General features: G+C 41.0%; 2 protein-coding genes across 2 annotated transcripts; both read right to left on the bottom strand.

Moving 5' to 3' along the window:
* Nucleotides 1–8,816: 8,816 nt before the first annotated feature.
* Nucleotides 8,817–11,587, bottom strand: LOC139450471 (G-protein coupled estrogen receptor 1-like). Its single transcript, XM_071232179.1, has 2 exons — nucleotides 10,226–11,587; nucleotides 8,817–9,179 (listed from the first exon to the last, which is right to left on the bottom strand). The coding sequence occupies exons 1-2, from the start codon at nucleotides 11,233–11,235 to the stop codon at nucleotides 8,957–8,959; spliced, it is 1,233 nt and encodes a 410-aa protein (XP_071088280.1). The 5' UTR covers nucleotides 11,236–11,587; the 3' UTR covers nucleotides 8,817–8,956.
* A 16,156-nt stretch (nucleotides 11,588–27,743) lies between these two features.
* LOC139449732 (uncharacterized) lies at nucleotides 27,744–45,579 on the bottom strand. The gene is made up of 5 exons (XM_071231252.1): nucleotides 45,107–45,579; nucleotides 32,033–32,661; nucleotides 31,733–31,838; nucleotides 30,393–30,587; nucleotides 27,744–29,519 (listed from the first exon to the last, which is right to left on the bottom strand). The coding sequence occupies exons 1-5, from the start codon at nucleotides 45,264–45,266 to the stop codon at nucleotides 29,203–29,205; spliced, it is 1,407 nt and encodes a 468-aa protein (XP_071087353.1). The 5' UTR covers nucleotides 45,267–45,579; the 3' UTR covers nucleotides 27,744–29,202.
* Between the last annotated feature and the right edge of the window lie 26,510 nt (nucleotides 45,580–72,089).

Raw genomic sequence — 72,089 nt, forward strand, 5'->3', positions numbered from 1 at the left:
TCTCTGAGGTACATACAACCAGGCACTACCTTTATACTGGTGTCTCTGAGGTACATACGACCAGAACTACCTTTATACTGGTATCTCCGAGGTACATACAACCAGACACTACCTTGATACTGGTATCTCTGAGGTACAAACGACCAGACACTACCTTTATACTGGTATCTCTGAGGTACATACAACCAGACACTACCTTTATACTGGTATCTCCGAGGTACATACGACCAGACACTACCTTGATACTGGTATCTCTGAGGTACATACAACCAGACACTACCTTGATACTGGTATCTCTGAGGTACATACAACCAGACACTACCTTGATACTGGTATCTCTGAGGTACATACAACCAGACACTACCTTTATACTGGTGTCTCTGAGGTACATACAAGCAGACACTACCTTTATACTGCTGTCTCTGAGGTACATACAACCAGACACTACCTTTATACTGGTGTCTCTGAGGTACATGCAACAAGACACTACCTTGATACTGGTATCTCCGAGGTACATACAACCAGGCACTACCTTTATACTGGTGTCTCTGAGGTACATACGACCAGACACTACCTTGATACTGGTATCTCTGAGGTACATACAACCAGGCACTACCTTTATACTGGTGTCTCTGAGGTACATACGACCAGAACTACCTTTATACTGGTATCTCCGAGGTACATACAACCAGACACTACCTTGATACTGGTATCTCTGAGGTACAAACGACCAGACACTACCTTTATACTGGTATCTCTGAGGTACATACAACCAGACACTACCTTTATACTGGTATCTCCGAGGTACATACGACCAGACACTACCTTGATACTGGTATCTCTGAGGTACATACAACCAGACACTACCTTGATACTGGTATCTCTGAGGTACATACAACCAGACACTACCTTGATACTGGTATCTCTGAGGTACATACAACCAGACACTACCTTTATACTGGTGTCTCTGAGGTACATACAAGCAGACACTACCTTTATACTGCTGTCTCTGAGGTACAAACGACCAGACACTACCTTGATACTGGTATCTCTGAGGTACATACGACCAGACACTACCTTGATACTGGTATCTCTGAGGTACATACAACCAGACACTACCTTTATACTGGTGTCTCTGAGGTACATGCAACAAGACACTACCTTGATACTGGTATCTCCGAGGTACATACAACCAGGCACTACCTTTATACTGGTGTCTCTGAGGTACATACGACCAGACACTACCTTGATACTGGTATCTCTGAGGTACATACAACCAGGCACTACCTTTATACTGGTGTCTCTGAGGTACATACGACCAGAACTACCTTTATACTGGTATCTCCGAGGTACATACAACCAGACACTACCTTGATACTGGTATCTCTGAGGTACAAACGACCAGACACTACCTTTATACTGGTATCTCTGAGGTACATACAACCAGACACTACCTTTATACTGGTATCTCCGAGGTACATACGACCAGACACTACCTTGATACTGGTATCTCTGAGGTACATACAACCAGACACTACCTTGATACTGGTATCTCTGAGGTACATACAACCAGACACTACCTTGATACTGGTATCTCTGAGGTACATACAACCAGACACTACCTTTATACTGGTGTCTCTGAGGTACATACAAGCAGACACTACCTTTATACTGCTGTCTCTGAGGTACATACAACCAGACACTACCTTTATACTGGTGTCTCTGAGGTACATGCAACAAGACACTACCTTGATACTGGTATCTCCGAGGTACATACAACCAGGCACTACCTTTATACTGGTGTCTCTGAGGTACATACGACCAGACACTACCTTGATACTGGTATCTCTGAGGTACATACAACCAGGCACTACCTTTATACTGGTGTCTCTGAGGTACATACGACCAGAACTACCTTTATACTGGTATCTCCGAGGTACATACAACCAGACACTACCTTGATACTGGTATCTCTGAGGTACAAACGACCAGACACTACCTTTATACTGGTATCTCTGAGGTACATACAACCAGACACTACCTTTATACTGGTATCTCCGAGGTACATACGACCAGACACTACCTTGATACTGGTATCTCTGAGGTACATACAACCAGACACTACCTTGATACTGGTATCTCTGAGGTACATACAACCAGACACTACCTTGATACTGGTATCTCTGAGGTACATACAACCAGACACTACCTTTATACTGGTGTCTCTGAGGTACATACAAGCAGACACTACCTTTATACTGCTGTCTCTGAGGTACATACAACCAGACACAACCTTTATACTGCTGTCTCTGAGGTACATACAACCAGACACTACCTTTATACTGCTGTCTCTGAGGTACATACAACCAGACACTACCTTTATACTGCTGTCTCTGAGGTACATACAACCAGACACTACCTTTATACTGCTGTCTCTGAGGTACATACAACCAGACACAACCTTTAAACTGCTGTCTCTGAGGTACATACAACCAGACACTACCTTTATACTGCTGTCTCTGAGGTACATACAACCAGACACTACCTTTATACTGCTGTCTCTGAGGTACATACGACCAGAAACTACGTTGATACTGATATCTCTGAGTTACATACAACCAGACACTACCTTGATACTGGTATCTCTGAGTTACATACGACCAGACACTACTTTGATACTGGTATCTCTGAGTTACATACGACCAACCACTAGTATCTCAGAGGTACATACGACCAACCACTAGTATCTCTGAGTTACGAGTTACATACGACCAACCACTAGTATCTCTGACGTACATAAGACCAAACACTACCTCGGTACGAGCATTTCTCAGGCACATACGACCAGACACTACCTAGCCACCGGTATCTCTTGTCATGTACAGTAATACCACACTCTACCTCGACACTGATATCACTCTGACTCTACCTCGACACTGATATCACTCTGACGTGGCTCTCGGACACATCAAACCTGGGACAATGTGACCAGATAGTGCAAGTGTCCTGCGATAAATTTCCTCGAAATGTATCGACAAGTAGAAAGATATATGCCTCTTGAACCCTTTTAGTCGATAGCACGTGTAAACAGGGAGCGGAGATCATACATCCAGTGTCTATATATAAATCACTCTGTCAATCACACTGTCAACCGATAGGTCGCCTGTATATGTCAATGAAAAACTTCCTGGTTGGCATTCGGGCCGAACTCGGGTCAGTTCGTAAATTAGTTGGTTTGGATTAGAATATAGCAAACTGATACTCACACACAGTGTTCGTTATAGGTTTTGGGAGAACATTGGGGCGTGTAGTTCTAGTGGTAGAGCGTCCGCCCGGTGAACGGAAGGTCCGGGCTTCGATTCCCGTCCGGGTCATACCAAAAGACGTTGAAAGATGGTACTTATTGTAACCCTGTCTGGCGCTCGGCATTAAGGGGTTAAAAGAAGGACTGGTTGGCTCGGAGTCATTATACTGTGTCTGAGTGAGGTATTCATGTTAAACTGCGGCACGGTATCTCAGTGAGCTAGCACTATAAATCAGCATCAGTCCGACTAGTACAAGCACACAGGAACTCGTTATTGGTCAATAAATAAAAATATATACCCCCTATATGTAAGTAGAGAAAAGGAGCGTCACTCGCCATCTTGCCGGTTTGTTTACATTCGATATCCACGGCCATTTTTTTTATTATAAGCTGATTGACAAGCGCATTTCTGGCCGTACATTCATCGATAATACATTTCTACACATGTACAAGTCATCTACATTCGAACAATGTCCCTTACTTACCGAAATATCGACAGTTTATTTCGCGACCTGGGAAAATGTTACCAACCCCGAGCGGAAGTAAATTTCAAACGCGGGCAGAATTGAGCGAGCCAACTGATTGGCTGACCTACTTATGTCAAGTCAGCGTATAAACAACAATACATGTGCAACCAACGTGGGTTCAAAATGATAGCTAGGACTGAAGAACAAGTGTTTGCATGGAATTTGATCAAAGATGGACACAACACTCTAATCTGGCGAGGCTGGCACAGGAAAAACGGTTCTTATCAAGGAAATTACGGAGAGACTGAGGAGAAATGGAATCTACAGTTCTGACATGTTACTGTTAACTTAAAACAATTCAAAGATAATACTTTCAAACAGTTAGCAGAGTATGCAATGGGTTCCTTCTCAAAATTTTGCTGAGGAACTATATTTTCTTTCTCATCTGATATTCTGTAAGAAGATATGCCCTGACAGTATCTTGTCATATTCAGTGTCGAAAAGAATGCGTTACGGTATTTTGAGTCGTAATGTATATACTGAATACCAACAGTGTCATTTATTACTGTACCACTGACAGAAAGATGTACATGCCCATCAGTAGAAAATCTCGCTTGTAAATATATCATGTTCCCATTACAGGATAATCCAGTCTGCCTTCCAACAGTTATAGAGTCTTTAGTTTGCGGCAGTACAAAAAAGTCTTTTGGAATGTTATCAGATATAGCAGCAAATTCAATGTTTTGTGTCGTTTCAGATCTCACATTGATGCCACGGTAAACCGTGATGTTTTTTGTCCAATCACCAGGTTTTCGGAGCCTGGTTGTGGTGATATTTGGAAAAGCAATTTTTATATATTTTCCGACTAACACTTTTGATCTGTGACCAAAGTTGCCACAAAATTTCTGGAAAATCTCTTCAACTGGTATAGTACTTTTGCTATCTTCAACATACTTTTCATGTAACCTGTAAGAATGTTTCAAGAACTTTACATAACTGAAAATTGAATTATTGTAACATCGCAATATAGCTGCCATTGGTAAAAATTTCATATATTATAATGGCAAATCATGAGATTTGGGTGTGTTTGTGATATTCATATTATCATGTAATGTTGTAATTTACTTATTATTCTCAAATAGATTTATTACTTTTGCATTCATGATAAATATTAACTTGAAATGTTCACTTTATTCATTTTCAATCTGCATGACCAGTATTCATAATGTCATCAGGCACAGGCAATATACATGAAAATTATATTAATATAGTTATGTATAGTTTAAAATTCACCAGCTAATAATAGATTAGCTTTAGATGACAAGTATATTATAAAATGAAAAACATATTCATAATAAATATTTACCATCTGAAGAAATTATCTGATGTCATTTTTTAGATTCTGCTGTCACTCCAGATAACTGTCTTCAAATTTCGCACTAATATCTTTAATTAGAGGGCTGCGTATTTTCAGCCAATCAGGTGGCTCGCTCAATTCTGCCCGCGTTTGAAATTTACTTCCGCTCGGGGTTGGTAACATTTTCCCAGGTGGCGAAATAAACTGTCGATATTTCAGTAAGTAAGGGACATTGTTCGAATATAGATGACTTGTACATGTGTAGAAATGTATTATCGATCAATCTACGGCCAGAAATGCGCTTGTCAATCAGCTTATAATAAAAAAATGGTCGTGGATATCGAATGTAAACAAACCGGCAAGATGGCGAGTGACGCTCCTTTTCTCTACTTACATATAGGGGGTATATATTTCTATTTACTGACCAATAACGAGTTCCTGTGTACAAGCAGCCACACAAACACATACAAGTACATGCACGTCGCCATATAAGTGCAATAGTCTTGAGACGCGACGTTAAACCCCATCTCATCTCACCTCATAAATGTTACGACAAATTATTAAGACAAAATTAAATTCATCTCCTAGACAAATTTATATTACAGGACACGGGTGTAGTGATAACTCCATTCCTAACTGTCTGCCTTCATGTACCTTCAGTTTTCACAATCCGGCTCGAGAGACACTTTTCATGATCTCATAAAGTCTCAAACTACCTATACAGTTTGTACCTGGACCTGTTTAATCACATTGAATATGTGACACATAATTATCATACCCTAGAATTTTGAAAGTACTCGATTCTGATTGGTCAATCAGAGGTTCTCAAATCACAATATACCCCCTCCGATTGTAGTAGCCGATTTGACAGCCGTATCACCGCGGATGCTAATATTCAAGGAAAAGTACTTTTTTAGTCATTGTCGGTAGGCACATTTGAATAATTATATCTACAATTATAGGTTACCAAATGCAAAGCTGCGGGTACTACAATATTCAAAGGATGTGTGTAATACATAACGTGCTTAAAACACGATTTAAATCTACAAAGAGAATGTATATTAAGTTTTGGAACAACAGAGAGCTTGGAGTTTGGCACTTTTCTATATACGAATGTGACGTCATAACATTTGCGTCACAATGAGCGATGTGACGTCATCATGGTGTTCGGTGTAGATTGAAAGCTTTGCAAGTCTTGCTCAGTTTTCTTTAGGGGTGCCCACCTCATGTATTTTTTTTAGCTTACGAAGTTGCCGTTTTTATATGCTTTCAATTCCTGATTATATGTTCGAGTGAAGCATTTCGGTGAAAACAAACTGCTTGAGCATGTATAGCGCCATATTTTGTTTTAAGGCTGTTGTCGATGATTCCGTACATTCATATCGACAACCCGCTCAAAATACATGGGCGCGTTGCAAGCCTCGAATCACTTAGAGTAAGCACATTTATCGCTCATCCCGGGGTCATTCGTGACCAACTCGTGTTATTCCGGGACAAGCCGATCTTCTTGCAGGTTACGGAAAGGGGCGAATGGTGACGAATGATCCTGGGGTATGCAACAGTTCGAAGCCCTTGCGCACTCTTCCAAAATGGCGGCGTAACTACCGCTTGGTTGCCTTGTCCTAATGAAGAACGTAACAGAAGAGGCTCGATGACCTACAGATGAAATTTATGACTACTTTAAAGATGTGGTGCGGACTGAGGATGATGGGGTGTAAGCTGCGTTTGCTCATTTTCCCGTTGGTGCAGTCAAGAATGTCTTGTTCCGCTGTCAAACACAGCCGCCATTTTGGAGAACGAAGCGACCTCAGATTAGATTGGAAGCGGCTGAAATTTAGCGCTGAAAGGCGAATCGCTGTACATCTTATGTAAGCGATTGGCGCTTTGCAACGCACCCCTGCACTCAACCCATGCCGCTTCACTCAATATATTTGCTGACACCAAAGATTTCGCGTTTTGTTTAGTCATGGTAGAAAGGAGTGAGTGAGTGAGTTGGGGTTAACGCCACTTTAAACAGTATTACAGTTATATCACGGCGTGTCAGCTTAATGTGGGAGGAAAGCCCGAAGTGATGCAGGTCTTAGACGTTTACCACTTCGGTGAAACCCACGAGCACGGGTATGGTGCTGACAAACCTAGAAACATAATCGGGGCGAACCTGGATTCGAACCCACAATCATAGGTTTCTGGCGTGCCCAAGGGACGCAACTCTGCACAGCGAATTGCGGCGCCTTAGACGACTGGGCCACCCGTGCCCCCTGGTAGAAAGGAGATAAACATACTGTGTGTTTTTTAATAATTTCAGTTGGGTGTTACATTTCAGGCTTCCATGTAATTGTTTCCACGTACATTGTCAGGATGAGTATGTCATTGTGAGAGACCCGTGAAGATCCGGTTTAGAATTGGTCTTCAGCAACCAATGCGTGATGTAAGAGGCGACAAACCGGATTGGGTGGTCAGCTCGCTGACTTGTTTGATGCATGTCATCGTATCCCAATTGCGTTGATCTATGCTCATGAAAGAAAAACACAAACAAACAAAACGATTTTGAGTTGCAGTCGGACAGAATTCCTATAATATATTGTATAGAAAAATATTCATATTACCTGACATATAGACAAGGTGTTATATATATATATATATTTGTTTGTTGTTAAACGCCGCACTCGGCAATATTCCACCTATATGACGGCGGTCTGTAAATAATCGAGTCTGGACCAGACAATCCAGTGATTGACAATATGAACATCGATCCACGCAATTGGGATACGATGACATGCATCAACCAAATCAGCAAGCCTGACCACCCGATTCCGTTAATCGCCTCTTACGACAAGCATCGTCGCCTTTTAGGGCAAGCATGGGTTGCACAAGACCTATTCTACCCCGAATTTCAGTAAATATATTGGCCATTTTCCCTCCAAGTTTGCAATTATGTCCAGTATTACTGAAGACTTGATTTTCACTTTAAGTGAGTTCACTGGAGTATAAGTTTCCATGCACTGAGGACCAAACTGTATGAACATTGGAGCTTGCGGTTAAGACGTCAAGTCAGAACACCAGTGATCCAGTGGCCTAAAGTGTTACACGAAGTAGCGTCCCTTTGTTGCCAGGATCTATTGGTTTCGGGTTCGAATCCCAGATAGCCAACGTTATATTGCATGATCAAATGCGTGCTGATGGAATTCGTTAAATTGGCCTGCATCCTCCCTTCTGACATCCTCCTCCGCTGGATCTACTGTTCAAATCGGCTTTAAAGGCTTACAAACGCATACACAGCCTTTGGACTTAGAGTGTCGTTTAAACTGGTTATACTTTATGATCCAAGTATTTTTTCTTGGCGATTGTGGTTAAATCGTTCGGTAGGCTCCACGCAGACCAGGCTTAGATAGTGATGTCTCAAAAAACCATATTGTTATACTGAACTCTCACACCCAAAGTATATTTGATTACCTTGAAACTAGGAGCGTGGAGAATTTGAACCAAATAACCCAATAATCCAAACTTAAACACTGAAAGACAGATATCGTGACTTCTTCTGCAATGCATCTTATAAAACATTTTGATCAAATGGATTGTCAAGATGCTTGAACCCAGCGAACACGAACGCGTTAATGTGTTTACGGATGGACGGCGGTTCCAGTGTTACGCTTACATCAAATGCCGAAATGACAAAGAAATATCAATATAAAGTAATAAACGATACATGTCTTTATCCATACAGATGCATGTCTTCTTTTAAACTGTTATCGTCGAAAACATATGAAAGACGATGGGAAAATAAGGAGTCCGTGGGGGAAAAAGCACACTATTGTGAGATGTTGAAAGTCACACGCCTTCATCATAATGTTCTTGAACAGCTGCGTCTGTGCAATGTTGAGGGTTTGGTTTTCCAGACAAGGGAAACATGGATAGTTTTGTGGCTTTTAAGGTCACCTTGGGGAGATATCTGTGTCTGTATGCATGTAATGGTCTCTGGGGGTGATGTGGCGCTGGAGGTAGCTCCGACCGCTGGCTGACCGTCGCGAAACTCCGTGACATTTGTGATCTTCTAGAATGAAAGAAGATATATATTGTTCAATATTGTTCAAACAATTTAGCCAATATTCTGGTGAAGCAGTATGCATAATTTAGTGAAAAGCAACAGTAACATAAATTCACGGCGTTGCTTTGACGCTTAGGTAATTAAAGTTGGTTCAATAAATTTAAGTCAAAACTTGTGTTATAACCGAATTTCATGTAGACAACCGTGACGTTATTTTAACAATATATCAGCCGCTTATAGATAGTAACGTGGAAAACACTTATGTTTCACTGGGTAGGTTTAGGAAATGGATTTAACGCAGCTTTGAATAATATTTCAGTTATATCACGGCGTATCAGTTTTCTTCTTCACGAGGCAAGCGTGTCCACAAGCCAAAATCAAAACCTATTTTCTACCCTTGACACACCAAGGCCACTTTTCTTGGCTGGACCCTGTCGCCACCTCTCGTAGATCACGAGTTGTTGCCCTTGATATGAAAACGCGACATCAAATCAGATCGCCGTTCTTATCTCGTACAGCTTCAACAGACTACCATAGGTGGCGACCTAGTCGATCAGATAACGAAAACATTCGGGATTTCATCCCTGGCACAAAAACATAGGCAATCGTTGGGGGGTTAAAAGATGAAAAACAAATATTCGTGTCAACAAAGATAGGCAGCGGTAAATCACTTTCTTAGAAAGGTGTACCAGACGTGAATCATGATTTTGTGAAACGTTCTCTGATTGGACTATCGATATGTGCGATAGTCCAATCATATTAAGCACAGGAAAGTGGGCTTGGTGTGGCAAGGGTGGAAAAAAGACTTTGATATAAAAAAAGGCTATTGGATTCTCTTGCCTCAGGAAGATGATCAGCTTGATGGGGTGGAAACCCGCAGGCTTGACGGTTTTAAACGTTTACAACTTTTACTAAACCCACAAGCACGGTTATGGTGCTGAAAAAAAACTAGCAATATAATCAGGTCGAACATATTTGATCAGGATTTGAACCTGGACTACCCGAGCACTCGATTTATGATTTAGTGGCAAGTATTGAAATAGAAACCATACCTCTTTGACAGTTCACGTTTCTGCTGTTCTTCTCGAACCTTATGAAACGTGTAAATAACAAAATTGAAGGCAGGGTTTGTGTAGTGAAGCAACGCCACGATGCTCCAAGCCAGGTAGAGTCTCGCTTGGACACGCTCGTCCCACTCGCTCCACGTGTATGAGTTGGTTACCACGACAACAGCTGACGGAAACGTGGAAACCAGGAAGAAAGTTGTGGTCAATGGGAGTCTATGAAGTCTACGATCTCCCTTTCCTTCTCTGCCTCCATGCTTAGCACCATCTAGAAGTTTAGAATGGATAACTGTCCTTATGATCAAACTATTAAGCAGCGTCAGAATGGTAAATGGCAATAAAGACATGAAGATCATGTAGACCCAAACGTAAACATCTACACGGTAGACATCAATGCCGATGGAGTTGGACTGGCAATTAGTGATGGAGCCATCAGTTCTCAGCCCGACAGTCCAGAAGGAGAAGCAATTAAGACAGGCGAGACATATGAAGACGAGGAGGAGCCTCAGCCTCGCCTTCCTAACTGTATTCCATGACCTTCCGTAGAATGCGAAGGCAACACTTATGAACATTTCAAGATTGTATGACACAAGTATCCATGACGACATGCTTGTGAAAGTATACTGAACAAACACATGCAGCTTGCAGCTCACGTCTGAGATCGTCCGTATGTCAACGTTGAACATATAATCCAACCAGACTCTACCCAGTGCAGTTATTAGTATGACGATGTCTGTGAATGACAGCATTAGAAGATTGAAACGAATGCATTTATTCATTCGGTGTCTCAGACGGAACATCATTACTATGACGTAACTGTTTCCAGTCGTTCCTATCAACAGCAAGCATGGCGCGACAGTCTTCCACAGCCATTTGGATACCATGTCTTCTGTATACGTCACTTCCGTTGTTAGGTTGCTGGAGTTACCGCCCCTGTGTAATCTCCGCGAGGGCCAGAAGTCTTCGTTCATCGTCCTACAACGAACTAAACCTAACATTCCACGGTGGTCGTTTAACGCTGTAAATACATGATACTCAAGAAACTGAATATGAAAAGGTTAAGAAAATTACGGATATGGTTTGGTTCAACACGTTTGCCTCTATTTCAATAATTCTCGGTCAGGTTATATAAAGAGGCACATTTATGAAGGCAATTGAAACAAGACCATTTTTCCGCACACAGCAACTGTTTCATAAGGTCACGCCGAATTTTTTAATCCCTTTTCGGTGGTATATCCTGATCTTAAGCTGTATCTTTTGGCCTCATAGGCTAGGCACCTCCATGTGTACTCTACGTGTGTCTCCAGGATATGGTTAAGCATGGTACATGTCACTAGTAACGAGAAACCTATCCTCTTCAAACTAGAGACACAGTTTGTTAAAAGACACACCTCCTGTCATTTTCATCTGCCAACATGTAACCATCCGATTTAGAAAACATCACGGATAAATGCTGTGGCTAGAATCGACACCAGCTCTCACCGAATGAGTTGTTACAATCAGGATGCAGAACCCCATGAAGCTCCAACTCTCGACGCAGTATGACGTCCCAGTCTTCAGGAGTCGTAGCTGAAAACTATCTTTTTGGTTTTGATTCAATCACGTGTGGAAGCGTCAAACAACATGTGATGAGTGATATATCCTTGATGTATCTCACGTCATATCAGCGAAAGCTGGGACGAAAACGATAGCAGCCCCGCTGTGGAGCGTCTTATCGTGGTTGATGATAACACTGAATACACCATGAAAAAACCGCGCTGTCTGACTCATTATGGCACGCGCAGTGTCGATAAAACGCATTTCGTAACAAGATATCAATTATGTGTGACTTTATTCTTGTGTGAAGGAGCTACCTACATTGAAGTGAACTTACCTGGTGTTAGGTCTATGAATTTTCTTTACTTGGCTTACAACTTTGATTCAAAAACATAGGATCGTTGGTTGAGGTGAAAAAAAAAATTGATGACAAATATATGCGTTTACTTTTCCACACATGTACTACCGTCTCTTCTTTTAGTGGTTAAGTGAAGTACTTTACCTTTTCGCGAATACCTGGTGTCTTCACTGATCCTTTGATATAAGTTTCACCAATATTTCGCCTGTTTCGGTCAATGGAATATGTTGGACAGACAATCGAAGTTCTTTATTATATTGTTACCGGGATTGTGTAGGTGTACAGGAAGACCAGACACGGGTTACGGGTGTGATACTTTATTTCTTTGTCTATTGACAGACAGACACCCTGAAACACATGTATAAGGAATATACACTGCAATTTAAAGCACATCGGGACGTGCGGAATTATACAGTATGATTGAACACATTTAACTGTGTCTTGGGTATATTTTTAGATGCAAGACATATGTAAAATCAAAAATTATATCTGAAGGATTCTTTGACGAAGAACTTGAAATCATACGCGCATTCTCATTGGTTTGTCGTATGTTCACACATAACATTCATCGATAGGGGGACGAGTTTTCTTGCAGGTTGCGGAAAGCGGCGAGTGGTGACGAATGGGACCAAGGGTTATAGTCGGGAAGAATATGGGATTCGAACCTAAGAGCAGAGTAAACTGTACAGAACCCTGTTCACAGCCCAAGGCCAGGTTTTTACCTTAATGTTCGTATGACTAACCTTCAGTGATAACTAGGTTAGAAATAAACCAGCTTGATAACACGTCTTATCTGCATGCCGATCACGATCTCCTCTCGTTCAGGTATTGATATGACAAGATGCAAATGAAGCAATATACAGATGCGGTACACTTTACAGAAATTAAAGGAGTGGTCGGATAGCTTAGTGGTTAAAGCGTTCGCTCGTCACGCCGAAGTCCTGGGTTCGATTCCCGACACGTGTACAATGTGTGAAGACCATTTCTGGTGTCCCCCGCCGTGATATTGCTGGAATATTGCTAAAAGCGGCGTAAAACCATACTCACTCACTACAGAAATTAACAAAATCTAAAATGAAACATATGAAATATATCCTGCAATGGTAGGAAGCCAATGCTCGAAAAAATTATCTAGCATCCCACAAATTTAGGCCTACCATTAGAAACAATTATTATAGTTCAAATACACTTTAGAAATTGATTTATTGATATGTTTAAAGCGACGCTTACCAAACTAACTTATTGCCTTATATCAAACCTCTCACTCACTCACTCACTCACTCACTCACTCACTCACTCACTCATTCATATGCAATGATCCAACTATTTGGTATGGATGACGCCATTCAATATTGCACTTAACTTTGTACTGGGATCAAGGAGATAGCCTATCATGCACTCAATATGTTAACAGTTAGCCAAGCAGCCATAGACCCGTTCGTCCTTGTCTGGGTACATGTACGTGCGACCGCTATTTTGCTGATTGCAAGACATGAGAATACTAAAATTTACGTGGACAGTGATGTAAATACGTATGTAAGTGTGACAAACACATTCCCAAAACCCTATTACTAAAAAAAATGTCCATTGTTTGATTCCGACTTTATCCTGTGCTTGTGAATCTCTATCAGTAATTATCATTATCATTATCATTATTATCATTATATACCGCTCAAATGTGGTTGTATTTGTTCCCCGACCAGTGGATCCGTTCGCATTCCACGTATGATTCTCAACTCCCTGGGGAGTATACAACCCAAGCTGCTGGGTGAACAGAGGCACAAGTAAGTCACTTGCCAGGTGTGAATGTTGTGAGGTGCGTTAGTTGCAACAGTTGGTTTATGGATCCACCGACGGGTAATTTCACTAACGTGGAATAAAATAAAATATTATAAGGTCATTTTTTCCCAAAGAAGATTCTTGTAAATACGTTTACCTGAGACAAACATTTCGGGCACGGTATGAAACAGTATATGTGTGCAGTAACCGTTGTTTACTCCTGCTTCCGGGTTTGTTTGCTTCAATAATTGTTGACCTGGGCATGTTTTACATTTTTCTCTCTACCCAGTATACTTATTAATTATCACTATTGGTTTTAAATTTTCATTTTCGTAATGTCGTAAGTCAAGTAATTATAAATGAAATCCTTAAAATGCCTAAGACAGATTATAAAATTATCGATAAGTTACATATGACAGTGTTTTGGAAAGAAACCAAAATTATTACATAAACTATAATATAAACATAACAAGCAGAAGTTCTGCCGTTGCAGAATGTTATCAAAAAAGGAATTAAATTGTCAACCTGTAAATTTTGATAAGTGAATTACATACCATGTGGATTCCAAATTTGATATTTCAACTTTGTACACCACTATCACACACGACAAACATTTAATTCCTTGATCATTTAAAAATTAGTGACATGTAACTATATACTGAACCTCAAAAGAAACGTCACCATGGAAAGATATATGAGAAACCTTTTTTGTCCAAACACTGTAAACATACTTGGCAAAACTGATCATCAAGGTTGAAAGTGTAAAATTTTCTTGGGGGGAAACACAACACTAGTCTCTGAGAAAAGGCTTCACAAGTCAGTATGTGCATTGATGACTGCCGTTCAACGTCGATACATGGAATGGATAAGGCGGTTGATGAAGGCCATAGGCACTTGAGCCCACACTCTGAGGAACGCCTGATGTAGTTCAGCTGCAGTTGTCGGCCTTGGTCGGACGTCATTCAGCCGTCTTTGAATCTTGTCCCACAGGTGCTCAATTGGATTTAAATCGGGACTGAGGGCAGGCCACTGCATGGTTCTGATGCCATTCTGCTGGAGGAAGTCTTTTGTTGCTCTCGCAGTGTGAGCACGGGCGTTATCATGATGAAACTCGTGATTGAGACGACGTACCAAATGAGGTATGGCGTGTTGTCTCAAGACTTGATCAATGTACCGAGCTGCTGTGACACCATTGCCTCTACCTGGACCGATGTTCTGGAAGAATACAGGGCCGACCCTCTGTGCAAGACCAATTCCTACCCACACCCTGATGCTCGGACCACACCATGAGTCTCTCTCAGCAACACAAGCATTCGAATAAAGTTCTCCACGGCGTCGCCAGACTCTCTATCTCTGCCATCTGCTGTTGAGATGCAGTAACGGCTCTCGCCTGAGAAGGGACTCTTCTCCACTGCTGATGGCGCCAATGCTGGTGCTGTGTTGCCAACTGAAGACGGTCCCGGCGATGACGTGGTGTCAGAATGGGTCCTCGGCGTGGCCTGTGACAGTGGAGGTGTCTGCTCGTCAAACGTCGACGCACGGTGTTGGCACTAATGAGTCGTTGGTCATCGGTAGTGTTGGTGGTCTGATACCGTTGCTGGAGCCTGTATATGGTCCTCACGTGGACTTGAAATGTATTGGCTACTTGCCTGGCGGTTTGTCCAGAATGCAGTCGTCCAAGGGCTTGGTGTCGCTGATTTCATGTCAATCTTGGCACGTGGTAGCAATTCAATAACGAATGAATGTAATCTGGGTGGATTTTTATAGGGCAAGTAATGGTTGAACGCATGCGCATTTCAATTTGCACGGAACTCACGTGCATCGGGTTACCATGGCCGTTGTCGTGATGCATTAGGGCGATTGGTTTTATTGTCATCTGCTTTGTTTTTATCATCAAATTTCATTTTTCCGGACAAGGTCATGTTAAATTTTAGAAACTTTGACAAAACTTACCAGATATTTAAATGCCAACTTTCCATGCAATGTTACTTAGGGTGACGTTTCTTTTGCGGTTCAGTTTATAGTCAGGTTTACTCAGAAAGCAATACGCGAAATGTTGGACATCCTCGTAGATGTATGTGGAATTTACGGATACGTGTAGGCAAGAAGTAGGCACCCCCATGGGTACCAAGAGTGCTGAATTATTTGCTTATGCATACAAGTAAGAATTCTGCTTGGATTGATAAAATAATTGTATTTCTGCAGCAGGAGGGGCCAAGACTGGCTGTGATACACCAGTTGGGTTATATTTAGAATCCCACGTGTCTCATGCTTGTGACGCTAGTGTGTTTGTTTGTTGTTTAACGCCGCACTCAGCAATATTCCAGCTATATGACGGCGGTCTGTACATAATCGAGTCTGGATCAGACAACCCAGTGATTGACATCATGAGCATCGATCCACGCAATTTGGATACGATGACATGCATTAACCAAGTCAGGCAGCCTGACCACCCGATCCCGTTATTTCCTCTAGCACAGTCGCTTTTTACGCTAGTGTGAAGGGCGATGCCTTATACATACAGCATTAACATGTCCAGAGCGATAGTATTATTTTCAACCTGAATGAAAATACAACTTTGAAATTTCGGTTTCTACTGATATAATCCCTCTGAGTCTGACATTTCATATTGAGTCGCTGCCGCCTGAGAGTAAATGTATCATAACCAGCTACCATGGTCACTTTCTTTTGAAGGAAACTTTTTTTACATTAAAAGAAGCTTCAGTATATGTGTGCTTACTATCACTTTATCACATTGATGTGAGGGTATTGGGAAAAGTGTTACTAGGGCGTTCACCTGGTCCAAATACAATCGATCATTTACCATTCCTGCTAGAGGAATAAGCCTGACACATTCCTTGGCTGTTTACTGGTAATTCATTTGCTGCTGACAAGCATATGTTTAAGAAAATATCATCAATATGAATCCTCAATATTTTGCATATAAATGGAGGTGGCACGCGTTCCCAGTCGAAGCGGGACCTCTGAGAGTTTCTAGGGGCTGGGCCCTGCCTGGTCTCCCTGTAAAGAGACATTGTTCGAAATGTGCCTCTGTTCACACAACAGTGACTTGGTACCAGTGAGTGAGTGAGTTGGGTTTTACGCCGCTTTTAACAGTATTCCAGTTATATCGCGGTGTGTCAGCTTAATGTGGGAGGACAGCCTGAAGTGATGCAGGTCTTAGACGTTTAGACACTCCGGTGAAACCCACGAGCACGGGTATGGTGCTGACAAACCTAGAAACATAATCGGGGCGAACCGGGATTCGAACCCCCAACCATAGGTTTGTGGCGTGCCAAAGGGACGCAACTCTGCACAGCGAATCGCGGCGCCTTAGACGACTTGCCTATCCGTGCCCCCGACTTGGTACCAGGTATGATGAGAGGGTTATGTGCCTCTTAATCTCCGAACTCCATAAGACACCTTGGGTTGTATACTCTCCACTGAGAGAGAATTAACGTCTACTGACGGGGTAATAATACAGCGATTTCTTCATGCTTTAAACATCTGGAGTATTATGAACTATGCACATTATTATGTTTGAATATAACTACTTTTTTGTTATGATATTGCATTTTCGTGAAAAGAAGTTGATATTTCACATTATAACATTACCTTGGTTTTATGGACCATGTCTCCGTTTTATTTTGATGTGAAATGAAAAACTTTTTAAACTTTCTGGTGCGATCGTCATAAACCACCAAAGGTTTATAAGGGTTTCGTCTTACGCGCAAATTAAGACATACACTTTGAAGGACTGACCAATTTTCCGATGACCAGATAGCCCCACGCGTTATCTAATTGTTCACGTATTGCCTCCATTGAGACTAGAACAACTCATAAAACGAGTATTTATTTCCTTATCACAATCATCGCCATTAATACAGCCGATGTAATAAGAACCTCACATTTCAGGAACATATATGACTGCCTACACCTCCCATCACAGCGGTACTTATACTTTAACCCCAGGATCAACATCAGGATCGGAGCCCCAATCAGATACCGTTGCAGCGAGGCTTTACATTTCATAAGAGGAACGCGATACCCTTCTCGGGTGGGCGGCCCAGCCGTAGGAACAATGATCCATACACAGACATATTTTTGGAAAGAAGGGGGCTTAACAGGAATTTTAATTGTCATGACGTGGCACAATCGTCTATTTAGTCCATCACAATGATTGGCGTTGTAGTTTAACATTCCTCAGTGGACGATGAAATGCTCCTTTCTTCCAGTATTCGATCAGCTTGTCATCAACAACAAAAAAGGTCGTCATAGTAGATTCGGCTATCCATCTTGAATAACAGGGGCTCGGACCAACCCAGCTTATGTTGTCCCCTAACATCAGGCCTTCCAGAGGGGCCCCTTTCACTGCGTCCCTTGTCAGCCATTCCGACCGAATGCTCCGCAACAAACGGTGTCCGTGGACATACGTGTTGGGTTCACCTCTGCCGACGTTGAAGACTGACACAGGGTTAGAAAGTCACGTGAGTGATGTTGTTGGTGACACGGAACCCGGATGATAATGACAGGGTCCGCCATGACGAAACCAGACAAGCTTGTTGGCTGTATGTGCCGGCGCTCTTTACATGACTGCCGTTTGTATATGAACAGATAGGCTTGCAGCAAAGTATTACCACGCGTGAGTGAAGAACTGAAGACGGACCCTGAACTGAATACCTCTGTAACATGCAACCTTGTCTACAAGAGGGAAACACGCAGAAAAAGCCCTAAAGCTAAAAACAATTTACATATTTTACGAATACACGTTTACAAGCTTAAAAGGTCATCACTGAATGTACCGAATGAAAAGAAAACACCACTTGTATGAAATAAATTCCTATTAAACAATATGGGATCAGGTTAAAGTGTTGATGGTATAACGTGTTTCAGAACGTCAATTTTGCTATCAAGTTGGTTGTCATGGCGAGTGCATAAATATAATATAACATCTCGTTTTGTCTGGCATTTGGAGGTCAAGGCGTTTGTGTGTATAGTTGCATCATGCTTGTTATCATTATTATTTAGAATGACCCGTAAAGATCCCATGCTTGTCGTAAAAGGTGACTATTCTTGTCGTAACAGGCGACTAACGGGATCGGGTGGTCAGGCTCGCTGACTTGGTTGATGCATGTCATCGTATCCCACTTGCGTAGATCGATGCTCATGATGTTAATCACTGGATTGTCTGGTGCAGACTCGGTTATTTACAGACCACTGTCATATAGCTGGAATATTGCTGAGTGCGGTTTTAAACAACGAACAAATCATTATTTAACGTATGAGTGTGTGGTGTATCTAAAGCCGCTTATAGCAGTATTCCAGCAATGAGGACACCATGAACGTACCCATATGTGGAATCAAACCCGGGCATTCGACATGACGAGCAAAAGCTTTAACTACTAGTCCCGCTTATCTAGCGTATCTAAGGTATGTGTGTTCAAGAAGCGTACAGAAACAAAACGGTTTCTGTGTTGAACATCCTCAACTCCCGTGTGAGTTTGGTTTTACGCCGCTTTTAATAGCAATATTCCAGCCATATCACGGCGGGGGACACCAGAAACTGGCTTCACACATTGTACCCATGTCGGGAATCAAACCCGGGTCTTCGGCGTGACGAGCGAACGCTTCAACCACTAGGCTACCTGACCGCCACTCATCTTTAAGAGGTAACAGCTAATGTTATGGTAGTTGAAACCAAGCAAAGTTGGTAAGCGCGGTTGGTCCTACGGTCAAAGGAATCGAACTTGTTTCCATGCAATGGATCTTGTCGTGGGATCGAATCCAAAATTCTGTTCGATTACGACCCTTGATCTGACAGCATCTGACACGCAAGACCTGCATCAGATTGACTTACCTATCACACCAAGCAAACACGCTGTGATATAACTGAAATACTGCTTTAAACGGTTTTAAACCCCTCCCGGGAGTGCATAAAAATATATTCTAACATTTCGTCTTGGTTACGGCGTTTTCGTCCATAGTTTAAAGCATCACTATGAAATGTTAGCGTAAAGTTGTTCATAAAATTAAAAATAGTCTGTTGCACAAAGTAGAAACATCAAAGACTTGCGCCTGCTGTCTAGCTGTCTTAGTTTAAAAAACCCAAATAACATTGAAAGCTGTGTTTAACGAGTCGAAGCGAGAGATAAAATATATTTTTAACAACCACTGATTCACGCAAGCTGAGCCAATTAAAAAAATCAGCAGTGTCACAATTGGTGTTTTTTTTATTTTAAATAATTAAATATTTTACAAGTGTTAACATCAAATACAGATGAAGCCCCTCTTGTAACACAGGATAACAAATGGGGTTAGACGACGTGCATCGTTTAGAATGTCTAGTGTGTTTCCACGCTGAAACAGAAGCGTCTCTTGCAGCGTTCAATTCCACGGGGTTTCTGCACATCATCTGTAAATCATCCTTCTCTTGCGTCTCATACATTTTCTCTTTCAGACCCCTGACGGCAACATGCGGCGATTAAGGAGTTCGTCAACACCACATTCATCCGTAGGCCCTGGGGATGTTTTCTCGGAGGCGAGCCGATAGCGGCCAGGTCGTAATTGGATTTTTTATGTTTATGTATTTTATGAAAAGTCCAATTTCGGAGCCCTTACCGCTGACTATGTTATGGGGGTCTTCAAAATAGTCCGCTTCAGTCCTCCCACAAGGTACAGAAGCAACACGGATGCTCGCCTTTCGTCAATGTATCCTCTTATTGGGGTCAATAAAACTTGGGCCTCTGCTTATAATCTTCTGATCTTCTGTTTTTATCCTAGAAGTGACTTCTTACCTTCTATCATAGGGTCCCGGCTCCCCGAGGAGACGAAAATGAAGTAAATCTTCAGGTTAATCCCAGTCTGAATGCAAGACACTTGAGTACAATGGATCCAATTTACAGACCTTCGCATTTGTGCGTTTTCAACGGGCTGCCTGCTGATTTTCTGTTATCACTGGGGCCTCTTGCTAGTCTCTTTGACCATAGCATACGCCTGGCGTTTGCCAAGGGGATTAAAATATGTCTCACCTCGAACAGTTATTTCAAATACTTCGATGAAATAGGAGCGATAAGTAATCCCTTTCGACATAATCATGCTCAAAGACGATTTTCTGATGTGACAAGCTAGCAATACATGAAAGCAACGTGGATGATGAATCGCAAACATATTCGGGGGTCTAATGTTGCGTGAATTATGCAAAAACGTTCCCCCGTTATTTCACGTATGAGCGCGGGTGGAAACGCATCCGTATTTGGCACAACAGTATATGGCATCTGTTGTTTGCGTTTGATGTTTCCTAGCGTAGGTTAAATATATAGTCATACGTGAAATAGGAAATTGTATTTCACTTAAGAGACAACGGTTTATCAAAGGATGTTTAGTACAGATACTCCATTAGGAGAGCTGTGTGACACATCTCGCTGCCTATAACATTATATATAAATAGCCCCCTTAACAAAAGAGAACCCAGCTTTTAGCTGAAAACTGATACGCTCAATTACCAGTAGAGGCTCTTGAAAAAAAAACACATATGAAATCTCCACGATAACATTTTTTTTGCAATTTCCACATTACTGATGTGGTTTTCGCTTCAGATCACAGAGGCGGTAAAATGAGGCTGTCACAACTAACTGGGTGTTTGGGGGAAGATATGAAAGGAATGGCGTTACCGTTTTTGAATTTCGGTTACTCACTTCGCAAAACAACCGTGGAAATCAACAGTGAAGTGCTATAAACTAAATAATTTACAGAATCTTCAGACATACATTTCAGATGCATGCACCAATACCTGTCAATAAATCTTGCCATGCAGGTGTTGGGCTATTAAACCATGTACATCTTTCAACGTTTGTTATGTCAGATGAATTTCTGAGTGGCATGTATCAGAAAACAAGACGGTTGGCCATTTTGGAGTTGAATTATTTGTCATGGAGAGGAAAATGCTGGACATCAGATGTCAAGGTATGTGGAGACCTGCGAGGATTTGTGGAGGGAGGACTGTGAAGATTTGTTGGTGGTTGAGGGGACTGTAAAGACCCGTGAGGGGTTTGCTGGAGGTTGAGATGACTGTGAAGACCCGTGAGGGGTTTGTTGGAGGTTAAGGGGTATGTGAAGACCTGTGAGGGGGTTGGTGGTGGTTGAGGGGACTGTGAAGACCTGTGAAGGGTTTGTGGAGGTTGAGGGGACTGTGAAGACCCGTGAGGGGTTTGTTGGAGGTTGAGGTGACTTTGAAGACATGTGAGGGGGTTGGTGGTGGTTGAGGTGACTGTGAAGACCTGTGAGGGGTTTGTGGTGGTTGAGGGGACTGTAAAGACCTGTGAGGGTTTGTTGGTGATTGACGGGACTGTGAAGACCTTTGAGGGGTTTGTGGTGATTGACGGGACTGTGAAGACCTGTGAGGGGTTTGTGGTGGTTGAAGGGACTGTGAAGACCTGTGAGGGGTTTGTGGTGGTTGAAGGGACTGTGAAGACCTGTGAGGGGTTTGTGGTGGTTGACGGGACTGTGAAGACCTGTGAGGGGTTTGTGGAGGTTGACGGGACTGTGAAGACCTGTGAGGGGTTTGGTGTATGTGAATGTGTATGTGAATGTGAAGTGAATGTGAAGGTGTTTGTGAATGTGAATGTGTGTGAAGGTTTGCGTGGGCTGCAGGGACTGTGGGGGGTCTCAGACAGTGAGGGTTTATGGGGACATCGAAGGAATATGAAAGGTTCAATTAATGCAAATATTTTGTACATACTTAAATAATGAGATTGTAGTATCAGCTGCAGAAAGAACACATTGGTTTATTTTTTTATTACATAATGTAGATAGTTGTTGACATACATCCGGGGTCCTCGTCATAACGAGCAAACGCTTTAATCACAAACCCCCCGATCTGCCCCTTTGATATAGCAACACATTCAACTGACTTTTTAAACATGACTACTGCGTATGTACGTACATTCAGTGTTCTGAACATAATTTGACTCTTTGTATGCGCACAGTGGTTGTTCAACACGCATAAATAATATATCTAATAAATTTTAATATAACATATATTAAATAAATCTGTCTAAAAACGTGTGTATGATTCGAGACGAAAAGCGAGTACGTGCTCATGCGTTGGTAATGCGGACATCAATGGTATACATTATATCATATGGGTCAATGTGACAAGAAGGATTAGAATGTGAGGTCATACATTAATATGTGCTGAGGTCGACAAAAAAAGGAAACGAGTAAAGCAACAGCATACAAATGCTGTCTTAAGGAGGATGCTACTCATGTTGTGTAGGCAATAATACAATTATACAAGGGTTGGGCAGGATTTTTGTACAATCGAATCCGGGGATTCTGCGTGACGAGCGGTCAAACATCGCCTTCAAGATACCGCGCGTGCGTGCGCGTGTGTGTTTGTGTGTATGTTGAAAGGCATGCAAATATGACGGCCTCGCTTTCGAAATGTCACGCTTGCATCCGAAGAATCAAGTTGTCCGACCCCCCATTTGTTCTCGGTGTGTTAGGTTTGGTACCTCCCAATCTGTTGTCTGACATTGTCAGAGTTCCCGAGTTTGCTGCCAGGAATACAGCCCCTCAGACAATCTGGTTAATGCAGGAGGCCGCAGTGTTGAGATGTCTTCACATTCTCCGAAAGGTTCTCGGTGGGTTTGACTAGGCAGCGCTTCCTAGGTGAAGTCTCATTCGCTGTCTGGGCTGCGTGTAGAGGGGGCAAGGGCCCTGAGCTGATGATGGGCCTAACTGGCCTTACTACCGCTGACTGCGTCATATCAAAAAATAACATTTGCTCAGTCAATCTACGATTTTTCTTTCGATCACGTATTATCTTGCATTTGATGCAGTTTTGCTGCAAACGATAGCGGAAACATCATCAGTTTGCAGTGAAATGTATATATTTTCAGTTTCGGGTGACGTGACAGTTTTTAAACAGCATTCAATGCAAATAACGTCAGTTGTCCGAATCGTGTTCCGTTCTTGAGTAAACCAACATCCTTCAACATTTTACAGACGTAAATCAACCAACGTCCATTAATAATTACCATTCAACAAACGCACATCAACTACCAGTGAACCACACCACACAACAATCACGACAAAACATCGGTCAAAAAGTATCCATAACACAACATCAAGCACGCAACATCCATCACACAACAACCATCACACAACATCCATCACAAAACAACCATCACACAACATCCATCACCCAACAACCATCACACAACAACCATCACACAACACCCATCACACAACATCCATCACACAACAACCATCACACAACATTCAGCACACAACATTCAGCACACAACACCCATCACACAACACCCATCACACAACAACCATCACACAACAACCATCACACAACCATCACACAACAAACATCACACAACAACCATCACACAACAACCATCACACAACAAACATCACACAACAACCAGCACACAACAACCAGCACACAACAACCAGCACACAACAACCAGCACACAACATCCAGTACGTAAAAAAAAATCCATCACACAACAACCATCACACAACAACCATCACACAAAAACCAGCACACAACATCCAGCACACAACATTCAGCACACAACAACCATCACACAACAACCAGCACACAACATCCAGTACACAACACCCATCACACAACAACCATCACACAACAACCAGCACACAACATCCAGTACACAACATCCATCACACAACAACCATCACACAACAACCAGCACACAACATCCAGTACACAACATCCATCACACATCCAGCACACAACAACTACCACACAACACCAATCACACAACATCCATCACACAACCCCAATTACACGACATCATCACCCAACATCCATCACACAACCCCAATTACACGACATCATCACCCAACATCCATCACACAACACCAATTACACAACCCCAATTACACGACATCATCACCCAACATCCATCACACAACACCAATTACACAACACCAGTTACACGACATCATCACCCAACATGCATCACACAACACCAATTACACAACACCAATAACACGACATCATCACCCAACATCCATCACACAACACCAATCACACAACACCAATTACACGACATCATCACCCAACATCCATCACACAACACCAATCACACAACACCAATAACACGACATCATCACCCAACATCCATCACACAACACCAATAACACAACACCAATAACACGACATCATCACCCAACATCCATCACACAACACCAATCACACAACACCAATAACACGACATCATCACCCAACATCCGTCACACAACACCAATCACACAACACCAATAACACGACATCATCACCCAACATCCATCACACAACACCAATCACACAACACCAATTACACGACAACCATCACACAACATCCAGCACACAACATTCAGCACACAACATCCATCACAAAACATCCATCACACAACACCAATCACACAACAACCATCACACAACAACCATCAGAAAACAACCATCACACAACACCAATCACACAACACCTATCACATAACACCTATCTCACAACACCTGTCACACAACATCAATCACACAACATCTATCACACAACATCCATCACACAACAACCATCACACAACACACAACACCCATCACACAACACACAACAACCATCACACAACATCCATCCCACAACACACAAATTCCATCACGCAACATCCAGCACAACATCGATCACACAACATTACCTAACACCCATCACACAACATCCATCACACAACACCCATCACATAACAACCATCACACAGCATCCATCACACAACACACAACACCCATCACACAACACCCGTCACACAACACCCATCACACAACATCCATCACAAAACACCCATCACACAACATCCATCACACAACATCCATCACACAACACCCATCACACAACATCCATCACGCAACAACCATCACACAGCATCTTTCACACAACATCAATCACACAACATCTAGCACACAACACCCATCACACAACACCCATCACATAACAAACATTACGCAACATCCATCACACATCACCCATCACGCAACACCCATCACACAACATCCATCACACAACACCCATCACACAACATCCATCACACAACAACCATCACACAACACCCATCACATAACATCCATCACACAACATCCATCACACAACAACCACCACACAACACCCATCACACATCACCCATCACACAACAACCATCACACAACAAACATTGCGCAACATCCATCACCCGTCACACAACATCAATCACACAACATCCAGCACACAACACCCATCACACAACACCCATCACACAACAAACATTACGCAACATCCATCACCCATCACCCATCACGCAACACCCATCACACAACATCCATCACACAACACCCATCACACAACATCCATCACCCGTCACACAACACCCATCACATAACATCCATCACACAACAACCATCACACAACACCCATCACATAACATCCATCACACAACATCCATCACACAACAACCACCACACAACACCCATCACACATCACCCATCACACAACAAACATTGCGCAACATCCATCACCCGTCACACAACACCCATCACATAACACCCATCACACAACATCCATCACACAACATCCATCACACAACATCCATCACACAACATCCATCACACAACAACCATCACACAACATCCATCACACAACAACCATCACACAACATCCATCACACAACATTCATCACACAACATCCATCACACAACATCCATCACACAACAACCATCACACAACATCCATCACACAACAACCATCACACAACAAACATTACGCAACATCCATCACACAACACCCATCACACAACATCCATCACACAACAACCATCACACAACATCCATCACACAACATCCATCACACAACATCCATCACACAACACCCATCAAACAACATCCATCACACAACATCCATCACACAACACACAACACCCATCACACAACACCCGTCACACAACATCCATCACACAACAACCATCACACAACATCCATCACACAACACCCATCACCCGTCACACAACACCCATCACACAACATCCATCACACAACAACCATCACACAACACCCATCACATAACATCCATCACACAACACCCATCACACAACACCCATCACCCGTCACACAACACCCATCACACAACATCCATCACACAACATCCATCACACAACACCCATCACCCGTCACACAACACCCATCACCCATCACACAACAACCATCACACAACAACCATCACACAACAACCATCACACAACAACCATCACACAACACCCATCACACAACACCCATCACCCATCACACAACAACCATCACACAACATCCATCACACAACAACCATCACACAACAACCATCACACAACACCCATCACCCGTCACACAACACCCATCACCCATCACACAACAACCATCACACAACAACCATCACACAACAACCATCACACAACATCCATCACACAACACCCATCACCCGTCACACAACACCCATCACCCATCACACAACAACCATCACACAACAACCATCACACAACAACCATCACACAACAACCATCACACAACACCCATCACCCATCACACAACATCCATCACACAACACCTATCACACATCAAACAGCAACCATCACACAACATCCATCACACAACACCTATCACACATCAAACAGCAACCATCACACAACATCCCTCACACAACACAAACCAGGCAACTAAATATGCTTCAAACATCCTCAGACTATGTGGGGTATATTGCTATAACATATTTTGACAGACATTAAATGACATTAAAACATAACAAATCATAAATAATTTATTGTGTCAGTATGAACAATATATTGTGAACAGAAAAGAGAAAAAATGCACATATCATAAACAGAATTCGTAGAAAAAAAATCGATTTATGTCTAACTTTCAAATATTGCAGATCCTAGAGTCTCACAGTGTATTTAAAACACGTGTTGGGCCAAAAAACACAGCTGACTTCGTGTTGTTCTCACGTGAAATAGACATGCAAGAACCTATTGATGAAGTCGAACTGAAAATATTTCATTGACCAATGTCATTAAAATCAGATCTAAGTTCACGCTGCCGCTAAACAAAGATCTGAGGACATCCCATTACGGGTCACGTCAGAACGACCTTTCGCTAACTTTGACCGATCACTGAAACTATAACAAGAAGTCGACATCAGCCAATTAGAAAGCAGCTTTCTCGAGCTTTACGACGCTCGTTTCAACCTGGCGACTTCCATTTCAGACAGTGCTTGAAAAATATGTTGACACAGTTCTTGATTAAAATTTTGAAAACTGAACAAACGAACATTCTGCAATGTCTAATATATGGTCGAGATTGTATGGCAGTGCTTCCAACGTACTGTGCAACGCCTCCTCCGTTCAAATCTTTATCCCACAGAAGCGAGATATCGACGATAATTTTGACGGAATCAGTCGTACGGGCCGTAACTTAGATCTGATTTTAATGAGATTGTTCATTGACTGTAGTGATATTGAAAATATCTTATTATATATTCCACAGTTTGAGTTAGACCTCCTTATTCCGGACGGTACTATTTCAAGTCAAATCGTTCGGATGAGCTTATCAACATAGTAGCAAGTCCCTTTAACTGTTTGTAATTGTTTTCAATGTTCGGAAGATAGGGTATCCGGATAAAAGGGGTCCGGACTAAAGAGGCGTTAGTGTATACGAAACTTGTATTAATGAAGAGGTTGGCACTGAAGCGAATATAACAGAGACTTGACTAACCACCATATCTTCATTCATATTAACTGAAGGCATTCGTCCCCACTCGTCCCTTTCCGTAGCCTGCCATTCGGCTTGTCTCGGAAAGTCTAGAGTTACGAGGAACATGATGATAGGTGTGTACTATTGCGCAAATGGAGAAGTTTTCAATTATAATGTTTTTTGTTTAACCTTTAGGTAGATGACGATCTAATGATGATAGTAGTCTCTTCACTTCCTTGGGGTGGTACACAGTTAAGGACAATAGGGTAAATTTGCTTCCCCCTCCGTGAATCGCGTGCCCGACCACATTACATGTAATAGGCAACTGATATATATTTAGCCATGTTGTGGCATGGACAAGAACAAATAAATCACGATTTTCTCATTTTTTTCTCACAGAAAGAATTAAATATTAACAGATAAATAAGATGACCTGGTCATGCAAAGCTGTGAGAAAGTCATACTTGGACACATGTTTTATTAGTCTGTCCACCGAAGCGTACACAGACCAGGCATTGTTGCTGTTCTCCGCGTGTTTCGTTAGGTCACTTGAATCTCTTCCGCATCGAGGGAGTCAGTTTTCCTCCTTTCGTGAAGTTTTCCTCCAAATTTAAACTGGCGCCTATCATGACATCGCAATATGGCGGGATTGTTCGGATGTTGCGTGCGCAGATGCAGGAAGTGCTCCTCGGGGTCGTCAGTCGAATGGCCACATTCCTCACACACATACACTTTAGTCCTGCGTTCATTGAAGGCAAACATGAACATCATTCCGTGAATCTTCTTCCCATGGGACTCCAGGGAGCATCGCTGTGTGAAGGCCTTTCCACAGATGTCACACTTGTAAGGCCGCACGCCTGCAGATAATAAAAAACACCTGTTGACTGTTCAAAGTGCTCTTGAAAGGCAAATAATAATAATAATAATAATAATAATAATAATAATAATAATAATAATCATCCGAAATAGGCTTCACACATTGTTTGGAATCGAACCCGGTCTTCGGCGTGACGAGCGAACGCTTTAACCGCCAGGCTACCACCACAAATACTACTACTACTACTACTACTACTACTACCAGTAATAATAATAATAATAATAATAATAATAATAATAACCAGCCTGACTGCCAGGATCACCCAAACACTCTTTGCTGCATTTTTTATTTAATCTGTAAATAATAATAATACACATCCTGACCCCACCAATCTAGTTTAGGTGTCTTTTTGTTACTGCCTTGTTTTGCACAACACATATCTAAACAAGATTACCTTTCGAATTGAACCACAAAGTAGTTTGGCCATGAGTTCATGCCTACCTGCATAGCTGTATCCCAATTGCCTTGATGTTCATGATGTCAATCACTGGTTTCTCTGGTCAGACTCGATTATTTACAGGCCGCCGTCATATAGCTGGAATATTGCTGAGTGCGGCGTTAAACAACAAACACACAAAAACCTACCTTCATCCTATCTACCTACCCACCGAACCCGTGAAGATCCAGGAAGAGAACAGGTCTTCAGGAACCCATGCTTGCCGGGAGAGGCGACTAACGGGATCGGGTGGTCAGGCTAGCTGACTTGCATCGTATCCATGCACAATGTCAATCACTGGATTGTCTGGTCTAGACTCGGTTATTTACAGACCGCCGTCATATAGCTGGAATATTGCTGAGTGCGGTGTTAAACAACATTTTATTCGCTGACTCCAGACATGGCGCCATGACGTACCTGTATGAGTGCGAGTATGCCGCTTCAGATCGAATGTGTCGTTGAAACCCTTTCCACATACAGTGCACAGGAACCGCTTTATCTCCTTGTGTGTCTTCAGGTGTTTCTGCAGCAATCGTGGGGTGTCCGTCTTGAACCCACACAAGCTGCACGAGTGACAGGGCTCTGATGCCATCAGGTACGCAGGAGGACTATCTGTTGCATGGAGAGAAGACTCCTTTATACTAAACCCTGTCATTGTTCACGCTGCTTTATTTGACAATGCAAATATGTAAGAGAGATATAAGTATACGTCACGACTGCAATATATCATACAGATAACGGAGTGAGTGAGTGAGTTGGGTTTAACGCCGCTTTTAACAGTATTCCAGTTATATCACGGCGTGTCAGCTTAATGTGGGAGGAAAGCCCGAAGTGATGCAAGTCTCAGACGTTTACCACTTTGGTGAAACCCACGAGGAAGGGTATGGTGCTGACAAACCTAGAAACATAATCGGGGCGAACCGGGATTCAAACCCACAATCATAGGTTTCTGGAGTACCAAAGGGGCGCAACTCTGCACAGCGAATCGCGGCGCCTTAGACGACTGGGTCACCCGTGCCCCCCATTCAGATAACGACGAAATTAAGTTAAAAATGAATGAACATGCATCAGTGGTTGGTTGGTATGTTGTTTTACGCCGCACTCAGCAATGTTCCAGCTATATGACGGCGGTCTGTAAATGATCAAGTCTGGACCAGACAATCCAGTGATTGACATCATGAGCATCGATCCACACAATTGGAATCGATGACATGCATCAACCAAGTCAGGGAGCCTGACCACCCGATTTCGTTAGTCGTCTCTTACGATAAGCATAGTCACCTTTTACGGCAAGCATGGGTTGCTGAAGATCTATTCTACCCCGGAACTTCACGGGTCGTCATCAGTGGACAGTAAGATAAATATAAACTGCCGGACTGACAAAAGTATACATCCATGTTTGATAGTGGTTGAATATTTAACAAATCAGAAATGGTAATTGGTAATGTATTTGATCAAAATTACCTTCTGGGCCTAAGCTTGGTGAGTTTCACGACTGTTTTTAGACGTTTTCATAAGGTTTGTAATATTTTTGGTCAAATCCAACATTATACTTTCTTTTGCCAGGCAGTTTACATTAATGAAACCTCCCCTCAATAGACAGTGAGATTATTATATAACTGCTCACTCACTCACTCACTCACTCACTCACTCACTCACTCACTCACCTCACCTCACCTCACCTCACCTCACCTCACCTCACCTCAACTCAACTCAACTCAACTCGCTCACCACTCACAAAATATAGAAGTACTCACGAATAGCGTGCACATCCGGGTGAATAGCACCTGGCTTCTCGTTGGTCAACAATGGGTTCTTGATCCCAAAACCATTGTTGATGACTTCAACCTTGATTCCTGTTGGCTGGAATGGATAAGATTAACTAATCATACCGCCATAAGTTTTTCATCGAGATGGATGTTCGATCGCCACCACATTTTCTATACAGATATTCAAAGCTTTCATTTTTCATTTTACTTCATTCTAAAATGAATTCGCCCACAGTTCAGCATTGCATTGATAGTTTTCCAAAATTTGTTTCTTCGAAATATTCTTACCTTTGGATAGGGTGTAACGCGCTCTCTGATAGGAAAACAGGGGACTGGCGCTTTTAACAAGCCTTGTGATTGGTCACCTTGCCTGGTCATCAGATCAACCGGACCCATATGGGAAGACGGATGCATGGGAATTGCCGCACTGTTAAAGGACGACGGTTCGTCCGCCATTACTGTTGAAGAAGGTGACGGTATTTCCGCAGGGGAGAGAACTCCGAGAGGCGAAGGTGTTTTCCCAGCGTAAGGTGAGATCCAGGTATTAGGCGATGAGTTGAAAGGGGATGGAGTTGGCAGCCAATTTGGAGGTGGCGAATGAGCGTGCATAAAAGACGCTGGGTGCGCATGCCCATGCACATGCGCATGCATAACATGATTCCACAAAACTGGCGGTCGGAGGGTTGGAAGATGCGGAAAATGGGGAAGGGCGCCGTAATCATTATGCCCCCGTCTTGAAGGGATGTGTTCTATTTGCGGGCGGCTAAAGGCCGTGCTAAAGTGGGGTTGGTTAAGTCTTGGTGGGAACTGGAAAATATTGGACGTTATGCTATCTTCTCTTGTGGGAGATATAACCTCAGCGTCCTTGCTTGCTTTCCTAACAGGTACAACCGGAGCCTTTTCTTCTTTTGTGTCATCTGAAATATGATAAGAAAGCTATAAAATGCAGTTTCAGAAATTAAATGCATATATGATTAGCTATTGAGCGTGGGCTGCATTGTAATGCTAATCCTTTTGATGAGAGCCTATTATGCTCCCCTTGAATCCCGTTTGGTATTGTGTTACACAGTGAAGACACCTACAGAAAGAGGGCGCTTATGTTCACACACACACACACACACACACACACACACACACACACACACACACACACACACACACACACACACACACACACACACACACACACACAAACACACACACACACACACACACACACACTCTCTCTCTCTCTCTCTCTCTCTCTCTCTGCTGATGTGTTGGGAAATTAACACATTCTTACATCAACGACATTTTGTACCAGCATGCACATGGCTATGCTACACCCCTCCATGTTATAAGATCATCCGGGACTTTTTGCATTTAAAGTAGGATTAAGGTGGATTACGGGTGCATGTTCCAAGCAAGATAAACATGTCGCTGCGTTCTTTCATTGAAATGTTATTTTCTTCACATACAGGCGGTGTCATTAATGTGTTGATACAAGATTACGGCACATTCACGTCTTTGACTGGGAATTTATGTGGTGCAGCTATGTTGCAGGACGAGATATCCTATCTTCTGTGAAACTGTGTTACACATGGAGGCTTAACGTGATTCTATACTAAAGCAGACATTGAGCCATTTAACCCCAACTTCTCAACACAATACACCACTGGTTTTAACGTTTAATCGAAAACATGCCTAGATTCAAACAACAATACAGCTGTCCAATCCTTAACGTAAGATGTTTAGCATTACAACAGGTTGTTTTATGAAAATATTTATCTTCGAGGCGGTACATACATTTTTCATTTTCATGTACTGTTTTTCATTTTCAAGTTTAGATACACCGAGAAGAAATTGAACAAGAACGTATGTTAACAAGGGTATATAACGTTTAATGTAAATTCCTTATTTACAAATTAGGTGCCTCTTTCTTGCAGTGGGGGCACAGGTGTCCCAGTCGTCTAAGGCGCAGCGATTCCCTGTGCAGAGTTTCGTCCCTTGGGCACGCCAGAAACCTATGATTGTGGGTTCGAATCCTGGCCCGCCCCGATCATGTTTCTAGGTTTATCAGCACCAAACCTGTGCTCATAGGTTTCACCGAAGTCGTAAATGTTTCAGACCTGCATCACTTCGGGCTTTCCTCCCACTTTAAGCTGACACGCCGTGATATAACTGGAATAATGTTAAAAGCGGTTTAAAAACCCAACTCAATCACTCACCTTTCATGGAGTGAGTGAGTGGGTTTGTTTTGCATTGGGCAGTATTTTAGTCACGTTATTTCCGCAAATCTCAGACGTTTATTACTTTGGTACAATTTACGAGTACGGACATGGTGCTTACAAACATGATCGCACTCGAACATACTATCATAGGCTCCTTGCACGTCTAAGGGGCGCAATTCTGCCTCGCTAATTGCTGCGCCTTATATAGTGTTTAAGGGAGCATGTGGTGCTAATGATGTGTTATATAAATAACGAATTTTATATATACAACAAACGTTAACCAAAGTTATGCATGTGCATTTGACTACATATGTATACACAAACTGATAACCTTATTGAATATTTTTTAAAGCCATATCAGCTCTTTTAAACCTACTCTCGGAGAAAACAAGCACTCATTGAAGACTCGGGAATATTCATTTCCACCTCAGTACGTAATCTTTGCCTCGTCATCATTAAAGTCAGGTAAATCTGTCTGAAATGTGTAATATAGACGCTCGTCACATTATGATGCTGTAAGGTTTACGACAATGGTATGGTGACGGGCACATTTGTAATTTATATCGTCATTTAGTATAGCCTTACACCTCGATGGCACATTAATCCTCCTGCGGTACGCTTTACCCATCGTCCTTTGTCGTCTCAATGTTCTCACTGTGTTTTTGTGAATGGTGAAAGATTAATTTTTCACCAACACATTTCCCACATACTTTATGTGGTGAGGTGTGTTCCTCATTGAAACAGATACGAAAACTATTCAGTCTACACTTTTAATAAAAAAAAAAGTAGTTTATATAATATTCCTTTGACATTTTAACAATTAAAACACATTTATCATACAGACATTTTACAAAGCATAAAGAAAGAATGGTTTCATCTTTAATGGGTATTTTGGAGAAATAGCATAACATCTTATATATATATATATATATATATATATATATATATATATATATATATATATATATATATATATATGATGGATGTTTTTGTTGTTGACAGAAGGTGCTAGTTCTGCAATGGAAATTTGTTGAATAACATCGACCAAACCCTTTTCGTAATCATGAGAAATCTCTGTTAAAAGCAATGTGCATTGTACTATTTCGACCATATCACAAGCATGTGTTTGAATCACTATCAAAAAGTGAGTGAGTGAGTTGAGTTTAACGCCGCTTTTAACAGTATTCCAGTCATATCGCAGCGTGTCAGCTTAATGTGGGGGGAAAGCCCGAAGTGATTCAGGTCTAAGACGTTTACCACTTCGGTGAAACCCACGAGCACGATAATGGTGCTGACAAACCTAGAAATATAATCCGAGATTCGAACCCGCAATCATAGGTTTCTGGTGTGCCCAAAGGACGCAACTCTGCACAGCGAATCGGGGCGCCTGGGCGCCCCCCTATCAAATAGTGATGATAACATTTTTTCGCCTAAAGATGAGCGTAGCCTGCTCCATCGGTGACGCCAGTCACAAACACATGCAACCTCAAACCGAGTGCTCACCTAGACAAACACGGGAACATATAGTACAAGTCAAAATAGGGAATTGCATCGGACGTCATTTTTGTCACTGGTGCGTCAAATTTTGAAAGCGTCACTGAGGCCTTGAATGTTGTAACCTTGATCAAACAACTTCTGAACAAGAGTTGTATGACATTCTTTGAAATCTTGGTAGAAAGAGCATGCTCGATTGTACCTCAAACTGTGCAATGTAGACACCGCGGGTTGAGGTCATTTATCTTGTCATACAGTCTTGTGGAGAATGTTTTGTCACTCTGAATATTTATGCATTGCTCTTAATATGAAACAGATGAAGCGGTCTGACTGGTCTCCTTTCTGTCCAGTTTAGGCGGGTAATTCAGTGGAAGGGAATAATATGGTACAAGTCAAAACAATACCGATTACAGAAACACCTTATTGCAAATCTCCTTCATAATAAGACATTTTCAAATTAGAAAAATAATAATGTCTTCTTCGCAAAAGTGTTTCTATTATTTCTTGTTGTGTAGGAAATATATCATACAGTGATTAGCACCCATACTATAACTTAAGAAAGTATGTGTGACTTTGTAACATTCTCGTATCACACTGAAATATCAAATTTCAAATTGACAAACGGGCGGATTTGCGAAAGAAGTGCTGCTAAATAAATATATTCTTTCGTGGTAATGCAGTCATCAGCATGATCGTTGACTAAAGTCGATTCGATAACTGGCAGACCAATCAAAATGCAGAATTCTAAAATGTAATAGTAGAATTATTAATGATATAGCATGATCGTGAAAAATACAGAGTTAGGAATCTCTTTGAAAAAAACTTTAAGTCCAGCCAGTCCAATAAAAAGATTTAAAAAAATATTTTTTTCTTTCGGCATCCCCTACACTACATCAAGAATAAAGACGAGGACCGACTTCTGTGCACGGTAAGATTACAAAGAAGTTGTTCAGAACCCCATGCGTGAACTGTGAACAGCACACACGTTGAGTGTTTATCACATGTTTAAGTAATTAATGTCTACAGGTGAGTTGCGTGGATGGGTGTGATGTTGGTGTTAGATGGGAGGAGGGATGGTAGCTCGGATCCCGCCCTCTGTAGCGATGAGGTTTATTTAACGCAGGTACACGTCCTTCAGCCCTTTGGCGATACGCTCAATATGGAACCTTTTTTAAAAGGTCATCATTCCGTGCTTGAATTATTTAACCCCAGAAAAATATTATGATACAATGTATATAATGGGCTATAAAAATATTGAATATCCATACACAACTGCACCTCAACAGTTACATGTGTGGTAATTGAATGGGGGCTGGGCGGTGCATAGAAACTAACATCAAATAGCCGGTACAAAATAGTTTCTTTTTTATCATTGCCATCAGGGTTCATTCGAACTGACACAAAGTTTCTATCTTCTAAAAATATTATCCCGAAAATAACTCACGTGTGACGAAAAGAAATACATTTATGGTAAACGTTTCTTTAATTCTGTATTCCTTCATGACGAAAGTGATATAGTTTAATTCACACAAGCAAACATCGCTTGGCGTATTACTGGGTTTTTCGCTCATGATCGGCTAATGTTTAACAAAGCAGTAAATAAAAACTGACGTACTTTTCGAACGTGTTGTGACAGAATGTAAATAATTTATTTTAATATGTCGATTATAAAGTGTTATATTTTCATTTGACATATGCCGAGGTCTGTAACCTCCATTTGGTTATTAAATATTAATGCAGGTCTATTGATGATTTGCAAACTTCCTCCCAAAGAGTTCGTGATTGAGAATGTTATGATACAGGCGTTTGTGAGTAAATAATTAATTAGGCTTGGAAGTAAGAATTTGAGCGCCCAGCTTACTGACCCAAACTTGAGAAGGATGACCTGTCTGGCTTGCCAGATGTACGCCACATCTGTTAGGATGCCCAGAGGTCACTTTTCATCAAGTAAGACTTCAATAATAATCTTTGTTTAACTTGCTATGCTCTTATGTGCCCCCTTCTGTGAAGTCTCGGTCGAGAGAAAATAATAGAATAATTCAAATATTTATTTTTTTGTTATTAATGTATTATGTATATGGCTTAACTGACAGCATTTAATATTTTTTTCAACTTAACAACGGTTTCAGAAATGTCCCATTTAGACCAGTTGAATATCTAATGTTGATGTTCTTTAATAAAACGCATGATCATTCTAAAAAAGTAATCTTTCGTTCGAAAAATACAAAGTACCAATGTCATTTGTATATTTCTCATGAAAATAGACATATATGGAAAGATGTATGTATCACTAGTGAAATAATGGATGGATTGATGTGATGGTTAGGTGGATGGAACGATGACTGCCTGGCTTGCTTTAAGATGGGTGAGTTGATGGAAGGAAGGATGGGAGATTTGCATGGATGGGAGAGTGAATGGATGGATGCATTTCTCAACAATTAGTCTAGGCATTCACACAGAAACAAAATACCTTGCATATACATTGTGATTATGTACAGAAAGAGCCCTCATCGTTGACGCCCTGCTGACATGATAATATTCACCTGAGTATACGTGGTATACTTTGTTTTATGTGGAGTTATAAGGGTGGGTTTAACAAGGACCTACAGACAACATCTGATCCACGTGTTAACCACCCCTTCTAGCCACCCTTTTGATCCTGAAATAGATCCGAACACAGGTCACAAAGCCAGATGTATCTACCCGGCGCCTGTCAATCACATGGTTGAAGCATTGAACCCAAAACGTGTGTCGAAGCAGTGAGCCACCTGATAGTCTAAGGTTATCCCCCTTGATGGAGATAAGCGGTTTCACGTTGCCATCACCATCTCACTGGGAACAGTAGCCGTTTGATATGGACCACGCCTTCTCATTACACGGCCACGCGCAGTGGGGAGTATGAGCCTGTGGTCCTGTGGCAATAACACCACGTGAAATGTGTCTGGGAATATGATTTTTCTCGAAGTGAACTTACGCTGACGTTTTAAATTTACGTTTTAACTTATAAAACATACACTTTTAAAAAGGACCATTGGACTTTGTATAATGTATACTCCTTTAATTTTATAAAGAGTTTAACTTTTGGCCCTTAACTTTGAGAATAAATATGTACAGAAGTGTTATTACACGTCTTAAAATAAATTTATAACCATGTTGATTATTGCAAATATTAAATGATATGAGGGATTTATGACTCACGGGTATTGTGTTAATGTACCTTGTGTGGCTGGTATTGATTAATTGTACGACTAGTTCGAAAAGTAACTTAAACAGAATTGTTAACTGATTTTAATCTTTTGTCAATACCTGAATAAACTACGTATTGTCTTATAGAGACGGGTCTGCAGTCGCAGAGGTATAATTATGACTTTTCTTTATCTCTACGTCATCACTTTAGTTCAACTAACCGTCATCTTTGACCTTGGGCGTGCGGAAATTTCAAAGTCATGGATATGTTTTCATTTTCTCACAATCATTGCGTATCACACAATATGAAGATAGTTGCGACGGATGGCATTATGTTTTGCATGTGCCATCCCTGTACACTTTGACATGTCAGCACAGAAACACATCTAACATTGCATAGAGATGCTGAACATGTGAACTCTTGTATTCTTAATAGAGCTGCTGATGTTGGTAAGATGCAAACATAATCCTTATTGGAAAGGTGACATGACCTCCCAATTAAGGGATGTTATCACTGGTTGGATGTGGCAGAAATGACTCTTTCATTCTTGGATGTCTGTAGCTGAGAGCTGCTTGATGAATAATTTGTCTATTGAATGATGTTGCAAATTGGTTCATAAATAATTTGATGTATGTTGTGTGATGTTGAGAGTTGCTTGCTAAATACTAAGATGTTTGTTGTGTGATGTTGAGAGTTGCTTGCTAAATACTTAGATGTTTGCTGTGTGATGTTGAGAGTTGCTCGCTAAATACTAAGATGTTTGCTGTGTGATGTTGAGAGTTGCTTGCTAAGTACATATAGATGTTTGTTGTGTGATGTTGAGAGTTGCTTGCTAAATACTTAGATGTTTGCTGTGTGATGTTGAGAGTTGCTTGCTAAATACTTAGATGTTTGTTGTGTGATGTTGAGAGTTGCTTGCTAAATACTTAGATGTTTGTTGTGTGATGTTGAGAGTTGCTTGCTAAATACTAAGATGTTTGTTGTGTGATGTTGAGAGTTGCTTGCTAAATACTTAGATGTTTGCTGTGTGATGTTGAGAGTTGCTTGCTAAATACTTAGATGTTTGCTGTGTGATGTTGAGAGTTGCTTGCTAAGTACATAGATGTTTGTTGTGTGATGTTGAGAGTTGCTTGCTAAATACTTAGATGTTTGCTGTGTGATGTTGAGAGTTGCTTGCTAAATACTAAGATGTTTTTTGTTTGATGTTGACAATTGATTTCTTATTACTTTAATGTCTGCTGTCTGATGTTGAGAACAGACATGGATCTTATGGTGAGAGTTTTACACTCTGGTATATCTGTTCAGATGTGTGTTGTCCGATGTTGAGAGTGGGTGCTGAGGTTTTGTATCTTGTATCGCTGTTGTTGGGAACCGACAAAGATATTATAAGGGATCTTATGACGAGCTGTTTTTAGTATCTCTGCTCGGATGTCACAACTCAGACCATCTCCCACCCTTCACTGGCCATATGGGGAAACAATCGCGAACAACCTATTCAAGTTTCATTACACTTTTTACACATGAAATAGATACGGTGGGAACACACCTATACCTAAATAGCTAGCACTTACAAACTGGAAATTAAAACTTTATGTGGATATCATGCCCACTGTTACGTCAAAGATGCTGAGGCTGGTTATCTCTATACTAACGGTTAAATGCACAGCAGTATACAGGGCCATGTGTTACCGTGATGTTATCGTCACACAGGGCCATTATCATCTACTAGAGAAGGCTACAATGTCGTCGGTGTTACAACCATCAACAGAGCATGAACAGATCAATATTGTATATAGGTTCTGCTAGGTGACAGAACAGTTGAAATTTGTAACCTTTCGGGTGAAAGTGGAACTCTCCCTTTGTCATTCTTTCTCTAACCACGCTCCTCAAGGAATGTGCCCCTTAACTTTAAACACCTTCACAATTGGCATACAGTAAACTACGGTTATAACGAACACAAAGGGACCACTAATCTAAGTTCGTAATAACCGTAGTTCGTTATAAGCATGTAACAACATATATACAACAAATGGCCGGGACTACAAAATACGTTCGTTATATCTGTCAGTTCGTTATAAGCGTGTTCGTTATAAACGTAGTAAACTGTATTTGTAAACTATACTAGAGTTTTACCTGCTGAGTTATATTTTGTGATGTCAAGAAGGCAGGTATTTTCAAAAGCGCTGAGCAGTTATATGAATGTCAAACATTTAACAGTCGTGTGCTTATGAGAAGGGAGATGTGCTTATGAGAAGGGAGATGTGCTTATGAGAACGGAGATGTGCTTAGAGAACGGAGATGTGCTTATGAGAACGGATATTGTTATTTGAACTCAGACTTCATTGGGTCAGTTATTCAGTTATAAGTGTGATTCGCCAATACGTTGAAGTGGATGATACCTCGCCTTTACAACCTATGGATTAGGGAGTTAAATGGAAAGGGTTCATTTCATTTGTTAAGAGGTATTGTTGATTCAAAGAAAACAGCTAAGGTATGTCGAAATATGCTGAAACAAAATGATATGGATCATTTTGGGGGAACATTTGTTTAGGACACACAATTTCAGTAAAAATATCCACACAAAAATAATGATTTCTGACTTTTTCATAACTTTGATAGTTATAAGTTTCATAGTTTTCTACATTGTGTTCACGTAAAGATTGGTTCCTCGGCACGTTTTAGTCAATACTCATTGCAGATATGTAAACAAGTAATATATACTGACACATTAAAAGCATTATAACGTTTTCCAGAATCATACATGAAGTGTTTTTGTGCTCAAGTTCATCTCGAAGCATATCGAATGAGATTCGAACCTGAACGACGACATTGTTGTGTTTGATACCTCATAACTAAATGCACAGAACAACTTAATTTGATTTTTGTGGCCATTCTGCCAAATATTACAGCTTTGAATTTGCGTGTTCGAAGAGTTTCAGTATATGAAAGTATACGTTGCTTTATGTTAACGTGCAGTTTGTATTTAATCCGTAATCATGGTTCATGCAGTACGCCATACAGGCATGTAAATAATTATAGTATATATAGTATTATAAGTATTATAATAAACATTATAGAAAAAGTTGCCCAGTTTTCTGCTTCGATTTAACCTACAGAATATCTTTAACCCGTGATCGCGTTTCCATCACCGAAATACAGACATGTTAATAAGTAAAATATGAAACATGAACTCACACTGTGACAACGTTCTATACAGAGGCTCACAAGAAAAGATTCACATACCGCTAAGAATTTCATAACAGAAAAAGCGTGCTTTTGTACATCATGTGTATATGAAGTATACTTAAATGCCTCCAGTGACAATAATAACACCATAAAACGTGTACAAGAAAAGAAAGCAACGTCTCTTCAGACGAGCTCCTAAGCCTTTGTTTTCAGATGGGTTCCTTAAAACTCCACCAATCCCGCATGCAGTGTCGTAGAGAGACATCATACAGACATGGCATTGTTCTCGAACATTCATCCGCAACAAGTGTTCTGTATTTTTTCCAGACCGTAAAGCCCGGCCTATCCTGCCTCCGTGAAGGGAATCCTTCGGAATGCATCCCACCCGTGACGACGCTCTTAATTTGTCCAACCATTTTCAGAGAAGCTGCGAGGAAAACCGTTCTGTGTCGAACTCCAGGGTAGCTTATAAGGAGGTATTTTATCTATCCTCTCTAATGGTTACCACGAGTCTCACAGTCAGGGAAGGATGGGTGACTGGCAACCGTTAGGTGCAGTTGGTTCGACTACCCCCACCTGCTGATTTAAACCGACAAGTGAAATTACATCGTTTTTTCTCCACCTATAGCCTGCTAGCTGAAGAGAATGCCCTATCTGAATGTTTTTGTGTTTCAATAATGGAAAGGTATGGGGGGTAACGTCGCAGGGTCATTGAAGGAGTATCTGTGAATTTTATCGAGATATTTATCAAATTCATTACAGTCGCTGCGGCAACACAGGTAGAGAAAAATATACTTGAACAAAGATGGTATTATGCACATGTTCCATGTGAGAAGCGTGTTTTTATCTTAACATGTATCAATTCTCTTTCTTCTCACTTCAACCTAATTTTAAGATAACGTTACCAGATAAGTCAGGTAGACATGAAGTGGCTAGCATTTAGGTTTTTTTCTTGATATTTACTTACATCCAAATTGGCTAACAATATTAAATCTGGCAATACATTTAGGTTTTTTATTTCATTTTCGAGAGATTTGGATTTATATTGATAGGTAAATAAACTCGACATTGACATTTTGGGCTATTGTAATAGTGCAATAAATCATATCATTCAATGGGCTACGAATAGGTGTTGGTGTGAGTTAAGAGCAAATACCAGATAGTTTTGTATATGGTGGTGTGTGATTGACGAAACACGTGATTAAAGATAGTTCATAGCAGAAAGTAATAGTGTTATCACGGAACATAACTTTCGAGGAAATTCACAATTTTTTAAGATAACGCTTCAGTCCGGGATCGCCAGGACTGAATGAGTATTGAAAGAGGAAACAGAAAAAATAGCAACAAATTTAATTGAGAATACGTTGGGGAAATCTTAACACAACGAAAGATAGAAAATAAGGACATATTTCATTGTCAAGTGAAGAACACTCTCATCATTATGTGCATGTACAGAAGGACGGTCCACATCCATGTCATGCTGTGTGGCTTTTGAGGAAACCGATGTTTGCACATGAGTGTACCTCAAAGGCCGAACGGAGTTATTCAACGCCTTTTCATCTTCAAATCGTATCTAACGTGAAAGAAAGTTTGTTTTGTAGACTGGGAACACAGAACTCCCTCCGCTATATCACACCTAGTCCTTTCCCTTCACTCTTTATCCAGAACAGAGAACGGGATGTTAGGCTGCGAGAAGCCAGACAGGCAAGGTAGAAAAACACCCCCTTGTCTATACCCATAACTGGTTCAAGTAATGAAACTGTTTAACGCTTTACACATCTCCGATGTAGTAGTGGGTTTGTGAGGTACTCTTTATGCTAACAATTATTGAATGTAGGTGTAGCGATCTAGGTGTGTTTCAGTGACTGTCTACGTGTATGCAAACTAAAAGATGGATATCCAATTTTTAAAGTTTATACCATATAGTACTGTTCGATTGAAGCTTAGTTGGTATTACAGATCAATTGATTGTGGATACCTGGATGAATGTCATAGTTACGTTAACACATGTATATAGATGGGTAGATATGTGAATGTTGATGGGTGGGTGGGTGGCTGGAAAGAAGTTGGATGCATGGATGGATAGGTAGCTATGAATAAATGGGTGGTGGGTGGAAGATGGGTGGATCGATGGATCAAGTGATGGATGGTGGATGGATGGTGATGGGTGTCGCAGTAGGCAGGTGGATGGATGGATGGTTTATAACCACATATGCCGTAATGCTTCGTTTGATTTATTAGATTAAAAACACAATTTTGTATTTTTATATGCATGCACACAAGTTTAAACATATGCTTTATTCTGATTGGAGATTTTCAGATAGCATTCAACCAAACGGCAACGATTCCTTCACGCATGCCTTGGATTAAAAATGACCATTGTTCCCGGCAAATACCACGTAGTATGATGAAATTGAGAAATCATGTTTAATTATAATGTTTTATCCCTCTACATTAAACAGTGCAATGATTAATCTCCATCAGTTTGGTGTATATCATGCAAACATTTCATGATGAAATGTGTGCACTCGACTGTCAGTAAGAAAATCAAACAACACAATCGAAATATTAGTAATGACGTAATGTATTAAATAAATATGTTGTGTTCATCTTCGTAAATGGTAATGAAAATAATAATAATAATAATAATAATAATAATAATAATAATAATAATAATAATAATGATAATAATGAAAATGATATTAGTATTGATAATAATGACGATAATGATGTTGAGAATATAGGAAAAAGCAGAGGAGGAAGAAGAATGGGTGATGATGATTATGAAATTACTTCGAATAATAACATATCCGTGTGGTAATCATCATGACAGGTTCCCCACAAAAAGAATTATTTTCTATATATTTTCTATGTCAACTGAGACATACTCAGGATATTGTGGGTCTTGAAAAACGTTTAAAAAATAAATAATCCTGTATAGTGTATTCAATAGCTTGTACGACTTGATAAAGTTGAAGTTTGCACATAATATATCAACAACTTCGTCCTTAAAAGCAGTATAGATGCGAGGATTATACCGCTCTTTCTCGAGTTTAATAACTATTTACACAGCACACAAAAGCCATTCGTAGTTGAACACATCTTAACAAAATAGTCCTACGCTCTCTTCGCTAACTATTTTTAAGATGAATCCAATATTTACACTCTTTGCCAAGGTAAATTAGTTATATTCTCGCGTATTCCCTAGCTAGCACCTCACGCCCTCTATTTACAGTGCCGCTTCAGAAGATGCTATCAGATGCTATCTTCATCACGCCCTCTTACCTTCGCAGTCTGATGCTTTTCTCTTTTCTGGAGTCGGAGGAGGTGTGGTCCACGGGGTCGAGATGTCCGAGTTCCCGGGGGTAAAAATGGGCGTGGCAACATCTTCCCATGTACGTGTTTGAACGCAGGATTTTTTTCGAACTAGAAACGATTTAGGCATTTTGTCCTTTTAAAAACTTTTTTTAAAAAACCTTGTTAAATATCATTAAATAACGTGGAAATGTAATCAACAGTCGTTTTTTAGAATCATCACACACCGTCGTAATATCCAATATCGATCGTCAGTTTAACGGTGGAAATTCTCACACAGTAATTTACAAAATCCGTGTTAAGTTTAAAGTTTCTCAGAATCACTTCAGTCCACAGCAAGCTCCTAGCGATGTACTCAGAACAACCGGGAGCTCTCTAAGCGAGGAGGTGAAGGTGTGTCGCCTTGTCTCATCCACCCGCTACAGATAACGTTCAGCCCTCTACATCTGTAAGCGGCGTTATGTTCCCTCGCGTTCCAGCGCATCCTCTACCCGCTACACCCGCTTCGGCTCACTGACCCATAACAACCGAGAGTAAAAGTAGTTCTTCATCCATTGACATGCTTAACGGTTGGTGGGATACACGCGGTGGTGAAAATAACTCAGGATTGATAAATTTTTTTAGAAAAGATAGGCGTTTCGTTTATTGTTAAAATGAATATCTACTTCTGTATTTGAAAAGTTTACACGTTTTTAGTGATGTGGAATGAAAATAAAGCTCATCGAAGGCGATGCTATCATTGTACAGATGTTGACTTCTCGAGATCCTATGACTCTCGCCGTCATATCAAACATATCATCTCGCTTGAATCTTTAACGGTCTATCGGTATTCATTGATGGTAGAAAGATAGACCATTACAGTAAAGATCACTTGGTAGAGGGAGCATGTGTATGGTGGACCTGTTTGTTTATTGACCTGAAGATAACTTCACGTATAGCATCCAGGTCTTTGAAGTTGTCCAGGATGAAGATGATCGCTGCTGCGCCCCATTACGTTCAGTGATTGGTGCCCATATCCTGATACGACGTTAATAGCTTACACCTTCTCTCGAGGTTGGGGAGGGTCAGGTTTTACGGTAAGGGAGACATTGGGTGGGTGATGTATCGGATACCCAGAGTCACGCTCCCTGGTGGCCCGAGTAAGGCTACGCTTTGGATACAGTTTGTGTGTACAGTAAACTACGTTTATAACGAACACTCTTACAACGAACTTGCGGATATAACGAACTGGCTTTTTTTGTCCAGGTCATTTGCTGTGTGTATGTTTATGACGAACTACGGTTATAAAGAACTACGGTTATAACGAACAAAAATTAGTGGTCCCTTTGAGTTCGTTATAACCGTAGTGTACTACAGCCGATTTGTCATGTGTAGTTCAGATGAATGTTTCAATTTAATTTACTGTTAGTTGTGTAGTCGGAACTATTTCTAGCCAAAATATGTTTTCACATGCAGAAGTGTTCTTTTCATAAGAACATATTTTAATATAGGTACGTATTGAAGGCAAGACCACGCGTACCTACATGCACACGCACATGTAGCCGACACTGTATGACTATATTGAATACAGCAACATCCTATTTGACATCAGAAAAATTCCCAGCATTGTGTATTTTAGTACACCACACGTACCTACATGCACAAATGCAGCAAACACTGTATGACTATACTGAATATAGGAACATCCTATTTGACATCAGAAAATTCCCCAACAATGTGTATTTTATTACACCACACGTACCTACATGCACACATGCAGCAAACACTGTATGACTACACTGAATATAGGAACATCCTATGTGACATCAGAAAATTCCCCAACAATGTGTATTTTAGTATCAATTAAATGAGGATTAAACGTGAATTAAATTTTCTCTTTTTGCAAGCAATAGTTTTTCATCATCAAGACACAGGATAATCAGTTGGTTTCTATTGACCAACCTAATGAATCAAGCCTTAGAAAGGCATTAAGAAGTGATATATATATATACATATATATATATATATATATATATATATATATATATATATATATATATATATATATATAAGGAAGAGAATTTATGGATGTCAACTTCTTTATTATGGAGAACACAACGTTTATACAACGAGTATATACTTACTCCTTCATCATGAATGGATGCTATGAAGCAGAGAGCATACTAGTATACGACAATTAAGGCATCATATATCAAAATGCATGGCATTATATTTGTTATAATTGGATGGAAGAATCTGTAGATGCTGGACTGGTGGAAGGATGGGAAGGAGAATTAATGGTATATGTTGTACGTGTACGTTTATCGAATCACATTGACACTATTGGTGTCTTGTATTCTCTCTGATATGGGAGATAATAAAGGCTATGTCCTAAAACAAACTGACGTTGCCAAGTGAGATGACTTACAAAATCTGACTCGTGTTTGGGGAAACTGCGCCTTATGTTTGAAAGCTGCAAACAAATTAAATGCATCCTACCGTAAGACGGTTTCTAAACACTCGGTTAATTGTTACGCACATGGTTTTTGTAAAGCATCTTGGTTCCCTAAACACACCAAGGATAGCAACATGAACCATCTGAGTATCTCCTGTGTCCGCTGTATTATATTGTGCCATACACTGTATATAAATGTATGTACTTACAGCAAACATGTGCATCCGTAATACGTGAAGCAAACTATTGCATTGACATGATTTATTCTTTTGTTGTGCTTTTAACATACATATTCAAGGAGTTAAGCGCTATACAAGCATCCTTACAATATGACAGAATACTATACACTTAAAAACTGAACTGTGGGTGGTTTCTATATTCATGTTTACAACATATACTAGTATTCTCTTGAATATAGTTATACTTATACTGTCGTTGTTGTACTGATCGAACCTGATTATTTTCGGCCCGACTGATCAAACCTGGCCCGACTCGACCCTATTAATCAAACCTGGTCTGGTCCTACTTTATCCTACTCAGTCAAACCTGGACCTACTTTATCTTACTCAATCAAACCTGGTCCTTTCTTCCTCAATCAAACCTGGTCCTTTCTTCCTCAATCAAACCTGGTCCTTTCTTCCTCAATCAAACCTGGTCCTTTCTTCCTCAATCAAACCTGGTCCTTTCTTACTCAATCAAACCTGGTCCTTTCTTCCTCAATCAAACCTGGTCCTTTCTTCCTCAATCAAACCTGGTCCTTTCTTCCTCAATCAAACCTGGTCCTTTCTTACTCAATCAAACCTGGTCCTTTCTTACTCAATCAAACCTGGTCCTTTCTTATTTAATCAAACCTGGTTCACCTGGTTCTTTCTTACTCAATCAAACCTGGTCCTACTCGACCCTACTAATCAAACCTTGTCCTACTCTATATTACTCAGTCAAACCTTGTCCTACTCTTCTTACTCAGTCAAACCTGGCCCTACTCTATCTTACTCAATCAAACCTGGCCCTACTCTATCTTACTCAACCAAACCTTCTCAGTCCTTCTTGTTAAACCTGGTACAAGACGGCCCTGCTTGATCAAAGCTTCTTAGTCATTCTCGGTCAACCTTGATCTACTCAAATCTGGTCCTTCGTAGTTACACTTGGGAGGCTGAGACTGTATGGAGATTATATAGACTCCCTGGTTACGGCTAGTTCTCATCTGCCGTACTTGATAAAACCTGGCCTTATTGATCAAACTTGATCTACTCAGTCCTACTCTTTCAAACTTGGTCCTACTCGGTCCTTCATAGTTAAACGAGGGAGACTTTACAGAGAATATATAGACTCCCTGATTAGACCTTGTCCTAACTGTCCGTATTTGATCAAACCTGGCACTACTGGGCCATTTTGTTTTATTAAACCCAGTCCTTAATCGACCGTACTAGATCAAACCCGTCCCTACTAGGTCCATCTTGTAATTAAATTATTCCTAATGACCCGTACTTGATCGAAACTGATCCTACTCGGCCATGTCGATCAAACATGGTCCTACTCGGCCATCTCGATAAAACATGGTCTTATTCGGCTATCTCGATAAAACATGGTCTTATTCGGCCATCTCGATAAAACATGGTCTTATTCGGCCTTCTCGATCAAACGTGGTCCTATTCGCCCTCCTCGATTAAACATGGTCCTATTCGGCCCTCTCGATCAAACACGCCCCTTGTCGGCCACCTCGATCGAACATGGTCCTACTCGGCCATCTCGATCAAACATGGTCCTACTCGGCCATCTCGATCAAACATGGTCCTATTCGGCCTCCTCGATCAAACATTGTCCTATTCGGCCCTCTTGATCCTTTTCGGTACGTTCTATTTAATATGGTCCTAATCGGTCCTCACGATCAATCGTGGTCCTAATCGGCACTCTCGATCAAACACGGTCTTATTTGGATCTCTCGATGAAACATGGTCCTATTGGCCCACTTTACAACAAATGTTCCCAGTCGGCCCTGGTCCCAGTCGACCCTTTCGATCAAACATTGTCTACTCGGTTTTTCTCGGTCTTACATATAGAGAATCTCACCCGAGTGTCTTTTGATATCAAATATATCAACACGAGTTGATAAAAGTGGAAAAATTCCGAGGCTTGCCGAGGATTTTTGCCACTTTTATCAACGCGTGTTGATATATTTGATATCAAAAGACACGAGGGTGAGATTTTATTTATCATCCAACATCATTCTTTCAACTTTTTCAATTTGTAGACATTAATTAGCAGTGTCTTCAGTGTAAAAAGTACTGCAAACAGCTTCAGTAGCAGAGCCATTAGTGATGTCATTTGATTGTGACGTCATGGTAACCAGTGACGTCACAATGGTCTGCAAAACATTGTGATGTAATTTCATTGCAGCGATATCTACAGTGTAGATATCGCTTGATCTCATCCAAGCAATATCTCCTGTGGGAGCCAGTTTTTGGATGATGAAACTGCATCTGGTGAAACTCGTGGTACATGTTCATGTTATATTTGAACTCCGGAATCAGCGATGCTCCGTGAATTTCAGACCAGACAAACCAGTGGCTGATATTATGAGCAAAGTCCCACACTGTCGGGGTGCGATTATACGCTGTCAAACAAGTCGCCGAGGCTGACTACACGATTCATTTAGAAGCCTAGACTAGAAGACTAGAAATATAATGCCTGGGACATTAGAAATTAGATGCACATTAGAAGTAATTGTAGAAGTAGCATTTTCTGTATATAGTAGTAACAGTAGTGGTAGCCGCAGTAGTAACAATAGCGGTATGTTGTAGTTACTGCATATGTAAATGTTGGGGAAAAGGTTGTGGTAGTAGCAGTAGAAGTGGAGTAGTAGTAGTAGTAGTAGTAGTAGTAGTAGCAGCAGCAGCCGTAGCAGCAGTAGTAGTAGCAGCAGCAATAGCAGCAGTAGTAGCAGCAGTAGCAGCAATAGCAGCAGTAGCAGCAGTAGCAGCAGCAGTAACAGTATTTACAGTAGTAGCAGGAGTAGCAGCAGAAGAAAGCAGCAGTAGCAGCAGTAGCAGCAGAAGTAGCAGTAGCAGCAGTAGCAGCAGCAGTAACAATATTAACAGTAGTAGCAGCAGTAGCAGCAGCAGTAGCAGCAGTAGCAGCAGTAGTAGCAGCAGTAGTAGCAACAGTAGCAGCAGTAGCAGCAGCAGTAGCAGCAGTAGTAGCAGGAGAACAAGTCATCAGGTTCCGTCTCATGCATCAGGAACACTTTCCCCACTAGGATGTGACTAATCTGCAGAGCCATTTCACCATCATGTGAAGGAAAACAACGCAGGAAAATATCACATCTCATGTACACATATCAACAATGCAATCCGAGGCCTGACATGAAATTGACCTGTTTGTATGAGCAACATAGACCTCAGTGGAGCCATAAACCTGTCTCTGTTTAACTGATAACGGCCAGAAGTTGATAACACTACGCGGCAGTTTGTTCAGAAGCATTATATAGTTTCATTTTTTTAAAAGAAACAAGATGTTTAATTGAGCGACAGTGCTCATCAGTGTGGCTGACGGGGCATACAACATAACCGTCGACATATAACCGCCATAGTCATAAACCCAAAGCTGTGGATGTTGAAGATACGGTCTTTATTTATAGGTATCTCTGTCAGTTACGACACTTAACATGTTGAGGAGTAGGTGTTTTTCAGCACACATATGTGTATCATATGGACCTTTAACTGTATTGGTTTAGCAGAGTATCGGGGAAGGCTACACTGTTGCCAGAAGTTCTTCTCACATGGACCATCTACTCTGAAGAATGTGAACTGGGGACAAATTATATGCCTGCTCAAGCAAAAAACAATGGCCAAATAAAACATGATCGTAACGTGAGCCGATTGCCTCTGAGAAAGAAATTCGTTCGGTTGTCTTCTGTCAACAATTATTTTCCTAAATGTCGAAATCAAATCCTTCTTGGTGTTACAGTTTCAAGATGACTGCGCTTGTCACTACGGGCATGTTACGGGTATCCTTGTACACCATGACATACGGGTATCAATAACGGGTAGTGAAACCCACCCTACTGTTCCATCCACAGTTACCGTATTCGACGTAATAAGCGCCCAGGGCGCTCTCAAAATTAGAAATAGAGGGCTCTTATTAGAATATTATTTTGTCGGGAAAAAACAGAGTTGTAAGATAAATTTCGTGGTTTATGCTGACAGCCTGAAATGTTTATATACGAGAGAGATATTTTTCCAGAATTTAATTGCCCATCATTAAGGGTGTATATAACACACGAATGCTTTTTATACGCGAATAAATAAGTATTGTGTACATTGATCAATCGGAAAGGGTCTTAATTGGGATTGTTCACGAGCCAATATATTAGCAAATATCGCCGTGGGCGCTTATTAGAGCGGGGCGCTTTTTACGTTGAATACGGTATTCCTCGGAAGGTGAATGTCGAAACATGCTTCAGTTTTCCTTTCCTTCTTAGTACAATAGTGTAGGAACGCCCTATGTTTACAATGGGTCTAAAATGATATGTTTGTTAATTTCAACATAAGGAAGTCACGATGGTTAAACAATAATGCCTATGAAAACGATAACGTTTGATAATAAATGCAGATGAATTACATCATCATAGTTTAATGCTGCATACCTTATGTTCGTTGATACGGTGTTTCCAGAAGTATTTGAAATGGTCTTTCCTAGCTGGTGTCTACAATCAATTCTGCTTTTGGCAGATATTTGTTAAGATAAGGAAAGGGTCGCTTTCAGGTTATTCAATAACGGTACAAGGGTTTTTTCATCACGTTCAACAAACACCCAGAGTGTCGTCTGTGTGTTCAATGTTGAATACTCCGTGTATCTCGCATTGCCTTTACTTAACATAACGCTAAATTGTGTGTTGATGGTTTAAAAGATGAAACGTGTTCCTTTCAGTTCAGTCAATAGAATTTGTATTTGGCCGTAGTTTAACAGGTTACAGTAACTTTCCTGTGAATGTTCGGTGGAAAATATGCATAGCGTTATCGAGATTGCTATTATTAATCTGTATACCTCTGAAACCCCTCGGCCTTCGTTTACAGATGCATAAAAGAAGGCGTGCAAGAATTCACAAAAGATGGGAACATGTTCTGTCACTTTCTCTGAGGCAGAACCAACACTAGTTATTCACAAAGGAAAACGGGACCTTTTGAGGAAAGTTTTGTTACTGCGAGTGAACTGAGCCTTGGAAGATGGTGGCTGGAGGGATGTTGTCTCTGGTCCTTTCATTGGCTGCAATGAAGCGTCAAGCTTGGGCGAGGCGTATGTTGAAGCAACATTGTCGCGCTCATTATTTGCCGTAAATCTACCTTGCCTCTAATAGCTTCCTTGTCATCGGGTAGGGCGTTTTGGTAGGGCCTTTGACAGACTTTCAAACTTTATCTCTTTTTGACATATTTGTATGTTTTTGTACAATTATTTACAGTTAGAATGTTATCTTTGTATGCTTTTTCAAAAGAACTATCTTATAACGTATCGGAAAAACTGTAGCAAACGGATTGCATTAGGTATGTTAGCGAGAATGTATATGTTTTTACATGAGCATCTCAAACTTCTAACGGAACTCAAAAGGCTTATTAATATACATGTACATTTTCAATTTACTTTGTGTATGCGTGTGTTTACATACATCCATACATATATATATATATATATATATATACACAAGTAAATTAAAAATGTCTTTTCATATACAACATTGATAAATTTCTTTACAAGTAGTAAAATATTAATACATATGTTATAACAGAGTCTACAGTACGCTTCCGACTATATCATGAGCATGTGTTTATAAATCACCATCAAATATTGATGTCACGGGGTGTTCTTGAAAAAGTGAACGTATGGTATCCAACCTGTAGAACCTACGCAGCAATTGTTCTCCTGTTGCTGTTCCTGTTCCTGTTGGGGCGGTGGGTAATGCGTTGGCCCCTCATGGCTAGGTCCCGGGTTCGATTTTCCCATTTGAGAAAATGTTTTCCTCGTTGTGATATTTCTGGAATTTTGCGAAAAGCACACAAAAATATCACTCACTTATCCCTGAAGTCGCTGGTTGCCTAACCCGTAAAACACCAGACAATATATCTGAAAGGGTATAAATAGTAGCAATTTCTTCTGCTTCTAGAAACATGATCATGCCCTTGACGCGAACATATATATATTTATGTCTGGAACACTGAAGGTCAATATTATCATTAAACGCTTCGTAAATAAAGTGAAAATATTTAAATTTGCGTCTTACACGCTCCTGCTTTGTGCTATTTTGTTATCTCCCAGATAACAGTAAGGATAGCTGAATCACGTTAACGTTTGGAGCAGTGTTAAATTATAACACAACTGTGCTATAATTGCAAAGAAATGTATGTCACAAAAGAGATGCTATGGTGGTAAGCACGCCCAAGGATGATTCACAGTGATGCGATGATAACACAGACTTCCATACACCGACATAACATATTTTTTATGTAATTCATTATAATTTAAACAGAAAGATGCTACCGTGACGAACATATAACATAAGGCTGAATAATGTTATCAATATATTGTTAAAAGCTGACATTATCTTCAACACTGCAACAATAATAATGCAAATTTTGAAAACATTCAAATCGTGAATTTATTTAAATAGGGATAGTGTTATGTTGATGAATGCTCCGCGGAACATAACAACCTTGAAATGTTAATACGCTGTATGAAAAACATGTATACCCATCACGACCCTAATGGAATTGCGTCATGCGTTATATAACACGATGTATGTTAAATTGTACCTGTGGTTATTTATCTAATTTAATATGACTTGGCACAAAGTGCCAACAACAAATGTTCTTAACAACGTAAGGGTCTTTGTGACTGTCTGACACGAATACACTTTGCCATGTGTCACTAGACCGAACTCGGTTTGTAATAGGCCCCAAGCGGCCTATGCTGGTCGTAAAAGGCGACAAAACTGGATAGGTGGTCAGGCTCGGTGACTTGGTTGATTGCGTGTCATCGTGTCCCGATGGCGGGGGACGTTGTTCATTGTATCAATTACAGTTATTTTTCTGGTCCCAACTCGATTAAGTTATAGACTTCTTGATATAGTTTGGATATTGCGGGATGTGTATATTGCTGGTGTGTATATTGCGGGATGTGTATATTGCTGGATGTGGCTATTGCTGGATGTGGCTATTGCTGGATGTGGCTATTACTGAATGTTGCTTTGGCTGGATGTGGCTATTGCTGGATGTGGCTATTGCTGGATGTGGCTATTGCTGGATGTTGCTATTGCTGGATGTGGCTATTGCTGGATGTGGCTATTGTTGGATGTGGCTATTGCTGAATGTTGCTTTGGTTGGATGTGGCAATTGCTGGATGTGGCTATTACTGGATGTGGCTATTGCTGGATGTGGCTATTGCTGGATGTGGCTATTGCTGAATGTTGCTATTGCTGGATGTGGCTATTGCTGGATGTGGCTATTATTTGATGTGGCTATTGCTGAATGTTGCTTTGTCGGGATGTGGCTATTGCTTGGTGTTGCTATTGCTGAATGTGGCTATTGCTGGATGTTGCTTTAGCTGGATGTGGCTATTGCTGGATATTGCTATTGCTGGATGTTGCTATTGCTGAATGTGGCTATTGCTGGATGTTGCTATTGCTGAATGTTGCTATTGCAGTCTGAGGCTATTGCTGAATGTGGCTATTGCTGGATGTTGCTTTTGCTGGATGTGGCTATTTTGCTGGATGTTGCCATTTACTCCTTAGAATACACGTAGGTAGTTTGTGTTTCACTTCTCACACGAATTACACGCAGTCAGTGGAGATTCCGGGTTAAACTGTATCCCCAGCAAATTAAGAGGCGACTGAATGAGCCAGTAAGGTGTGATGACTATTTACACAGCAAATAAACAAAGATAAACAGGGTGAGTTAAAACGAAAGTTTGAAAATGAAACATCTTTTTCGAGCATTGTCAGGAGCTTATCATTTTTTAAATTTCTTTTTATGAAATCACAGGTTCAGAACCCAGAATATCAAATGACCAAATGGTTGGTTTCTTTCTATCCTATAATTACTGGTCTCTTATTCATAGCTAAAAAATACCTTATGAATAAGTGCACCAACATAGAGCTCTGAACAAGAATGCAGCATTGCGAAATCAGAGCAGTTTACGGAGCTTCAATTTCTCGGGGGTGGTCGGGTAGCCTGGTGGGTAAAGCGTTCGCTCGTCGCGCCGAAGACTCCTGTTCGATTCCCCACATGGTGATAATATTTGAAACCATGATAATATCCCCTACCATCATATTACTGGAAAATGTATCAATAAAAGCGGCGTAAAACTATACTCACTCACTTAATTTTCAGATAATTTCTTTCATGCATAATGTTTCAAAAACAAAACAAAAAACATCCATCAATATTTGGGTTGGATGTTTTCGTTACAATCCATTCTGAAATCATTCATGCACGTGTTGCTGATTTGGCATAAAAAGTTGTCGTCTGAGTCACCGTAATTCGCTGTTTAGAGTTACATCACTTGGGCACACCAGATACCTATGATCGCGGATTCGAATCCCGATTCGCCCCGATTATGATTCTAGGTTTGTTCGCTCCATACCCGTGATCGAGGGTTTCTCCAAAGTGGTAAACACGAAGGCCTGCAAAACTTCGGGCTTTCCCCGCACATAAAGCTGACACGCTTCGATACAACTGGACTACTGTTAAAAGCAGCGTTAAACTCAAATCACTCACTCATGATCGAGCTGAACTGTGTGTTTATGTTAGTGATAAGAAGGAGGGTGTTGGTGACGTCACTTCTCAAACAAAGCTACGGTGGCGAATGTTTCTAGGGTATTCATTTAAATACTAGAATGACAATGCACATGATCATCAAGGATCCTGTAAGTATATCTAAATAATAAATTTAAATCAATCCAATAATGCATTTGGCTGTCAATGCAACGAATTATGGTTCAGTTCAGATTATTACACACACACACACACACACACACACGCACGCACGCACGCACGCACGCACGCACGCACGCACGCACGCACACACACACACACACACACACACACACACACACAGACGCTTTATCCACTAGACCACAGAGGCCGGCAGCGGTGACAATCAAACCTTTCAACATATCAAAGAATACAACTGATATTTGATCGTCTTTTTACCCCAAGAAACGTTATCAACACTAACAGTAACACTGGTCCGAAATCACTGAACCCTGAAAAGGTATACATCTTTTACTCAGGTAGGTAATTGGAATACCGGGTAAAGTGTATGGCTCTATTATGTCAGATGAAATAAATGTGAGGTAGCTCTTGGCCCGCTTGTACTTGAATGACAATGTACAAGAGATGTGAATAGGGACAAATAAGTAATCAGAGCAGACAAGCCCACACGGGGCAATCACTCTGCCTTTACAGAAACATTATCACTTGATGTGACCATGCCTGTCACTTCGATAGTCTTTGCCCATCCCTCTTACCTACAGGCAGCTATCAGCTTCAATCCTACGTATCTTCTCTATGTCAGTGATCCGTGTCGAATTGGGCCCCCCCCCCCCCCCCCCCCCCCCTAAACCGACCCACCCCCTCCCAAACTACGGTGGCTAGCTGACAGACAGAACCTTCATCTGCCAACATCGAAATGATATGTTTATACAAAAGCAGACAATTTGTCTGCTCCCTTCGTGATAAGAACATGATTAATGTTGTGTTCCAAAGTTTTCTTTCGGTGTAAAGCGGTCACTGTAACACACCATTGAGCGACTGTAAAGGACACGTCCTTTTGGGCGGGATTATGCTTCATTTATCATGGCATTCAGTTGTCGCCATTTTTAAATACCAAGCACCTGTTCGGGGTTTGGATATAGTTGTAAAAGGTTACTGGATCATGAATTTTGTGTGTTAATGAAATATACTGGGATTATCTTTCAAAGTTTATGTCTACTCAATCACGCCACGTTAATTTCGGTATGATTCATTATGACAACGGAGAGTGTACATTAGGATTTACGATGTTAGCAATGTGTTCAATACATTCAGCGTGTCCACCTTGTGGGACTCAGAACACATCTTCGTGACAACAATCGACGCAACCGTCCAGTTTCTAGAATATATACCGCGAGGACGGGTGGATGACATATTGGAAAAGGGTTATTATGTCTGAGGTTTATAGTTAGCAGGGCATGCCGAATGCCCTGAAACAAATGTGTTGTGAAAAAAAAAAGAATACGTCGTTCTTACGTTATGAGGAAAATGTCAATTTTCCTTGTTGAGTAAAGGCAATACATAAAATTGATGATCAATTGAAATTTGATAGTTTCATTTTTTTACGGTGGTTATGTTCAATCGTAAATCAGTAAAGAGACCTGAAAGAAAATCATCCGACCTCAGAGACTAGCGGCACCAGCAAGAACAACGCGCTGAGGCTGACGGAACAATAGCCGATGATATGATGTATGTTTGATATTTGAGAGGGGAAGATGGATTGCTCCCTTGAAAATATATCAGGTTTCAAAAGATGTTCAGTGGACATGCTGGATGCTCCGAGTAGAATGAGTTGATTGCTTAGCCCCTGTTTTCAGAGTAACCTATTTTAGATCCATAAAGGTTTTGAATAAAAACTATTTATTTTCAAATAGTATGACGTTGGATAAAATCTCTTAATGTCTGGGACAGAATGCCTAGCTGCTAAACGTCATTTCCCTTCTCGTTTTCACATGACAATTAGCTACAGTATAGCAACATTCCAGACGACAATCAGCTACAGTGTAGGAACACTTTCCATCAGTAAAAATACATTTCTCATAGCAATGTCACCAGTTACAGCATCAGCACATGATATATGAAAATGTCCCCAGCTCAAGGACACATTACATTCATATGAAATATCATCAATTCAATGGCAACCCATGAAGCGCATTTACCGTGATACATTACAAATTTATGACACGGTGGTTATCAGCTGTACCTGTGTGACACAAGCTGAGTTTATTCACAACCTGTAGAGTGGAGCATAGCTCGGTACAAAACAGAAGGCGAGAGCCTTTACGTCCTTCCTTCACACGGTATTCAGCCTTTATTGACAACAATTTTAGACATAGTTGTATCCTCTGCTTCGCCGCAGAGCGCGCCTAATGAATGGCAACACAAGTGCATGTCATGTTCATCTATTGTACATATGCACTACGCATAGCAGTAAATGTGGAACTGAAGCGCTGTTCCAAAGATGTTGTTATTTACGAGGTACTTAATCATTCCAAGAGCGCCGTGATATTTTATGCATGTACACCATGCGCGACCTAAACTCATTTGGGGACCGCCCATTTAATATTCTAGGAAAAGGTTGGAGTGGGAGGGGAGGGAAAGGGCGTGGTCAAAAATGTCGTTTCTGTCACTACCTCAAGAAACAAAATTATTTTACTTTCAAAGAAGAAGTGAAACATCAGGGTATCGTTCTGTCAGCATGTCAGCTGCATTTTCTTACTTACCGTTGATTCTGATGTTGGATTACGTTCTTAAAGGGTCCGTGTAAAGATATTTACTCGACCAGAACCACTGTACATGTGTATTATAAAAGTAAATTGTCGGGCAGTCAAGTATATACAGTAGAACATGGACATAACGAACTACAAGGGGCCAGAGAAATCAGTTCGTTATATGCGTTGTTCGTTATATGCGTTGTTCGTTACATGCGTTGTTCGTTATATGCGTCGTTCGTTATATGCGTTGTTCGTTATATGCGTTGTTCGTTATATGCGTTGTTCGTTATATGAGTTGTTCGTTATATACGTTGGAAATTGATTTGCCCAAAACATTACAAACGTTATCAAGACGTCATCAAAATCAGTCGCTGAAACACTGCAAACGTAAGGTCCAAAACACAACTATGATACCCGTATCAAATACATCACAGCCCAGCAACCATTTCATGTTTGTTTCATTATTAGCCACCATCAAACATGGCTGTATAGTTCCTTATGCTCGGCAGTTTATCATATTTCAATTCGAATTACCTTTTCTCAACAAGGAAATTTCATATGATAATTTTGTCATGTTTTCGTCAGAACGACGTTTTCGTTATGCATGCCCTTTAACTTGGTATTGGTATCAATGCAGTTAAATTCAATATTGTAAACAAAGCGTTGTTAAATCGCAAACAAAGCTGATAAAGACATACGTGTACTACAGGCATAAGTGAACTTGATCAGGTATTATTTATGTTTATGGAACACAACATGGCTTATGGCCCTTGGCGCAAAATTAAAGGCCGTCATTTATACAATTATTGTTTGTGGTCTAAATTAATTTATCATTAAAGTACAAAAATAGAATTATATTCAGGTCTGTGTCGACAAGAGCTGCATAATTATAGGAACATGTACGTACAAGAACATTGCATATCTTTTCATTTTGATAATTCATGCGGACACCGTCAGCTCATGTAATCAGGTATCCAGTAGGAAAGAGTTGGACTCTTGTGTTCCCGTCATCCGTTAAGTTGTTTTAAGCATATTCGGTTTAGATTTGTGAAAATTATAAGGAAATATTTCAACTAATTCATTTTTCTCGTTGGATTATTTACGGTAGAACTATTTCTGATCACTGGGACAAAACAAATAACAATGGTTGACAATATTGTTCTTTCTAAATTCGGATTACAAGCAACAACAAATCATAACGACATATCAGTCAATGGAAATGGGTGGGGCTCCCGTGACATAATCTGGTATTAAGAAGAAGACGAAGAAGGAGAAGAAGAAAAATAGTATATTATTGTGTCACATATCATATATTAATGATGTGCAACAATAGAGGACAAAATTAAAAACTTTGATAAAATGTACAACATCCGGCCAACAGGCCTATGAGACACACAGCACAATACAGTACATAATAAAATGAAAAAAGATAAAAACGATACATACAAAGACCTAATCGGAATACAATATTAAGCGGCTGGTTTGTTCACTTCATTGACATCAGGATTTAAAAGATTTCACGACATCCCTCCTGTCTTTATCCCAAAGAAAAGTAATCAGTATGTTCGACATAACCGAAGAATCGAGATCGAGGGATGAGTGGAACGGTTGACCTGCAAATAGAAACTTAGAAACACATGAACGTTTTTATTACCAGCACTGCTTGGTCATTTTAACAAATTACACTCAAAGAGGAACACATTGAGCAGATAAAAGTATACTTCTTATCTTAACTAACACTTAACTATTATGTGGCTGCTTCCCATCAGGTGCTCACGTTAAAACAAAGCATAAAATTATAAGAATTGACTATCCCTTTGTGTGAGTTCATTGGAGTGTCAACCTGCTTAGAGTGAGGGCCAACCTGTATTAACGTACTTGATACATTCAGAGATAGAGAGCAGCAACGGTAAGGTCGTATACGTAGTAACTTCGGTAACTTCGTCCGAAGGGTAACAACGGTTAGTTCGTATACAGAGTCACATCGGTTACTAAGCCAGGAAAGCGGGATGTGTGCATGTTTTCTGTTACGGGTTGTAATCCTGGCTGCCGTGATCTGAACAGATTGTGGTCCAGAGAGGAGGTCTTTTGTGACTGTTGCCATAATCTAGTCTTGAAATCAAGAAGATGTTTCGTTTGACAGGAGATTAGGAATGTTACTAATATTTCGCAGATGTTTGCATAATTTGTATAATCTCTTTTTTTTGCTTCATTGTGAGACCAGGCTCCAGATACAACCGAAGTGTCTTAACTGAATCACTGATGGGATGGATGGGTTACCAATCCGACAAGCACGTATCCCAGCCAAATCTTTGGCACCAATCAACATAGACTCGGTCATTCAGCTTCAGTTCGTTTTCTATCATCTATCTTAACAGACTTTTGCACATCATTCTGTCTGATTCAATTCCGTTGTAGCATCAGATGGTACTATTCGAAAAGTGAGTATCATCAGCATTACTATGGTGGTCAGTGCTCTGATGGGCGATGAGCTGGACGAGGTTTCCAGGTGACTGCGTAAACAATGCAGGCCCAAGTACTGCGCCCTGAGGAACACCACATATCAGATTACATTTTTGGATGTTGTCTCAACAATAACCACAAGACAGATATCATGCAAACCACGAGAGAGCAGTGGCCATAAACCAATCTCGGACTGAAGACACGCCAGTAGCTCTCTGTGATCAATAGTGTCAAATGCAGCCGATAGGAGCACTAACAGAAAATACATGTCGACATAGGACAGTTAAACAGTGAGCTAAGTATCACAGTTTAGATATACAACAGGTCAGGTCATGTTTTAAACAAATTGGTTTTTAATAGATTAATAATAACAATTGATAACTTTAATAACAAAAAAAAAAAAAGAAGCAGAAGAGGAAGCAGGAGCAGAAGCAGAAGAAAAAACAGTAGAAGCAGAAGAGCAAGCAGTAGAAACAGTAGAGGCAGAGGAAAAAAACAGTTGAAGCAGAAGAAAAAGCAGTAGAAGCCGAAGAAAAAGCAGAGAAACAGTAGAAGCAGAAGAAACACAGTAGAAAAAGAGGAAAAAGCAGTAGAAGCAATAGAAGCAGAAGAAACAGTAGAAGCAGAAGAAAAGGCAGTAGAAGCAGAAGAATAAAACACTAGAAGCAGAAGAAACAGCGGCAGCAGAAGATACAAAAGTAGAAGCAGAAGAAACAGCGGAAGCAGATGAAAACACAGTAGAAGCAGAAGTAGAATCAGTAGAAGCAGACGAAAAAACAGTAGAAGCAGAAGAAAAAACTGAGAAGCAGAAGCAAAAGCTGTAGAAGCAGAAGAAAAAACAGTAGAAGCAGAAGAAAAAAACAGTAGAAGCAGAAGAAGAAGAAGAAGAAGAAGAAGAAGAAGAAGAAGCAGTTAGTTATATTACGCCAAATTCTATTCACCAAGTGAATGTTCTTGGAGCTATATTAATATTCCCTGGCCAATGAATCAGTGTACACTCGATTTTCATTCTCAGCTCACTGAGGAATATAAAACCCAAGCTGCCTGCGAAGTCACAATACCATCTCATCCAACCGGCCACAACGTATATACTGTAAATACGCGTTAAAACCAACTCACTCCAAGTTGATGACACGATTCTCTAAGTAGCCAGCATATCCGACCACAGCAACTCTTACCGGCTAACAAGTTACTTAAGACAGGTACAGCATGTCATGATATTTTAACCATATTCCGCTGTGAAAACAATTAATTCTTTTCAGCAATATATTTGCGCTTATCAAGGTCACTCGAAACAGATTGATGCTGACCTTGCCAGGTTCAACACCTGTGACACGCTAATGCCGGTCTGATTTACTCTACAAAACTGTCTCCAAACGGGTTACCCGACTCGGGTCAGATTAACGGAAAGGGTCCCTCACATTATATCAGTATCAGGGTTTGTGGGGGAGATGGTCAGAGTGTTGGGTGAGTTTGTAGCAAGGAAATGTGGGGAGGGACTTGGGGAGTAAAAGGGTGGTAGTGGGTGTGTCGTGTTGGATTAACTGTTATAGGTGTAGCCAGGATCAGTGTGCGGATGTAGAGTGAGTGAGTGAGTGGAGGGATGAGTGAGTGAGTGAGTGAGTGGCGGAATGGGTGAGTGAGTGAGTGGCGGGATGGGTGAGTGAGTGAGTGGCGGGATGGGTGAGTGAGTGAGTGGCAGGGTGGGTGGGTGAGTGAGTGAGTGAGTGAGTGAGTGAGTTGAATTTAACGCTACTTTGAACAGTATCCTAGCTATATCATGGCGTGTCGGTTTAATATGGAGGAAGAGCCTTCAGTGATGACTTTTTCCACTTTATATTTACCCACATCCAAATTAAACGGTTCAATCACTTAATCTTGAAGTCTTCCTTCCACCTCTGTTCAGGCCTCCTCCGACCCCCAACCCTTTAATCTCCCATCCAACCAGCATCAGCCATTTAGCAATCAAATAACACCTTATCTGCGTCCCATCGGGCCATCATCAACCATTATTTATCCATCTACCCAACTTCAGCCATTAAGCATCAACTATCAGTCCATAAACCCATCCGTCGATATACCATCAAACCATTAAGATCTATCTACATGTCCATCACACCACCATAAATACCCTTCCGTCGTAAAGAGATCAACCTGTCGATCCATCAATATCCATCAAACATTGAAACTGTCCATAGAATCACCGTCCTTAAACATCAATCATTAATACTATAATCCATCCATCAACCATCAACTCTTTAACCCTACCATGTAATCCTTATGCAATCGACAATCATCAACCTTTCAGCCTTCCAGGGACGCGGGTGGCCCAGTCCTCTTAGGTGCCGCAATTCGCAGTACAGAGTTGCATCCCCTGGCCACGCCAGGAGCCTTTGATCGTGGGTTCAAATCCAGGTTCGCCTCGATTATGTTTGTAGGATTGTCAGCATTTCATTTCAATGGGGGGACATGGGTGGCCCAGTCGTCTAAGGCGCCGCGATTCGCTGTGTAGAGTTGCGTCCGTTAGACACGCCAGAAACCTATGATTGTGGGTTTGAATCCCGGTTCGCCCCCGTTATGTTTCTAGGCTTGTCAGCACCATACCCGTGCTCGTGGGTTTCACCGAAGTGATAAACGTCTGAGACCTGCATCACTTCGGGCTTTCCTCCCACATTAGCTGACACGTCGCGATATAACTGAAATACTGTAAAAAACGGGGTGAAATCCAACTCACTCACTCATTTCAACGTTTCTTTATTGGCAAATAAGTAAGAAAAACGTACAACTTTATGGATTGCAACTTCTGGTTTATTGCATATAGCGAGGGAGATTCTTGCACCATTATCAAACGGGAGTGAAAAAAAAGACGAAAAAGGTTAGAAAAACGTACATCTTATGGATAACAACTTCTGGTTTATTTCGCCATTAACTCTCCATCAGTCAGCGACACCATGGTTCAGTAGCAGTAGTCTTAAACGTGACGTTACCACTCACTCATGCACGTCTATCATTTTAATTCTCCTTCCAATCCATCAACCATTCCACTATCACCTGTCCCTCCCCAACACTAACTAACGCTAGTCCCCATCCCCCGAGCATCCCCGGTCCAGTTGCATCCAGTGTTCCCAGTGGTGTCCGGTGTTGGCAGGATAATTCCAGTTGATAGGTTTATAACGCAGAACACTACTACCCACATACTCGCAGTTCCCGTTCGCCAAATTGAAAATGTCGGAACTGGTTAAGAGTGATAGGTCGACGGGCCAGGTAACAAATTCCAAAATAAATCCAAATAAACATGCCATGCAAGCGCCAAACCATTTTTCTGACCACAAGAATGCAGTGATACCCCATTTGAGGGATTATGTCGTGTTCACTTACACTGACAGTGTGGACACTAGCCTCGCCCCGGGGGATGACACTCTATACATTAACGGGAGAGACCGAGACGGTCAACGGTACCCCTCTGCTGTGTGGGCAGATATTTACACAATTTGTAAGAAATGTTTAAAACCATCGTCCGTGGAGACTTCCAGTTTCCCCAAATTAACACCCTCGTCATTTGGCGATCGAGTCAGAATTAACCATCGGGAATCTGGATAAACTACTGAGATAATTGCTTTCATTATCAAAATAACAGTCTAATATACTGAAAATCAGTGTCTAACTGTGACGTAGCTAAGGCATTTTATAAGTTTTGGCAACTTTGGAGATATAAATTTCGACACAATTTTGCGAGGCCCCGAGGCCTAGCCAAGTGGGATCAGTAGCCATATTTGTGCTGGTAGTCCTCTGCGGCTTGAACCTTTCTCCACAAATTAAAATAGTAGTTGGATTTGGCCGAAATATGTTTAAATTGTTACCTTGTTTCGTTTTGTCGCTGTGTGTACATCTGACTACACTTCTTAACGTTATGACAGGACAGACTGGCTGTCAACAACGTCTGACCGTGGCTGTGACGTCTCATAGACTAGGATTAGAGTAGCTTCCCTTTGACAAAGGGCAGTTACTCCAGCAGACAGACTGATGGATTGCCGCGAAAGGCAATAAAAAACATCTATGGCGTATATGTTGCTTCGCCACTGTATAAGAAAGAGATTTCAGTTGGAACTATATTGGCTACTGTCCCTGTCCGACTGACACATCACTTACCCTCAGACGTAATAAATATTAATGCGCGTATTCCAGGAAAACTTGCAATGTTTCGGTATTGTTTGTGAGAGAGGGAAAGCGATTTTGAAGCACAGAATTAAAGAATGACATTATATAACAGACAAGGCTCTTGGCTAGAAAATATACACGTTTCTTGACTAGAAAATATACACCTTTCTTGGCTAGAAAATATACACGTTTCTTACCTAGAAAATATACACGTTTCTTACCTAGAAAATATACACGTTTCTTGCCTGGAAAATATACACGTTTCTTGACTAGAAAATATACACGTTTCTTGCCTAGAAAATATACACGTTTCTTGGCTAAAAAATATACACGTTTCTTGACTAGAAAATATACACGTTTCTTGCCTAGAAAATATACACGTTTCTTGGCTAAAAAATATACACGTTTCTTGGCTAGAAAATAAACAAGTTTCTTGGCTAGAAAATAAACAAGTTTCTTGGCTAGAAAATATACACATTTCTTGGCTAGAAAACATACACCTTTCTTGGCTAGAAAATATACACATTTCTTGGCTAGAAAATATGCACCTTCTTGGCTAGAAAATATACACCTTTCTTGGCTAGAAAATATACACGTTTCTTGGCTAGAAAATAAACACGTTTCTTGACTAGAAAATAAACACCTTTCTTGACTAGAAAATAAACACGTTTCTTGACTAGAAAATTAACACGTTTCTTGGCTAGAAAATAAACACATTTCTTGGCTAGAAAAGATGCACCTTCTTGGCTAGAAAATATACATGTTTCTTGGCTAGAAAATATACACGTTTCTTGGCAAGAAAAGATGCACCTTCTTGGCTAGAAAATATACACCTTTCTTGGCTAGAAAAGATGCACCTTCTTGGCTAGAAAATTAAACGATTTTCTTGGCTAGAAAAGATGCACCTTCTTGGCTAGAAAATATACACCTTTCTTGGCTGAAAACAGTCGTCGAAACACTGCAAATATGAGACCCACAACACAAATATGACATCCGTATAAAAAATAATACATCTCCATCGAATAACCATTTATTTTTGTGGCATTTAGCCACTAACAAACATGGCTGTATACTTTTTTTGTCCGGCAGTTTAAAGGTAGTTTAGAAACCTACGCTTAAACGATTCCTATGTTATAAATGACATACCCACAAGACTTAGTACAGGTACGTGTTATTTAACATGTAGTTTACCCATAGTAAGTTAACCTCTCACGTATAAGACAGTGATTGCTCCAGCAAAACTATCCGATGTTTTTTTGTCACGAGTGATCATCTCATTGAAGGCGTCTGTTAAAAGCTACCGCTAAGATGTATTGTTCGCATAACAAAGAAAACGTAGATAAAACTCTGTCATCGCAAAAGCATAAAAAATATTTCCCATGAATGTATATCGACCACAATCTCCGGCTAGAATAACTTTTTCAATAAGCTCTGTTAAGTTAATGCCAAACGTTTTATCATATAAGTACCAACGCAAAATCACCGCATCAAGCGACGCTAAAGCCTTTAGTGAAATCTGATCTTTATGATCATACAGGCTATATTTTTGCACAATTTGGCTGAAAAATCAAGAGGGGTGGCTATGTGTGTGTCTGAGTCTATGCCCCGGGGTAGCGCAGGGATGAGGGCAACCATGCAGGGACAACAGCGATGTTATGTTATCTTGTCGTTTAGCGACAGGAAACTGCCCCTGTTTGCCTATTGTTAACCTAGCCACCCGTTTGCTACCCGTTATCCTGTAAATCCAAGCATCATTTTCCATTTTGTTTCTCCTCATTGTTTGTCTTAGTCACAATAACCCTAGCTAAGTCGTGTAGTAGGGGGTAGCTTAACGCGGGGTCCCCCGAAACATCGGAGCAGCGAATCACGCCGCTTTATTTTCCATGCTTTGGTTGAACTGTTTGTCTTTAAGAACGCATCAGCGTTGTTTTCGGGCTTTGAAACGCAACCTTACAACTCGTATTGGGAATACACGGTGTCTGGCCATCCAGGTGTAAACCGAGATTGTTTATAATAGCCCTTGCTATGATTCAACCACACCGCGGTTTGCCATTTCAACCAACAGCGTCGTGGATTAAGTAAGGCACGGCGTTAATCCGTCATAAAATGCCAAAGCTTACTTACGCCTGGTAAATATGGGTGGGTTTCATTGGCTAAAGCTTCTAGACGGGTACTTTGCGAGAAAAGGTCATGGAAATTGGCAGAGGTTACGTGAAGAATATTTTTTCAATTACTAAAAAAAACAAATTCTAAACGAAGGGGGTGTCTATGGCGTTACAACTTTCGGGGGAACAATGGACCACCTCTGTGGTGGGTTGTAGGGGGCGCCCCAAAGGGGATAATCCACTGGCACCGATATCTTAGACTATCAGCCAGAGACGGGATGCTCTTCTCGTATACTTTCAAAGTCACGTAGATTACTGAGATTCCTTGCTAACTCCCGTCATAGAAATTAGAATTCAAGATCTTAGCCGGTAATAATAGGGCTTAGATGGCCGTCTGTGGCGTTCTCTTCCCGGACCAAATTAGACTATGATTTTTCAACAAATTTTCAATTTTGTTTATCCCCTCTTTGCAGAAAGGCAGTCCATAAAGGTTTAACTGTCGTCACTTCAATAATATGGATATTACAACGATTAATTTGCCCGTCGTATGGATTTTGTGTGGCAAAGTATCTGTTATGGAATAGGGTAGCATATTAAAATGTCGTTGTGCTAAATTAATGTAAGCCATAAGTATATTTTAAAATATACATAAATATGAACGCTTACTGTTTTGTATGTGAAATAGTGTTATCACTCTTTGAAGTTTGGGTGATGAAATTTAGACGCGTATATGATTTATACACTCTTTTCAGTTGAAGTTACCTATGCGAGCGTGATTCATATGACCATGAATACATTTGCACTGGTGACACGCTAATAGGTAGGCGGGAGTACGAGCCACACATTCAACATGGACATTTTTTTATCATCACTATGCTCCATAATTATACAGTATTGTATGTTACGTGCATCATGATTATAGTTATAGTTTTGTTAGTTGTATAAGCGTCGATTCAAATAACCCACTGAGCTATGTGTGTTTTCTTGTGGACTCAGCCTATGGTGCCTAAAGTAACATTTTGAAAAAGTGAACTGAATACACAAGAAGAGCATGCTAAGTAGACAACGACAAGGTTAAAGCTTGTGCAATTATAGACATGCTTCAGCGGTATTATAGTGGATGAGGGTTGCGATGAGTGAACACTTGAGCTAGTGGATATTTATTTTCCTATCCACCAGGCCCGAACAATATGGGTGATAGAGGCCGCACGTAAACGCTTTTAGAAAGGCATTGCTTCGTCCCGTTTTACCGTATCAGCGTTTGGGTGTCTGTAAGGCTTGAACGTGAACGTTAATGAAATGTTTTGCATTTGGGTTGATGTGATGTGTTTTTAACCAGACTACTTTCTAATAATTAAAACGGCTATTCGTCCTCATTTCATACATCAATAATTCCTTCCAATCATTATCGGATGCAACCATCTCCAACCCAACACTCACTCATTCACACAGAGAGCACACACACACAGAGCATACACCCACACCACACTGACATACACACAACACACACAGAGACACACAGAGACACGCCACACACGCACACACACACAATCAGACACACAAACACACAGACACATACCACACACGCACACACACAAAGAGACACACAGAGCACACACACTCAGAGCAAACACACACACACAAAGGGACACACCACACACGCACACAGACACACGCAGAGCACACACACAGAGCAAACACACACCACACACAAAGAAAGACACAGAGCACACACACGCAGAGCAAACACACACCACACACACACAAAGGACACCACACACACACACACACACACACAAAGGGACACATCACACACACAGCGCACACACACTCAGAACAAACACACACAGCAAACACACCACACACTTCACACGCACAAAGAGACACACACCACACACACAGAGCACACACACACTCAGAGCAAACACACATAGCAAAGACACCACACACTACACACACACAAAGAGACACACCACACACACACAGAGCACACACACTCAGAGCAAAAACACACAAACACACCACATTGACACACACACACGACTCACATACATCTCCCATGTATTCTTCCCCCATCGTCATATCCAACCACACCCCTAATCAACCCAATCCCAATCCACGGAACCCAACCCCACCCGACTTGACCCTCAGCCATGCCTTCAAAATCAAAACTCCCCTAGTGCCCTCACCTCATCCCTCATCCAAAACAACACCCCACCCCCACCCTCCGTACTTCATCTCCGTGCATTGCTTCCCTACCTCAAGCCACCCTATTTCCCAACTCATCCACCTCCCTGCCCTAACCGTCAGTAGTGCATAACGGTACGGACACTCTCCGTTAACCACGAAAAAATAACCTTCATACAGAAAAAGTCACACTCGGGTCCTTGTGTTGTGGCCCTATTGGGAATGAAATGCCCCCTGTTTCGCCACAACAAGGTGTTCACGTAGCGTGATGAGCCCGCGAGGGTGCATTGTGATTGCCATACCTTCCTAGTCAATAGTGCCAGCTGAAAGATGAGATCCCCTAGTTACTTAAACTGCTTTTATAGAAATTCTCCTTTGGTTAATATGACCACTTATTAGAATCAAGGATTAACGGGCAAAGGCGACTCAGTACAGTTTAACCATCTTAATCTGTGTCGATTATATTTCAATGGTTTATTTACCAATTTAGTATTGTTGAAAGGTAATTTATCAAATTTTATCATCGGATCTGCATAAAAATGGTATATTATCCATAAGTTGAAAATGTTATATATGACCGGCCATTTATCAGGGTCTAATCCAACATGTCATGTTGGATATATATTTTGACAGTGTTGCGTTCATTGCAGACCCGTTAAGGGAACATCTTTGTCCATAACGGGAGGGTTCGGAAGAGAGTCAATGATTTCTGTCAAAGGCTGTTATTAGCCAGCTCAATCAAGAAGCCGGGACCCAGCGGCCGCGATGTAGGAGGACCGTTATGGATGAGGATGCTGTATGGTATTGTACAATCAATACGTAAAGTGGACTGTCAGACTGGTGACAGGGGGCGGAGATGCGTTAAGGTGAAGGTGACCTTGACAACCCGCTACAGCGTCTCAGTGTCGATGAGGTCTTTGAGAAGGTTTCATAAATCAAAAGGAAAAAAAAGTCGGCAAATGTTCCTTTTCCTCTCTGTCAGCAATATTCCGGTAATTTGTTTGTTTGTTTGAAAACATTGGTTGACAGCACGATGAACATCTTCCCGAGGCAAGAGAGTTAACTGACTTTTAAAGTTCAGTTTCCACCCTTGCCGAACTATGCTGGTATTATGGAGTTACAGACGGCCGCATCATACCAAAAGACGTTAAACGGCGCTCGGCATTAAGGGGCTGAAACAAGGACTGCTCGTCTCTGAGTCAGTATACTGTGTCTGTGTGGGTAGCCATTTTAAACTGCGGCATGGTATCTCAGAGGCTGTCACTATACAACCAGCGTACAAGTACAAGCTAGTACAAGCAGCTACGCACACACACACACAAAAGCACGCACGCACGCGCGCATACTCACACACACGCGCGCGCGCACGCACGTCACAATGTAAGTGCAATAATCTTGAAGGGCTATGGAGGATTTTCTAGCCTTCTACCAACGCCACCAGCGTGTAGAAAAGTCTTGTTATTCGCCGCAATGCGCTCCCTTATTCGCACAAGGATCCTGTAGTCGTTCAAAAATCGGATTCTCTCAGACCGAGATCCTTGGTCATAAACTTCTCGCAAAAAAGATCTCGCATAAAAAGGTCTCGCATGACATGCGATGAAACTTACGTGACAGTAATTAAATATATTTTGAAAATAAGTATTTTTAATACAGAACTGATTCAACGCGTCTCGATCGATAATATATCATACAAAAACATAATATCAATTTCTTTACAGAATATTTGCTTTAAAAGGTGTCCTAACCGAAAAAAAGATGTTTCATCACGCACTTGAATGCGTTTATCCTAGAAGGCTGTTAACCTCATGTTAATTGAGAAGTGCTTCTTTTAACACGTGCACGTTTGAATGTACTTCCTTGTTTCGCTTCCTGTCCAAACTTGCGATAGCATGATACGACCTCCATCAATGTCTTTCATAGCATCGCGTGTATTTGCACCAACGTGTTTGTCCCGGGTTTTTTATCTTCGGCTTCAATTTCGATGGCATGGAACATATGTCCTTATATAGCAACGTGCATGCACGTGTGTGTGGCTGCTTGTACTAGTCCGGATGGGCCGGTCTCACACTGTTAGCCCATTGAGATACCATG

This window comes from Haliotis cracherodii, unplaced genomic scaffold (assembly GCF_022045235.1).
Source record: "Haliotis cracherodii isolate W230 unplaced genomic scaffold, xgHalCrac1.p SCAF_8, whole genome shotgun sequence".
Lineage (NCBI taxonomy): Eukaryota > Metazoa > Mollusca > Gastropoda > Lepetellida > Haliotidae > Haliotis > Haliotis cracherodii.

Bases quoted from the DNA above. Each gene is read 5' to 3' on its own strand.
- LOC139450471 (XM_071232179.1), bottom strand. From the start codon at position 11,235: ATGTTAGGTTTAGTTCGTTGTAGGACGATGAACGAAGACTTCTGGCCC. The intron at 9,180-10,225 runs GTATGGTTTCTA...CTTTCATTCTAG, and splicing joins AAACGTGAACTGTCAAAGAG to AAGATCACAAATGTCACGGA.
- LOC139449732 (XM_071231252.1), bottom strand. From the start codon at position 45,266: ATGCCTAAATCGTTTCTAGTTCGAAAAAAATCCTGCGTTCAAACACGT. The intron at 31,839-32,032 runs GTAAGAATATTT...TATCCATTCCAG, and splicing joins GCGTTACACCCTATCCAAAG to CCAACAGGAATCAAGGTTGA. The intron at 30,588-31,732 runs GTGAGTACTTCT...TCCATGCAACAG, and splicing joins CCCGGATGTGCACGCTATTC to ATAGTCCTCCTGCGTACCTG.